The sequence below is a fragment of the Callospermophilus lateralis genome, unplaced genomic scaffold (genome assembly GCF_048772815.1).
Source record: "Callospermophilus lateralis isolate mCalLat2 unplaced genomic scaffold, mCalLat2.hap1 Scaffold_43, whole genome shotgun sequence".
NCBI lineage: Eukaryota > Metazoa > Chordata > Mammalia > Rodentia > Sciuridae > Callospermophilus > Callospermophilus lateralis.
Genome location: NW_027514380.1, coordinates 13,335,237 through 13,407,325, shown reverse-complemented (window position 1 = coordinate 13,407,325; position 72,089 = coordinate 13,335,237). Strand labels below are relative to the sequence as shown.

At 39.7% G+C, this 72,089-nt stretch overlaps 1 protein-coding gene and 1 pseudogene across 1 annotated transcript; one reads left to right on the top strand and one right to left on the bottom strand.

Moving 5' to 3' along the window:
- Positions 1-15,494: 15,494 nt before the first annotated feature.
- LOC143388987 (Fc receptor-like protein 2) lies at positions 15,495-44,227 on the bottom strand. Its single transcript, XM_076842367.1, is given in 12 exon segments — positions 15,495-15,533; positions 15,630-15,658; positions 17,272-17,337; positions 17,565-17,650; positions 18,648-18,675; positions 33,364-33,499; positions 34,139-34,425; positions 35,583-35,870; positions 36,675-36,950; positions 37,212-37,469; positions 41,195-41,212; positions 44,197-44,227. Coding segments are annotated over 12 exon segments (1,542 nt in total).
- A 15,762-nt stretch (positions 44,228-59,989) lies between these two features.
- LOC143389038 (thioredoxin pseudogene) lies at positions 59,990-60,349 on the top strand (annotated as a pseudogene).
- The last annotated feature ends 11,740 nt before the right edge of the window (positions 60,350-72,089 follow it).

Here is a 72,089-nt window from a genome sequence, read left to right as displayed (position 1 = left end):
TGGCCCCTGCAATCTGTTCTCATTGGATGTGACTCTTAGAGACTTTATGGTCAGGAAAAATCATCCTTAACTCCCTGGGTTCTGGGATCTGGTCGGTGTGAGGGTCACAAAAGTTCACTTCTTCAGGGTAACCTGGTAGAGTGGAGGCTTCAGGCCTGCGTTTTTCCTGCAGAACAAGTGGCTGCTGAGGGATGGAACATGTCCTGTTGACTTAATTTGGGCTGGGTGGCAGGTGAGTCGCTTTTTTTGGAGAAAGCATGTGGGATCGGCACAGTGGACCAGTTTGTAAAATTATCCTTTTAACCTCATGTTCCCACCACTCCCATGTGCCTCTTGCCTATCAGTGCTGGAGATTGGACCTAGGGCCTGCAAGGCCCGATCTCTACCCCTTGAACTACACCCCCACCCACTTTCCCACTTGTTATAACTTCAAAATAACCTCTTAATATGATAAAGCATTCCCACTTTGTTCTCTTTTTGTCAAAAAAATGTCTTGCTACTCTTTGCCTTTTGCATTTATAGCTGTAATAGCGATTTTCTTTGGTTTGAGCTTTTTTTAAAACTTTATTTTTAAAAATCACTCATGAAACATAATATTTGACATGTTAATTTGGTATCATGTGATTTTTAAAATCAACTTCTTAGATTCCATAAAAAAATTAAAATGTGTTAATATTAAGACTGGGATTTCATCAAATCAATAGATCAATGTGGGGAATATTGAGATGATTATTATATTGAAAACTCCAACCACTAAATAATGTTTCTTATCTTTAAATTTTATTTTCTTATTTAATTTTTTTTCTAATGCTTTTATAATTGCTTGGTAGATGTCTTAAATGTCTCTTTATCTTTGTTCTTAGGTACCTTTTTAAAAATTAATCTAGTTTTAATTAACAGATAATAATACTACATATTTAGTATGGGGTGAAGTGGGGTATATTTGTGTGTAAGGTCCTTGCTTAGACTCTGGGTGGCCATCTTAAATGACAGCTGCCATTTTCTCACCCAAAGACCTTTCTGGGTAAGGGTCACCACTGCATCATACCAGCCCTACCCTTAAACCCACAATCATTAGGACGGCCCAGCTCTGATCCCTGAGCCTGGCCTATAAACGCCCCCAGATCCAAGCCTGTCCTGCCTCTCCCCATCTATGGAGAAACGGCCTTTATTCTTCAGCTCTGACAAATAAACTGTCTCATGTGTTATCTCTGCCTGGTCCCTGTCTTTCATTTCTCGCTCACCCGTCTCCTGGTTATGTGAGTTACTCATTATCTCAAACATTCAAAATCCGATCTTATAGCTCTTTTCATTTACATAATACAATATAGTTATTGTATTATATAAATATGTAATTATCCCTTGGTGTAATAATGCACTAGAATTTATTCTTGGGTAATTTTTGTACGGTTGTATATGATATTTTGTGTTCATTTTATTTCTGCTGATGTGTTAAAGATATCCTTTGATTTTCATGTTTTTTTGAAGTAATCCTTCTAAACTTTTGTGTTAATTTCAATAATTTATCTACATATTCTTTTGGATTTGCTATGTATATGTAATCACATCATTTATAAGTAATACTAATCCTGATTTTTAAAATTTCTTCCTTTTTGCAACAAAAATGATCTTAGGCAATATTCTTTTTTTAAACAAAAATTATTTGTTTTAATTAGTTATACATGACAGTAGAATGCACTTATGTACTTTGATATATCATACATTAGGCAATATTAAGAATGCTGAAGGCATTTTTTTTTCTTTCTTTTTTTAAATATTTTTTAGTTGTTGATGGACCTTTATTTTATTTATTTGTATGTGGTGCTGAGAATTGAACCCAGCACCTCACATGAGCCAGGCAAGTGCTCTACCACTGGGCCACAGCCCCAGCCCTAATGGCACTTTTTCAACATTTTCCCATCAACTATAATGCTTATTGCAGGATTTTTTTTTTCTTTCCATAAATATCTCTTTTCTTTTTTTCCCCCAAAGAAAAGAAGTCCCCTTATATTTATTAGTGAGATTAGTCTATGATTTTTTCCCATGGTATTCTGATTAGGTTTTGATATAAAAATCATCCTGCCTTTATAAAATGACTTGTGAAATTTTCTACTTTTTCCAAATATTTCCAAGCATTTGTGTAAGCTTGGCATTATTTCTTTCAAATTATTTGAGAAAACTTACCAGTATCACTATTGGGGACTTCAGTATCCTTTGTGGAAGGTTTTTCGTTATTGTCTCAATTTCTTTAACAATTATACCCCTATCTAGGGGACTGTATTTCTTCAGTTCATTTCAGTGTTTTCAAAATTCAGAATTTTAAAAAATTTCTTTCCAGAAGAAAAAAGAGGCTTAATTTTCCTAGGAATTTCTCCAATCCTCTAATTTTTTACTTTTTCTGCATTAAATTATTTATTAACCTCTTATTTTATCTGTAATAACTTCAGAATATATAATCATCCTGCTTTTCATTCCAGATATTGGTTATTCATATCTTTCCTCCTTCCCTTTCTTTCATTCTTGATCAACCTGACCAAAGATTTCACTTGTCCATTGTCATTTCTTGTGATTGTTATTTATGGTGTCTTCTTTCTTTTTTGCTGAATATTACATCTTATCTTTTTCCAAACCTATTTGCTTTCTTTTTGCCAGGATTCTGGAGACACTAGTAGTCTGAGACCACATTAATCTAAGTTCATAAAGCTACCACTTTCTAGGTCCCTAGAAGTCTTGAAGCCAGGCATCCATTTGTGTGAGCACTACTGAAAATTCCCTCTTATATCTGCAGTAGAGTCCTTTGAGGTCTGTAACCAAAAAAAAGGGGGAGGGTTTATCAGGCTTCCAAATTTTGAACACCTAGATTAAGTGGATTTAATCTAATTATGTCAAAACTCTTTTAAAACTGGGTTTCCCAATTTGTAGCAGAAGTAAGAGAAACTAGAAAAATAAGGGCTTCGTGTACCATTGCTGGTTTGAAGATTGAAGAAGCCATGCAGGAACAAGTGTAGGTGACCTTAAGGAGCTGAGGAGATCCCTTGTCAGATAGTGAGCAAGAAAGTGGCTCTCTTAGTCCTGTCACTGCAAGGAGCTGGATTCTGTCATTGCCTAAGAGAGCTGCAAGTGGGCCTAGAAGAAAATAGGCCAGATCTCCAATAAGAGCCCAGTGGTCAGTACCTTAAAGCAGCCATGGAAGGAGGAGTGGGATTTTTCTTTCCTTTCTTTTTCTCCCCCTTTGGCAGTTCTGGGGATTGAACCCAGAGCCTTGTGCATGTGAGGCAAGCACTCTACCAGCTGAGCTACATCCCCAGCCCAGGAGGTGGGATCTTTAAGAGGTGGGAGATCTCTGAGGCCAACTGGAAGAGTGACTTTGTAAGGAAGTATGGGTCTTCCTCTGGCTTCCAGTTTGAGGATGTGATCGATCACTTGTTTCCACCATTGCCATCCACCATGAAAAGAGGCCATCTACCATTAGACCCTCATCAGAAGCCCAAACCACACAGCTGTCTGACCTTGGACTTTGATCTCCTAGAACTGTGAGTTAAATTAACTTTTTTTTATAAAGTTATCCTGCCTCCAGTATTTCATTGTAGAAATGCAAGATGAGCTAATACAATAATCTACTGGGTTTGAGGGAGTAAAGACTAGGGAGATTTCCTGCTAGTTAGCTTGTAGCAAATCAATTACAAATAACGGAAAAGAAGCAGCTTGTCTTCCCTTGCAACAGATTGTTGTTCTGGATATGGACTTACCATCTGGGTCAACTACACCATCAATGTACTGTGTGAGTAAGAACACAGAAAATTTCTTCTCATCCAGCAGCTTATTTTGCAATGACAGAACTAAGGGAATGGGCTAGTTTCTACCAAATGTCAGCTTGTATTACTTACCCATCATCGAGAAGCCATGTCGTGGCATGTGGGAGACTCACAGTCCCTGCTGGGAGACAGCGTCATGGAAGGTTGGCTATTGTCCAACTTCATTCTTGGAAACAAGTCCCTCACAGTCAGACACAGGTTCTGAGAACTGAGTGGAAGTGAGATATCTCTCACTAATATGAGTCATGAACCCTTTCAACACATTTTCTTATCATTCCTATGGGTTTATACTTTGCTTAGAGGTCTTAGAAAATGCTTCCACTCAATGATTTCAGTGATCTGGGAACTGAATTGTAGCCTGGCAGTTTGGGGCTCTTCATGTCAATGGACCAACAGACCAAAAAACAAAGAAACAAACAGTTTTGCTGCATTGACAAGAATTAGTGATTAGTTGTTTAAGGTAGACATATGGAGGCTAGTGTGTGAAGGGATGGGAGAAGAGTGTGTCTGGAAATCAGAATCTCTTCAGGGTACCTCCTCGAATAGCACTTGTAAAAATCACAAATTTATTAATATGAGATTACTCTTTATATCTTTTGTTAGGTAGTTACCATTTAATAGTCTGTATTTTGTTTTTCTGCATTTTCTTCTTAATAAGTTTTGCTAGATGTTGTTTATCTCCTTTTTTTTTTTTTAGAGGAAGAGCTACTGGTTTGGATGATTCTCTTTTTCTTCATCCTTTTATTATTTTTGCATTTTTCTTTGCTTCCATTTTGGAGGAAGAATATTATTGTTGCGTTTTCTAGCCTTTTTAAATTGAATGGTAGGTCTCTTGACTTAAATCATTTTTTTTATTAATTCAATAAATAAAGGTTAATGAATGCAATAAAACTCTCTCCAAGAATTGCCCGGGCTGGGTTCTGTATCTTGCCCATTATATTTGCATTACCAGCCTGGTGATTTTATAATACTCTTTTTGATTTCCTCTTTAACTACAGGGCTATTTTGAGTAAGTTCTTGTTTCTTCTCCAGACATGATACGGGTTTCACTCTTGGCTTAAATCTGTTTTGAATTTTATTGCATAAACGTTTGAAAACACAATGTTGGCTTTTTATTGAATTTATGATTTATTGATTTGAATGTTCCATGTGTATTTCCAAAGACAGTAAATTTTCAGATCCTTGTAAACAGATTATTAAAAGCTTTGATGAGGCATCAGGATTCAATAGCTGTAAAATTCCATAACTGGTTGGCAAGTAGTCCTAGGTGACTTTAAAGTAAATTCTGAGAATCTGTTCCATGACTCTTGAACTCCTTATATGGTTGAGGAATGTAAGGGGACAGGAACAGACGGAGGAGACTGGGGAATACGCTTCTGTGGGCCACCTGGTGTGCTGGGTTCTCCTCCTTACTTTCCACAGTGGGAGGGCGGGTTGCGGGTGAAAGCATCTTTGCCTGGGTCTGGACGTTTGCTAGAGGTGTCTCAGAACTCTGACATGTGTTCAGATGAGTGAACCTGCTCCTCTCCTGCCTGGCCTTCTCCTATGCCAGTCCTCCTGGGGAGAGTGGAAGAAGAGAGAGAAGTTCAGCTCAGTCCACTCTCAGGCTCTCAGTGTGACACAGAGATAGACTGAGGAAGGGGATCAACTTAATGCTAAGCAAAGGGGGCCAGTCTGAATTTTGACTAATACCTTGTGCTTAACACTCTAGTTTATAATTGGAGCATTAAATATGCAATTACCTAGCACCTAGGAGTGGGAAGAAAAAATATGAGACTTATTTGAATTTTAGGAGAAGGAGAATTTTATCAACACAAAATTCACTTTAATGGTAAAATCAGAGACCGAAATAGTTTTATTTTCAATGTAATTCAAATAGCATTGTTTGAATTGAATGAGATCAAATTGCAATGGTATAATATTGTGTTTATTTTGTACTGTATTATAAATATATTTATAAACACATATTGAATTATTTAAAAATATGATCTGGGACCATACCTTTTTATTAAGTTTAGCCCTCTTAAAATTATTGTTATTACTGTGCTATTGGGACCTAGTTTCTATTATTTTACTTTTTCATTTCTGTTTACTCATATTTTTTTTTTTATTTTTCTTTCCCCTTGCTCACTGTTTTTCATTCTGGAAGCTGAATTTTCTGTTTTTTGAGGTCTCAATATTTTTTTCAAGTCTATTTTAAATGATACGAATTACACCATTTGATGGAAGAGAGCTAATTTCACACAAAGTGGATGCCTCTAAAATGAGCCCATTATACTGCTAAAAAAGAAACCAAATGATGAGAATACAGCAGAAGTACGATTTGGATCTGGAGCATTGTCACTGCATTATTACAGTGGTAGGGGACATTTCTCAGCTTGTGGCTGATGCTCCTGGTGGCTCTTTCTTACTTTGGAGCAAGGACAAAAGACAGCCACATCAGAGGGAATTAATTCCTTCATTATTTGTTTCATTACACACACTGTCTTGCCTGCAAAATGGCACCAACAAATTAGTCTCCATGCCCTGCAGACTACTTTTGGTGTAGCGATGAATTCAGTGTTTGGAGTAGAAATAGATCTTGAAGGATTTTCTTATCCCTTTCAGGAGAAGAAGTGAGCCGCTCTTCAGTTAAGGTACAAAGCTAAGGTTCAGATCTACAGAAGTCACAATTTTATTCATTTACTCAATATGGATTTACAAAGTTACTACATATTACCACTTGCAGCTATTTCTAGATAAAATAGAAACTTGACATCTCTGGAGGGACCACCAATTCTCCCCAAGTATACAGGTGGAACAGGGTTCATTTTTGTACTTTTGAAAGTTGAATCATCATTAATTTGGAGGTTTCTCAAGATGTTGAGTGATACTTAAAGCATTCTAGACTTTTGACATTAAAAGAAAAACTAAATTATGAAGGTAACTATGCTGCAACATTGATACAGTGTTCATTTATGATTGAGATTCCAGTCATAGACCAAGTTTGTAGCCACCAACATTGACATTCAGTCAGTAGACCTGACATTTTTGGTTTGATACTTGGCTTTCTTGAGTCTGAGTGTATCCTAAATCTATCAGTAGGAGGTTACACACGTTAGCTAAGAAATGGATGCTAGGATCGATCCATCTGTCTTTTGGCCGCTGTTCCAAAGTGAGTGTAGCTATCTCCTGCTGTCCAGAAGATTGACAGTTGTCTCTAACTTCTTGTTCACTTCTGGTAGATGGAGTCTCCAAACTCTGTCCTGTCATTCATTTTAGGTTAAAACTAGAGTTCATAGTCTTCCAGCCAACTACAAAGTTGTTCTGGGTCACTTGGGACTTTACTATCTCAAAATTTATTTGGTAGCCAGGCAACCAGCCTTCCTCATTTAGCCTCAGATCACCCTATACAGAAGATGAGAGGTGTCAAGATCCACATCTCTGACCGGCGGAGAAGCACCCACTAGTACTGTGTATTAATTTTAGCATGCTCCCTGCGCCCCAGTGTTAGGTGGCAAGAATGAGACACAGATCCACTTCAGGCCATGTGCAAACTGATCTTCCTGGTCATGTCAGGTCCCAGTGTGTTCTCAGTGATCCACTTATCTATGGATACCACATGAACCATATTTGGTCTATCTGTACTTGATCTCCAGACCATCTGGCACTTTGGTAACCTCAGTTGAGAGGGAGCTTGTAAATTCCCTTCTGGGCTCAACTTTCATTTTCAAATTTACTTTTGTTAGGCCAGACTCAAAGCCCTGGGTGGGGACATCCCTGGCATATTTTCAAGATTGTGTAGGTGGGAGGCACTGTCACCTTCTGCTCAGGGAGAAGGTGGTAGCCAGCTCAGTGTCGCTACCACAGGGGTCAAGGTTGAATTTTCTTAGGTTGCTCTGAGAGTTGCTCATTCTATTCTCATTTTGGGTGGAAATTACTAACTTACTAAAATGAATAATGATGTGCATTTGTTTCTTCTAATTTCATTGTGTTCATCGTATGAACTTTGTCATTGTTTATTTAAGTGAAGTCCTACTGAAACTCATTTTCTGTTTCTGGTGGAATATTCCTGTGTGTGTGTGTGTGTGTGTGTGTGTGTGTGTGTGTGTATTTTTTTCTCACTGGAGACTTCCTCTATGTGTTATGTTGTGTGTGTGTGTGTGTGTGTGTATGTGTGTGTGTATGTGTGAAACTTGTTCTATCAGATTATATCATTATTTACCCTCAGAATTAAATGAGAGTCTAGATAGATACAAAATAGATTTGACTCTTTTCCTTGAACACTTTGAAAACATTATTTGCATTGCTTCTTGAACTTGTTAAGAAGTCTGAGGTCTTTCTTATTCCTGTGATCTGTAGATAATACCTTTATTCTCTTGACTATTTTAGAGCTATCCCTTGGTTCTGATATTCCTAAAATTATCTTTTAATGTTTAGGATTTTTTTCCTATTTAGCTTAGCAAATGATTTTCATTTTGATAGCTTTCCATGTGAAATCTTTCATTTTTCTGTAATTTTGTAAAATCCTTTCTTCCTCTTCCACAAGTTTTCTCTTCTTATCTGTGACACCTGCATCATGCAGGTACTGACACTATGCTTCCTAACTCTCCTTTAGTAGCTGATTCCCTTTCCAAGATGTTCAGCATCTTAAGATTTCAGTCTTTTCCCTGCTATTTCCACAGCATCAGGGACCTGATATGCCTAAGACCCAGAGCCAGGGACAGAATGTAGAGAAGGGTCTCTCTCTCATGTACTGGATAATGTTATGGGCCAGGCTATGTGGGCAGTGATCCAACAGACTGCCTTTTACCCAGAGACTCCATGTCATGTAAGAAATGCTTCTCCCATGGGAACACCCCGCCTCTGTACCCATCAGCAGTTGCTTAGCATGTTTCGTAACACAAAATGGCAATTCTTATACAATGTAAAATTGTTCTTTTTTCTTCCCATTTTTCTTGGACCAATGCACCCTATCAGAGAATGATTGTCTGGATGTTAGTAACTGTTCTTTAACTTGGATTTAATTAGGATCATTTTGACTCACTTCCCCTTCTGCTTATGACTTTAGATCTCATGATGTTTGTTTATGGTCTTGAATCCTAGCAACAGCCACTTATGATTAACATACTGACATGCTTTCCTTATGGTATAAAAGGTGTACTCAAACCCCCAGAGGGGGTCAAAGGGTGTAGACTTGCAGCCTGCCCCTTGGCCCACCAGCTGGTGAATCCAGACCCACCAGCTGGTGAATAAAGATGGTTCTGTCTCCCGCTTTAAGATTGACTCGGTGATTTATTGCAGTCTTGTCATAACAGTAGGAAGTGCAAGTCCCCTCTTCCCAACCTCAGGTCAGTTTTGGCTTAAGAATCCATTTCTTCATTCTAAAATTATCAAATGTCTGAGCACAGAAAAGGAATCACAATTCCTTAACAAATTTCTCAGCTTCTCTTGTCTATTGTTAGGAAATAAAATCTTATCAAGAGGTCTCAGAACCGATGGTGAATTTTGGTCCTTTATCTAGTGTTGATTTTTATTTTGTCATTTTTAATACTGGAGTTTGATATTGGGAAAAAAATCCCAATTACATCATTTTTAAAATTACCTATGCGATCAGAATGAAATTCACTGCAAAGACACTTCTATAAATTGAAATGTATCTCTTTTATATTTTCTTGGAAATCTAGGTCTTTTCATTTTCTCAGTTCCCAAATGGAGGACTAGAGACTAAAAGTGAGACTCGGCCTCCCTGCTAGGCTTTGACCAGAGGTAGGCTCTAAGAAAGTTCCAAAGATCTCCAGATGCTGGGTCCCCATCCTGTCGATGCCCTAGATCTTTCTCCAGGTTGTCCAACATGAACACCAACAGAAAGATCCAGCACCTTGAAGAAAGCAAGAAAGAAAAGACTTCCCTCTTCCTGGTTTCTATTTGCTTGCATAGTTTGATGAGAAAACAGAAATCCTTCACTTTCTCTCTCTCTCTCTCTCTCTCTCTCTCTCTCTCTCTCTCTCTATCAGATTGTTTCTGTTCTTTATCTTGATAGTAGATATCAATAGACCCTGGATATCTCATAAAAAATGTTGCCAAATTTTTATCTTGGTAGTAGATATCAATAGACCCTGGATATCTCATAAAAAAATGTTGCCAAATTATTGTCTGACTTTGCATAGAAAAGGGCTGAGAATGTAGCTCAGTGTGGAGAGCATGCTATTGGCCCTGGCCTCAATCCTCAGTACTGTCAAAAAACAAAACAAAACACCCTGAAAAACAAAACAAAACAAACAAACAAACAAACAAACAAAAACAACCAAGGATGACAGGTTTCATTTATCTAAACTAGTGATGCTATCCAAAATGTTGACTTAAAGACAAGGAGGTTCACTGCAAAACTGTTTGTCACATCAGCCCTCAAATAAGTCATTTATAAGTACGATATATCCAAACATACCACACAAATATCTTAGTACAATATTGAATGGTATGAAAACATAACAAGAACATTAAAATAGAAAATGTTATCATATTTTAAATAGCATATGTTTATGTATGTGTGAGGACATGCATAGAAAGTAGCAATCAACTTAGTGATGACAATTCGTGATTTTTATTTCTGACATTCTTATTTCCAGTTTTTCTATAGTGAATACACACACACACACACACACACACACACACACACACACACACTCCACATAGGTTCTTGTAGCTCTTCTCAGCTCCATAGGGCCCAAGTGATAGTCCTCTGAGATTTCAGCAGAAGCAGGTTATGTATGTGGCTGTTAAGCAATTAGAGGAGAGCTGACTGGTCAAATGACATCATCAGAGTCTCTCCACCTGAGATCAGAGAGGTCACTGGGTCAGACCTGGGATTTGTGAATGTCTACAATTTCCCCTGGTTTCTGGCAAACCCAAAAATAAGTAGATAAATGATTCTTAAAGGAGAAGGATGAGTTTGGGGCAAGTACCACTAAACAGAGATATAGCAAGTTACCCATGTTCCCAAGCACATTTTAATATGTTCCCCCTCAAAGCAGCTATTAATAATGGGAGTGTGCCCTCTGCCTCAGGAAGGGTTGGACATAAATTATAGTGAATAATAGTTCATCACTACAAGGTGGTACCAGGTCTGACTTGGAAGTTCTTTTCAGATTTTCTGAACCATTGATTCATGCCTGATTTTCTAGGAAGAATAGATTGGGTGGTTGTCTAGGTCAATTGATTTCAGGCCTCTTGTCTCTATTTTAAAAAAATATATTTATTTATTTATTTTTAGTTGTAGTTGGACACAATACTTTTACTTTATTTATTTATTTTTATGTGGGGCAGAGGATCGAAGCTAGCGCTTCACACATTCTAAACGATTGCTCTACCACTGAGCCACAACCCCAGCCCCCTCTTGTGTCTTTTTTAAAAGTTTACAATTAGTATTTTTCACCTTAAATTTATATCCTGCTACCTGCTAATTCCCCAGGGTTAACTGTACAGGTTATACTAACCCACCTCGTGATAGCCCCATGAAACATGCTCACCTTCAGTCCTCGATGCTCAGACTTCAATACCAGAGATATTCCTCATTTAATTCTCATTTAACGTCCTGCACGGCCATTTACTGTTTCCCAAGCCAGGCAATGAGGGGATTAAGAAAAGATGAACAGACACAAGAGTAGAGAAAAAGTGAGGGCTCGATGATTCAGCCAACTTCTGGTGGAGGAAGACTGACCACAAGCAAGTGCCACACGATTACTATATAGTATAGACATCAAAAGGATTTACTGTCAGAAAGGATCTTCAAGATAAACAAAACTGAAGTTGGGGCTAAAACAGCCCAGTGTGGGCTTATCAGCGTGTGCCCATGACTCTCTACTGGGCAGCAGGTGTTGGAATCTATGGTTATAAACTGATAAAATTGCTTAGCTAGCAAGGAATTCCCCTTGGCAATTGGGCAATCTCTGCTGACCCCTTGGTGCTGAGAGTTCTCTAGAAGGGCGTCACCTCTGTCTCTGGGCAGTTCATAGACCCATAATCCATTCTCTGCTTCTGACAGCCATACTTGTAGGTATTTCTATTATTTATTTCCTTTCACCTGCATAATAATTTGAAGTAATTTCTATTTTATGGGTGGCATGTGCCAATACACATATTTCCCCTAATTTTGTGTTTCTTCAGTTATTTTAATTGTGATATGAAAAGAAAGAAAATTCAACCCAAGGATAAAAAAATAATTAGAATAACAATCTGGAAGTGGAGACCTCTCTCCTCTTGATTTTTTCTTTGCCATTTTTTTAAACCTACACAGATGCCCCCCCCTTTTTTTCCTTCTTTACTATATTTTTTACTATAATTCTGTCATGATATTTGGTCTACATATTCCTGCCGTTATCATGGTAATTGCACATGTTAGAGATGAAAACATGTTATTTTATTTCAGCTGCTACTCTTTTCATTTGCATTTGTTAAAAATAACTGAGAATGAAATTGGAAGAGAGAATTGAAGAATTGCTCTTCTGGATATTAAAGAGAATTACAAGACTGTGTATGTAGCTCAGTAGTTAAGTGCTCGCCTAGCATGTCAGTTTGATCCCCAGAACTGAAAACTAAAAGTACTAGGTAGCTACAGTAATAAAGATAGAATTTTGGGCTGGTGACATAGCTCAGTTGGTAGAGTGCTTGCCTTGCATACGCAAAGACCTGGGTTCGATCCCCAGCACCAAAAAAAAAAAAAAAAAAGTCTGTAGAAAAGAATGTAGAACCAAGAAATAGACATATTTGCCCAAGTGATTTTTGACAAAGTCTTGAAAGGTGGAAGGATAACCTTTTCAATGAATGATACTCAAGCAATGAGACATCCAGAGGTGAAGAAAATATACCTCAACATAAGCTTCATATCTAATATAAAAATGGGTCACATACTTAAATGTAGTATATAAAAATATAAAAAATTTGGGGGAAAAAACATGAGAAAACCTATGTGGGTTAAGAATAGGAAAAGAGGCCTTAGACTTGATATAAAACACAAGAAAAGAAAAGAATCATAAAAGAAAAAAAACACTAAATTTGACCTCTTTTTTGGAGGGGGACCAGGAATAGAACTCAGGGACTCTCGACCACTGAGCCACATCCCCAGACTTATTTTTTATTTTCTTAGAGACAGGGTCTCACTGAGTTGCTTAGCACCTTGCTAACTTGTTGAGGCTGGCTTTGAACTCGTGATCCTCCTGCCTCTGCCTCCCGATAAATATGACCTCTTTAAAATTAAAAATAGTTTTCTTGGTCTGTGAAAGACCTATTATGAAAATGGAAAGACAAGGTATAGACTTGGGAGAAAGTATTCACTTCAATATCCAATAAAAGACTTATCCAGAGCATATAAAAAGCTTTCAAAATCCAACAGCAAAAGCAAACAACTCATTTAGGACATGGACAAAAACCTGAATAATATTTTTCTCAATGAGGATCTACCTGTGAAAAACAGATAATAAAAATATATAAAGGTCAACATTAGTCCTGAGGGAAATGCAAATTAAAACAACAATGGGATATCACTGTACAGCTACCAGAATGGCTGTGATGAAAAATTGCAATGAGACCAGATGCTGCAAGGGTACAGAGAGAACACATCACTCATTCACTGCTGGGAATGAAAAAGAGTAGCCATTCTGGTATTCTCTTTTCAAATTAAACAAGCACATGCCATTAAGACCTAGTAATCACTCTTAAGCATTTATCCCAGAGAAATGAAAACTTGTGCTCAGTAAGAACCTGTTGATAAATGATCATAGAGGTTTGATTGGTAATAGTCAAAACCTGGAGCCAACCTCAATGTCCTCCAGTAGATGAATGACTGATCTGTGCTGTGGAATACTACTCAGCAATAGGAACAATCAAATTATTGGTAGACAGGAAGATGGCTCTCAAGGCTTGTGCTGAGTGAAAAAAAAATCAATCTGAAAACCTGTATATTTTATGATTCCATTTAAATAACCTCTCTGAAATACCATAGCTATAATCATGAAGAACAGGTTAGTGGTTGACGTTCAAGATTGGGAGTGGAGACAAGTCCATGTGGTCACAATCCTCTAAGTCCTTATCACCCTGGAGCTTGTTATACAAAGCTACACTGTGGATAAAATTGTATTGAAACACACACACACACACACACACACACACACACAAACACATGCACACGCACAGTGAGTGTTTGTGGAATGTGTGAAATCTGAAGACATTTTGTGGATGGCACCAATATTGATTTCCTGGTATCATATTACTCGAGGTGTTACCTAACAGAGGTGCTAGGTTGAGGGTACACAGGTCTCTTGGTTCACTGTGTTGCAATTTCTGGATAATCTATAATCATTTCAATAAAAAATGAATAATAACAGTCATAACCATTCTTGATTATTTTTTTCTAACGAACTTTATGTACTTCATACATTCTGAATTATTCTCAGTTGTTTAAATACCAACTCCAAGCCCACAGCCACCTACATCCTTCGAATTGGTGAACTGCATTTGCCAGGAGAAGGAATTATATAAAGAGAAGTAAAGTAACTTGTCCTCCCTGGAACAGATTGTTGCTCTGCATGCGGACCTGTCATCTGTGCCCACTGTGCTCCTGCCAACTACACGGTGGATGAACGGTTTGAGCAAGAACACAAGAAAATTTCTTCTCACCAAGCAGCTTATTTTACAGTGACAGAAATAAGAGCATGAAATTATATAAAACATTCACTTAAAAAAGCATAGTAGTGAAAATTTGGTTGCCTTTGACAGTCATTAGATTTGAGATCCTCATTACTTCGATTTCTTAATTAAGCTGAAAGCTTCAGGACTGAGCTTGAAGGCGGAGTGATCATTTTGTGTATCTGACGTGAACACGAAGAACTTCTGTAGTGTGACCCATAGGGCAGAAACGGTGTCAAGCAATGAATGAATGTTTGCATAATCCTCACGGTAACCCTGTGGGTCATACTTATCTAAAATCGAGGAAGCCGAGGCCCAAGAAGGTTCAGTAGTTTGTTCAAGTAGTTTGCCCGACTAGAAGGGGATGGGATCGGAGCCACACCAAAGGACTCCAAAAGCTGTGCTCTTACAGCCCCCACTGTGGGAATCAATTCACAACACTGAACACTTCAAAAAATGGTAAACCCCCTTGTTAGTTTGTTTAAACTGAGGTAAAATTGAACCTTCAAGAACCTGGACACTGTGTCAAGTACCCCAGGCTGCCGTTTCCTCCCACAGAGTCCCCTGTCAAGTTCTCACAAAAGCAAAAGAGAATTCCGTTTATAAGTGAGGTCTCTGGGGAGGCAAAAGGTAACCGAGTCCTAGTTTGGGAAGGAAAAAGAAGCCCCTAGATGTTCTATTGTTCTCACTTCAGAGGAGGAGAAGGCAAGGCCTTGTCTCTCATATTCATTCTTCCTTCCTCAAGTCTTCACATTAATAATTTAAGATCTAGAGATCATTTACTTCACAGTACCTGGGATGTAGTAGCAGTTCAAGAAATATTTAATGAATAAAAGAAAATATTGGGGAAGGAAGTTGATGGGAATAAAAATCATGACATGAGGTGGCTTGCCTAGAGTCCCTGGGGCAAATTCTTGCTGTGACAGGGGGTCAGCCTTGAGCGTTTGCATAGAGGCTAATAAAATCCATAGTGAGGCTCTATCTTTGCAGTCCATCTGCTCTTGATTCTGCCAAGTTTTATGACTTCTTCACAGAGGAGTAGATGACTCGGAAATCCTGGGAGAGACACAAAACAGTGGGACATACAAGCATAAGAGAAGGAATAAGGTGAGGAAAGTCCAGAGGCAGGGACTGCCAAAGGCTCTAGCTTACCTTATTCTCCAGAGATGTCCTGATGTTTGCTGTGGAGGCAAAAAAAAATGGTACTGAATACTTGGGTTTCTGCTTGTATCTTTGGCCTAGACTGTGTGTGGCAGGGCATAGAACTGCTACATTTCATGGATGGAAGTCCAACCCTTCCTGTTCCGTAAAATACATCCATTAAATTTGCTCACTCTGAGCCCCTGTAAGACTCATGCCCCACATCCCCCACCAACACTTACTAACAAATCTCTCCCTCTCTCTGATGCAACTTCCTGTGAGCTATTATCCTCATGATTTGTTTTTTTCTTTTGGCTTCTCTGACCATTACAATATCCTTCCAGGGCTCATTTTTCTGTCATTCCTCTATGTTTTTTAGATAATCCACCATGGGTGGTTCATCTTACCATATAGAAGGAAATTAAACGCACATTTAAAGATGACAGATCTGAGTCACCCAGCAGTTGGAGTCTGGCTGCAGGGTCTGCTAACTGCTGTCTGCCTCTTTCCCCCTTCTTTCAAAGTGTATAGGAGGACTGAATCTCCTCCTTCTCCTTAACTGCAGATTGACAGACACCTCAAGAGCTTGGAAGATGAACACCCAGTAGACACGAGTGTACTTTGTCTATTCTGCTGGGCTGGTCCCAGAAGGAAACAACAGAGGCACTACTTTAGTCCACACTAACAGAGGACATAGCTTCACAGGTTCAGAGGACAAAGGCTGAGTGACCACAGGTCAGGAAATTGACCAAGCTACCAATAGCCACTGGCTCTATCAGAGACAGCTAAAAGCACAGAAGAAAGGGCAGGTTCAGAGCAACAGCTGGAAGGACAGAACTCTGCACTGCCACAGAACTGTCATCTTGGTTCCTGCAAAGCTATGTGTCCAAGTGACAATTGTCTAGATCAGGTGATTCGTGGAGTCATCCCAAGTCTTCAGGCACTTAAAGAGAGGCACAGCTTATTTCACTTTGCATGATGTTCTCCATCTCCATCAATTTACCAGCCTGGGAGATACTGAGGGACAAAATCTACCAAATCATGTTGTGTCTACGCATGAATAGGCCACAAGAAATCCTGCCTTTGTGTGTGATTAAGATACATCACTTAAAATAATGGTAAATAATAATGATGATAATATTAAAAATAGGAGATGAATAGAGCAGATCAACAGATGGGGAAGAAGGAGGGGAGGGGAAGAGAAAATAATGGGGCATGAGATAAACCAAATTATGCTATGTGCATGTACAGATATGGCATTTTCAATCCCACTTTTATGTATGATTATAATACACCAATTAAAAACATAAACTAAAAAAAAAAAAGGTTTTGCAATGACCCATTCCAACCGAGGGAATTCTTCCTGGACTTTGGATATGATAGTTTTAGAAATTCTAACTCTTCTCTGTTTTTCTTCTCTCTTTCTTATATCCTGGATACTCCTTAACTGTCTAGTCCTATCCAAATGAAGAATTATTGGATCTTCTGCTTTTTTTTTTTCTTTAGTTCAGTTTGTCCACAAGAAGCTGCCTCCAGGTACCTCCTGATCCTTCCTGGTTCATTCCAAGGGTTAGTGATATCTTGCAGCCTGTTGTGCACAAAATGCACATTTTCAAGGAAGATCCACCTGACAGGAATCACTGAATTTTCTTACCTGAGCCTTCTGGCTGCTGGCTGCTATAGATCTGGGAATAAACCACATCCTCATCTCCAGGGCTCACTGCAGGAAGAAGACAAGCGTTCCCTGATGTTCACAGTTAAGTACAAGCATCAGCCACACCTCCCCAGTCTCCTGCTCTATGACCGTACCCCCAACGTGGCTCTGAGGGACTCATTGATTTCTTGGAGTGACTGGGCCTCCCGAGGTAGGAGAGGCAAGACCGCCTGGTTGTCTCTTCTGCTTCCCTCCCTGTCCCAGTGCTAGATCCCCTCCCAGTGGGGACTCACCATTGACATACTCTGGCTGCAGATCCTCCGTGTCCGGGAATGGGCTGGGGTGGGTGAACCCTTGAGGATTAGGGCTGGCAGCACCTCTGTGAGAAAGTGAACTATCTATGTGGTAGTCCCTGGGGAGAGAGAGAATAGAGAGGGAAGAGGCTGGGGAGAGCGTGAGTAGAAGCCAGGTGCAGGACACCCCCCGCCTCAGGTGACCAAATGGCCCATTACACAGACTATTGGCTATTACTTGGTGACAACTTTCTCTTCCTCATATTTGTTTTCTTTTCTCCCCATATCTATCTTTTTAGGTCCTAACAGAGGACCTAGCTTCACAGGTTCAGAGGACAAAGGTTGAGTGACCACAGGTCAGGAAATTGACCAAGCTACCAATAAACTCTTATAAACTCTCACAGAACTTAACCAGCATCTTTCTCATTACTTTATCTCTGTCTTTCTTGTTCTCTGTGCATATCTGACATCTCCTATATTATCTCTCTTGAGGACATAGGACACTTGTCTATGCATATTTTCACCCCTCTAGGGGCTGGGGATGTAGCTCAGTGGTAGAGCACCTGCCTACCAGGCATGTATCAGAGGAGCAATTTTCTGGATTTCTGACTAATAACTCCATGTAGATGGCACGTGGATGGGTATAGGAGCTCTTCTGGCTTCAAAGGAATAGAAACTTTATAATTAGTTTGTCTGTTGCTCAAGGCTCTGGATTCAATCCCCAGTCTTGCTAAATGATAATAATCATAATCATAGTTAATAATAATATTTTTACCCCTCTAGTTATCTAATGATAACTTACTCATGCATATATTTACTCGATAATCATTAAATCTAAGTTAGTACATTAGTTAAAATATATTTAATCCTAAATAACTTAATACCTGGAGTCATGTGGATCACCCTAAGACAGAGCTCTGATAGCATTAATGTAATGAAGTATTAAGAGACAAGAGTATTAAAAGGAAGACACCACATGATCCATTAGCCTCGGTCTCTATTATAAACAGAGAACTCATAGGTATTCCAAATTGCGATCCAGAGAGCACTGCAGAGTTCCAATTTTGACTGGGAAGTTCTCACCTGGGTGCATTAATGGCAGAACTTTCTCCTGAAAACCAGAAAAAAGAACATTCATTTCAGAAAAGAAGCTTTTTCTCTTAAAGCTTTGACATACTTATCTGTGTACAATTAGCTAGTAAGACATAAGATATAGAAGAATGAACAAACTGTATTTCATCCAAATGATTACTTCCTTATTTCAACATTATTAGTTATTATTTGAATAATTCATCTGCCATCCCCCCTCCACACACACACCCAGACTTGAAATGATATTTCCAATAGAACTTCCTGCATGAATCCATCACTGGATGAATTTTCTATGGTGTTCTATTGTCTCTTTGTCCAGGCATACACCTATACAATGCTATTTTTAATTATTCTAAGATATATTTTAATTATTAATGGATCTAGTTTTACTTTGCTATTCTTCCATTTCAGATTCTTCATGGCCATTCTTAATTTTTAAATGTTTTAATATTTGCGATACTCAGCCTATTAATCTTGCACTATTAATCTTTGCAGAGAGATGCAAAACAAAAAAACATGGCCTATGAGCATAGATGTACCAGGTATGTGCTCAGAGAAGCTATTTTCTGGACCTCAGACTAATAGCTCCATAGAGATGGCCACACGAGTGGGGAGTTCCCCTGGCTTAAAAGAAAGAGAAACTTCATAATTAGTTTGTCTATTATTTAGGGAAATAAAAGAAATACTTCAGTTGTTTTCCAAACAAAACTATTAGTCAATCATCAGGCTTGACATTTTAAATCATGAATGAAATTAGTGTATATTTCTAGCAACTCTTTCTTAAAGACATTATTTTTTAAATGGACTTCAACCTACTATCTAAGCATTCAGAACAGAAACTGATGATCTGTTGTTTCACAAAAGAAATTTAAAAATATTCCCAAAAGTAGATATATTATAAATATTCTCTGATTGTTACAAAACTGGTAATTCATAACAAAACTAGGAAAAGTCTAGATGTGTTTATAACTTTTATTTTTGGTACTGAGGATAAAACCAGGGGCACTCTTTCACTGAGCTGTATCACCAACCATTCTGATTTTTTATTTTGAGACAGGGTCTGACTAAGTGGCTGAGGCCATCTGCAAACTCACAATCCTCCTGCTTCAGACTCCTAAATTGCTGGGATTACAGGTATATGCCATCTGCACCCAGCTCTGCCTATACTTAAAAGAAAAAAAAGGAAATAAATCTCAGGATATTAAATATGAATTTTTTTCAAAATAATGAGGATAGAGAAAACAGAAGACAGTAACTAAAAAAGATAAAAGGAGAATTCTAGAATTATAAAGCAAAATGGTTAGATCAAATTAAAGTAATTCTAAGACATTTACAATACTGCCATAGAAGATTTGTCTCAAATAGGCAGAGAAAAAATTGACAATTGGAAGTTTTCTAAAGTTGATGGTCAAACAAAATGGGTGCGTAATTGATTAAATTCATTAGCCATTGGTGATCAATTCCATTTTTACTTCCTCTTCCTTCCCCAGTGTCCAGAGTGGGGCTGAAGTTCTGACCTCCTGATTACATGGTTGATCTTCCTAGCAACCATCTCCCATTCTGAACACACCTAAGTTCCACTCAGCCAAGGACCATCTTATTATTATTCCTCAGGGAATTCCAGAGCTCTTAGGATGTCCATGCCGGTAACCAAGGACAAAGAGCATGTATACCCCAGTGAATCTCACCATCACGCATATTCACAAGACATTAACTAAAAAAAAAAAAAAAGCAAAAGACAGACAAAAAACTAAAATTAAATAGCAGAAAGGTCATTAGAGTAGAAGGATGGGAACAGGGGGAGGGAGGAGGGATGGGAAAGAGGAAATACTTGGGACTAACTTAGAGCAAACTATATTCTGTGCCTTTATAATTATGTCCAACTTGAAAAAAAATAATTATGTCCAAATGAATCCCAACATTATGTATCACTAAACAGAATCAATGAAAAGTGAAGAGAGAGAGAAAGAAGATTAAATAAACAAAAAATGTTCCCATTATTCAGGTAATCCCTAGTGTTTCAGAAGCTCTTGTGAAGGGCTGCAAGTGTAGTTCAGTAGTGGAATGCTTGGCTAACATCCATGAAGCCCTGGGTTCAATTTTCAGTACCAAGAAGTTTTTAAAAATAAAATTAAAAAAAAGAAGCTGTATGGTTAGAAACCAAGGACAAAGACCAAATACATACTTCTTATATCATAATATCATGGTGTTATAAAGTTATCATTTCATCAAGGGAATGTTTTATGAAATAAATGGAATAAGAACAAATATGTAAAGGCAGGTGTTGTGGCACATGACTATGATCACAACAACGCAGGAGGCTGAGGCAGGAGGATTATGAGTTCAAGGCCAGCCTTAGCAATTTACACTAAATGTGAGGCCATAAGCAGTTTTGTGAGACCCTGTCTCTAAATAAAAAATAAATAAATAAATAAACCAACTATGTAGCTATTGGGAAAAAAAGTAGGTTACATTCTGACCCTAGTACATACTTAAAAATATTTCTGGACAGATAAAAAGATAAATATGAATCCAAAAAAATTTTGCAAAAAATAGGAGACTCTTGTTTATCATCTAAAAATGGAGAATGGTAAAACATGTTACAAAATCCCAAATCCACACAAGAGAGATTGAGAAACTAGACTACCTAAACCCATTTCTTTTGTATAACAAAAATACCACTGCGAAAGTCAGTGAAAAGTGCTCCAAAACCTTTTTACTATTACATAAGGAAAGGCTGACATATTTACTAGGAGAAACCACAAAATACTAAGAATAAAATAAGTCAGGTTCTTTGGATCCATGTCTAGGCTGCCCTTCTTTGGCTCAGGAAGCCCGAGTCTCTCTAGTCTGCTTGGGCTGGAAGATCCACAGGGAAAACCATGGACATCATAAAAACCAGGAAATGAATAATGCTTTCAAGATTTGGCAAGAGGGCAAAGTAGAGGGGAGAGGCACTTCCCATTTGCTCTGCTGTTTGGAATTTGAACCATCCGAATAAGGTCTGAGACTCATACAAAGGGGGAAAGTAAAAGCCTGCAGTGAAACTCTATATAGAGACTCCCAAAACAAGTTTGACTCCTTTGGATCAGAGTTGAGAATAAACAAATGGTAAACACAAAGAAAAAAATCTACTTCAAAAACCTGACCAAGACCAGGCGCGGTGGTGCATGCCTGTAATCCCAGTGGCTCCAGAGGCTGAGGCAGGAGGATCATGAGTTCTAAGCCAGCCTCAGCAAAAGCAAGGTGCTAAGCAATTCAGTGAGACCCTGTCTCTAAATAAAATATAAAATAGGGCTGAGGCTCAATGGTTTAGTGTCCCTGAGTTCAATCCCTAGTACTCCCCCCCAAAAAAAAAAAACTGACCAAGAACAATAGTTTAGTGGGTTGCAGAAGAACATTATTAGTATTTTTAAAAAATGTATTAGTAGAAGGCATTGCTCTGAAGTGGCTATAATTACTGGGCACCAGTATCTCATCTCAATGTGATGTTAGAGACAGAACATAGTAGCAAGTTCAAAATGAGTGAAAATACTGAAATTTAGCCAACCCAGGACACACAGTAAAGAAAAACCAGCTCACTAAAAAATCCCTCACATAAAAGTAGAAGAAAGAATTATCCCAGAAGATGGGTATAAATACTAACAATATGAAAAATGAAGATAACAAGCTATCCCAAGTACCTCATGACATAACTGATCCCAAAGACACCTCAGAATAGAGGAAATGCCAGAAAAAGAATTTAGAAAGTTGATAATTAAAATGTTCAATGAAAATAAATGAGATCTAAGGAAGGAATTAAGATAGAACATACAGAAAGTGAAAGAACATTTCAACAAAGAAATAGAGATTCTGAAAAAGGACCAAACACAAATCCTGAAAATAAAAAATTCAGTTGAAAAAAATCACTAATAGACAAGACCACTTTGAAGACAGATTCTCAAACCTTGAAGGCAAAATATGTAACTTTGAAAGTGGAGTCAATGATGGAGAAAAAATGTTGAGATCAGAATATTCAAGAAATCTGTGATAACATTGAGAGACCAAATCTAAGAATCATTAGCATCCACAAAGGAACAGAAATTCAAATAAAAATGTACAATCTTCTCAATGAAATAAAAAAAAAATTAAACCTCAGGAATGAGTGGAAAACCAAATACAACAGAAAATTAGAACTCCAAATAAACAAGATCAAAAAGGACTGTCTCTAAGACACATTATAACTGAAAGGCCTATTATGCAGAACAAGGATAGAGTTCTGAAAGCCAGAAGAGAAAAAGAAGAAGTCACCTTTAGAGTTAAGCCAATTATAATTTGTACTGATTTTTCAACCCAGAACCTAAAAGGCAAGAGGGTTTGGAATAAAATATATAAAGCATTAAAAGATAACAATTTTCAACCAAGATTACCATATCCAGAAAAACCACCCTTCAGAATCAAAGCAGGAGTAAAAAATTTTCATGACAAACAGAAACTAAAAGCAGTCGTAACCACTAAGCCTGCACTACAAAGTACACCAAGTGAAATATTTCATACAGAAGAAATGAAAGGTGAATATCAAAGCCAGCATATGGCTGAACCTCACTAGAAGAATAGTTAATTAAAGGAGAATAAAGTCTGGATAAAACATCATAAATAAATCAAAATGGCCTTGATGCATCTACTCACATTTAAAAAAAAACCCTACTAAATGTAAAGAATCAAATAGACCATAATTTAATATTTCTGGATGATTTCAAAACATCTCTCTTACCAATAGATAGGTCATCCAGATGTAAACCAAGATTCTTCAGAACCAAACAATGCTATTAATAAAATGGATCTAACAAACATCTATAGAATATTCTACCCATCAATAACTGAATTCACTTTCCTCTCAGCTGAACCTGAAACTAAATAGACCACAATTTAGGACAAAAAGCAAGTCTTAGCAGTTACAAAAAAAAAAAAAAAACCTTCCTAAATAGACAAAGAGCATGTATACCACAGTGAATCTCACCATCCCTAAAATAGACCATATTTTAGGACAAAAAGCAAGTCTTAGCAGTTACAAAAAAAAAATTGAGATAATTTCTTGCATTTTATTAGATCATTATGGTATGAAACTAGAAATCATTAACAAGATAAAAATAAATCATTTAATACCTGGAGATTAAATAATATATTTTGAAAGAGGAGTGAGTCATAGACAAAATCAAAGGAGAAATAAAAAAAAATTCCTAGAAACAAATGAGAACAGAGAAACAACATACCAAAAACTGAATAGTATGAAGGCAGTTCTAAGAGGAAAGATCATAGAATTGAGGGTCTACATTAAAAAAAAAAAAAACAAGGATGGTGGAAGGTGATGGTCATCATTATACAAAATACATGTATGAAGATGTGAATTTGGTGTCAACATACATTATATACAAACAGAGATATGATAAATTGTGGTATAAAGGTGTATTAAGAATTGTAATGCCAAAAAAGAAAGTTCATATATAATGGCATAATTTGGTGTGAACATACATTATATACAGAGTTACGAAAAATCGTGCTGTGAATGGATAATTATGAATGTAATGCATTCCACTATTGTCATGTATGTAAAAAAATCTCAAATAAATAGTTTAATATTATATCTCTAGGCCCTAATAAAGGAAGAACAAATGAGTTCAAAAATCAGTAGAGGGCAGGAAATAGTTAATATCAGAGACAAAATTAATTAAATTGAGAACAAATGCAATTCAAAGGATGAAAGCAACAGAGTTGGCTCTTTGATATGATAAGCAAGATTGATGTACCCTTAGCCAAACTAATCAAAAAAGGGAGAGAAGACCCAAATCATCAAAATTGGAGATGAAAAGGGAGATATCACCACAGATACATCTGAAATTCAGAGGATCATGAGAAACTATTTTGAAAGTTTATACTTCAATAAACAGGAAAACCTAAAAACATTGACAAATTTCTATGATCTACCCAAATTCACCCATGGAATATAAAAATGTAAACAAACCAACATCAAGCAAGGAGATTGAAGTAGCAATAAAAAGACCTCCAACTGAGAAAATCCCTGGACCAGATGGATTCTCAGCCAAATCCCACTAAACAAAGAAGAAATAATGCCAATCTTCCTTAAATTATTCCATGAAATAGAAAGGGAAGGGATACTCCTCAATCTAATCTATGAAGCCAGTATCACACTGATATGAAAACCAAAGACACACCAAGAAAACTATAGGCCAATGTCCCTGGTGAAAAATAGATGCAAAAGTATTTAATAAAATATTAGCAAACTGCATTCAAAAACACTATCAAGAAAATAGTACACCATGATTGAGTGGGTTTAATCTCAGGGATGTGAGATTGGTCAAATACATTAAATTAATAAATGTAACTCACCACATAAATAGAGTTAAAACAAGAGGTACATTATCATCTCCATAGATGAGAAAAAAGCATTTGATGATATCCAATACCTGTACATATTAAAAACACTAGAGAAGTTAGTGATAAAAGGAAATTACCTCAACATTATAAAAATTACATATAACAAACTCAAAGCCAACATCATGTTGGATTCCCAGTAACTAAAAACATTTTTTCTCAAATCAGGAACAAGGCAAAGATGTCTACTCTCACTATCCCTCTTCAACACAGTTCTTGAATCTGTAGCCAAAATAATCAGGCAAGAGAAGGAATGAAAGGGATACAAATAGGAAAAGAAGATGTTGAATTATCTCTATTCACATATGACTTGATCCTATATCTAGAAGACGCAATGAACTCCACCAGAAAACTTCTAGAGTTGATAAACAAATTCAGTAAGGTATCACTATGTCAGATCAAAATGCATGAATCATTTGCTTTCCTATAATCCAGTAATGAATTTGCTGAGAAAGAAATCAGAAAAACTGTCCTGTTCCCAATAACCTTAAAAAAATAAACTAAAATACTTGGGAATAAATCTAACCAAGAAGGTGAGAGACCTCTACAATAAAAACTACAGAACACTGAAGAAAGAAAATTGAAGAAAATCTTAGAAGATAGAAAGGTCTCCCATGTTCTTGGATAGGCAGAATTAATATTGTCAAAATGGCCATATTACCAAAAGCATTAAAAAGAGTCAATGCAATCCCCATCAAAGTACCAATGACATACTTTACAGACTAGGAAAAAATCCTAAAATTCATTTGGCGGAATAAGAGACCCAGAATTGCCAAAGCAATCCTTAGGAAGAAGATGCAGGAGGCATCACAATACTAGACCTCAAACTATACTACAGAGCTATAATAACAAAACACCATGTTATTGGTGTTTTCACGCCAAGACAGGCCTGAAGACCAATGGAACAGAACAGAAGAAGCAGAGACAAACCCACATAGATACAGTCATGTGATACTTTACAAAGGTGCCAAAAAATATGTTGGAGAAAAGATAGCCATTTTAACAAACGACAATGGGCCATATGTAAAATAGTGAAGTGTGATCCATTAAAAAGCCATATGTAAAATAGTGAAGTGTGATCCCTCTCTCATCCTGCACTAAAGTCAACTCAACATAGACCAAAGACCTAGGAATTAGACCAGAAACTTTGCAACTGGTAGAAGAAAACATAGACTAAACACTCCAACATATTGGTGTAGGCACTGACTTTCTTAAAAGACCTGAAAAGCTCAAGAAAAAAAAGACAGTAATTTATACATGGAATAGCATCAAATTAAATTAAAAAGCATCTGCAAAATAAAGGAAATGATAAAGAGCATGAAGACAGAGACTACAGAATGGGAGAAAATCTTTGCCACCTACTCCGGATTAGGGGGTTAATATTCAGAATATATAAAGAACTCATAAAACTTAATACTCCTAAAACCCAGCCCAATCAGGAAATGAGCAAAAGAGCTAAACAGACATTTCTTAAAAGAAGAAATGCATATGGACAACAAATACATGAAAAAATGTTCAGTTTTCCCAGAAATCTGGGAAATGTAAATCAAAGTCACATTGATATTTCACCCCACTGTAGTCAGAATGGCAATCACAGAAAATACAAAAAATAATAAAGACTGGCAAGGATGTAGGGGGGAAATACACTCATACAGTGTTGGTGGAACTGCAAATGATTTTATAGTCTAGAAAGCAGTATGGAGATTCCTCAAAAACTAAGAATGGAACCACCATCTGACCCAGCTATCCCATTCCTTGGTATTTATCCAAAGAATTACAATCTGCATACCCTAGAGATGCAGGTACATCAATGTTTATAGCAGCATAATTCACAATAGCAAAGTTATGGAACCAGTCCAGATGTCTGTTAGCAGATGGATAGATAAAGAAATGTGGTCTCTATACACAATGGAGTTTTTGTCAGCCATAAAGAAGAATGAAATGGGTGGAACTGGAGAACATCATGTTAAGTGCAGTAAGACAGACTCAGAAGTCAAAGGGCAAATGTTTTCCCATGTGTGGAAGCTAGAGCAAAATAAAAGCAGGTTGTGGGCGGGAGTGGGGGGGGCGGGGGGGACACCATGAAAATGGAAGGGAATCAGAGGAATAAAGAAGCAAGATTGAAGGGGGGGTAGGTAACGTAGGGGTGGTAAAGGGAAGCCCAGTGAAATGAGGTTGATCAAATTATGCAGGGTGCTTATGTAAAAGTGCCTCAGTGAATTTCATCTGTATTACTATAAAGAACAAATTCATAAAACCCAGAAATAGATGCAGGGAAAAGCCTGGGAGTAGAAGAGGGGAAACCAGGGGCAGGGAGAAGGGGCAGAGGAAGGAGGTACTGAGGACTGAAGTGGAAAAAATTATATTCCATGCATGTATGATGTCAAAATGAACCCTACTGTTGGGTTCAGGGACACCAAGATGGCGGAGGCAGAGTATTAAAAAGAAGCTGGTGAAGGACCAGAGAGGAGAGAAGTCCTGATCCGGTTAATCACAAAACCCATTACCATGACAACTCCTCCACTGAGGACATCACCATGACAACTCTTGCCACAAGTTCAAATTTTGAAATGACCAAGGGAAGTCAAGTGGGCAGTATTGTAATTAGGTTTTCTCAAGTAATCAATGGGGGAAAATTGAAAAATTTTCTAATCAGATATCATAAGACAAAAAATGGGAGAAATGGGGTAAGGTTTTCAATCAGGTCTATTCAGGGAAGAGGACACCTTGTGCCAGGAAATAAGACCCTAATTTCCAGACATCAGGGCCTTGAGCTTCTCTCTTGCACTTGGCCCCCTCCAGTCTACCTACTAGAGTGCTATCTTCACTTTAAAAAAATCTGTACTCTGTTACTTCTGTGTGTCTAGCTCAAATCTTTGTTCAGGGCATCAAGAACCTGAACTTCAACTGGGTATCCCAAGGGTAACACAACTATTATGTATATTCGTAATGCACTAATAAAAACTGGAATAAAAAAGAGATTAAAACAATAATAACAATATACTGTAATAAAAAAGAATATTTTAAAAAATCAAAGGGTTAAAAAATGGCATGCACAGAAAGCTCACTAAAAAGAGAGATTCAAATAAAAACTATAAGGAACAGGGATGTTGCTCAATGGTAAAAAGTTTCCTAGGTTCAATCTTTAGTGTCAAAAACACAACAACAAAACTATAAGGCAGTAATGTTTCTCAATTAACAAGGAGACAAAAATCAAAAACTTACATTGAATGGCTACTCAATCATGAAATAAGGACTTACATCTCCTTATGAAACAAACTTCCTCTGAAAATAAGGGCAACTTCCTATAACTTTTTTCTATAATCTGCATTTCCTCATGCTGAGAATAGAAACTGCCTCAAGCCAAGGACAGACAGCAGGGAGTTTTCGAATGACAAATTCTGTTTAACTAAATCTGCATATGCATATCCCCTGTCTTTTGTCCCATTTTGCTTCCTCTTATAAAAGTTTTCTGAGCCCCTGAGACCCCCAAAATAGAGTTATGAGATAGAAAGTTCTCCCCTGTCTTCCTGAAAGGTGCTTTGGAATAAACCTATCTTCCTGTCAATATGACTCCTAAGCATTTGTGAGAATGATGAGTGAGTAAAGTACACTCATGGGAGTGTGATTTGGCATAACAACTATGAATAATGCTTCACTATAAACATCAGGTTAGGAAGGTGTTCAAGGATCTGGGGAAATGCCACTAGAAAATGTGCTTCTTTAGAATACCAACGGCGGCTTCAATCCGAAAGCACCTGGTGAACAGCGAATGCAGAGAGGAACTTTCCCCAAACTCCCCTGATTCTCCAAAGGGAACAACACCCCAGTCATTGATCCCAGGAGTTTCATTAACCAGGAAAAATAAACTCCTATCAGCAGAAAGCAAGACTAGAAATCAGCATGACACATCATCTATCATCTATTCTTATAAGGGCCTGTCTTAGTCTGTTTTCTGTTGCTTTAGCAATGCACAGGATGGTTTATTAAAAAAAAAAAAGTTTTATTTATTTAGCTCATAGTTCTGGAGGCTGGCAAGTTCAGGAGCTTAGCGCCAGCACCTGATAAGAGTCTTCTTGCTCCACTGTAACGTGAAAGGGGTCATCACATGGTAAGAGGGAGCAAGCATGCATGCTAGCTTGGGTCTCTAGCTTCCTCTTTTTACCAAGTCACTAATGCAGTCATGGGAATCCCCACAATCATGAGTTCATTTAATCCTATCTATCTCCCAACAACCCCACCGCTCTGATTTCACTATTAAATATCACTAATTTATGACTTTGGGGGTTAACATATAAAAAGTTCTAGCATATGAACTTTCAGGAGATGCACTCAGAATATAACAGGACCCTATCATCTTTCCTAAAAACCACTTAATTCTCCCTAAATGGCCTGTATCCTCTCTCCCTCCCCGCATATAAAGAGGCTACACAAGCTCTTAAATCTCACTGGTTTTTTGTGTGTTCACTTTTTATTCTGAAACCCTGGTGCACAAAATAAACTTCATATCTTTTCTCTTTTAATCTGCCCGTTGTCAATTTGTTATAGACTCAATTATCAAACCCTCAGAAGGAAAGTCTTACCTCCTCAACAGTTCTTATTTTGGATCTACAAATTTTATTTCTGAGAATTATTCTTAGGGATATATTGACACAGGTAGCATTGTGCATTTTGGAAAATGACTTGAGGTGACCTAAATAGCCATCATTAAAAGGCCATTAAAATAATTATTATGAATCCTTAAATAAAACACTTCACAGTCATTAACAAGATGTTGTGAAGCTGAGTGTGCTTAACACTTGCCTGTAGTCCCAACTACTCTAGAGGCTCAGGCAGGAGGATCACTTGAACCTAGTAATTCAAGGCCAACCTGGCAACATAGCAAGATCCCATCTCAAAAATAAGTAAATAAACAAACAAATGAAGAGTCGTTGTCATTCTGTGTGTATTGAATATGCAACATCCCCAAATAATTTTCATAAATATGCTAAGTTATGCATAGCAGATCGTATGTTACATGAGATATTGCTAATATACAAGAAATTGCTGATAGCTGAAGACTTTGAGAAAAGGAACTGAGAGACACAGGAAAGTGAGTGAGAGAAATGATCACTTTTCACTGTATATTTTGGTATCAGTTTTTTTTTTTCTTTGTGATACTGGGCATTGAACCCAGAGACTGTAACTGAGCCACACCCCAGCCCTTCTCCACTTACTATTTTGAGAAGTTGCCCATGCTGGCCTTGAACTGGGGATCCTCCTGCCTTAGCCTCCCGAGTTGCTGGGATTAAAGGCATGAGACACCACACCCAGCTACTTTGATATCTCTTGAATTTTTTAAGTTAAATAAATTTAGGTTAAATAAATTTTACCTTATTTATTTAAAGATTTAAAGAAAAAAATGAAAATTGCACCACTATGAGGACAGCATACGAGTGGTTCAGTTTAGGAGAGAGAAGATTAACAAAAATAAAACAAGACATTGTTTTCACTATAGCCAAACTCCTATCCATATGTTGTAATGCTATGCAGAGCTCAAAAATTAATTATTTAAATATGGCTAATTTATATAGTGGCCCAAGGACACTCAGGGGGGCAAACAATCAAGACCTTGGCTTTCTTTTATTATCTCCCAATGGATACATGTAGTTCCAACTGGGTTTGTCTACTTGAAAATTTAAAAAATAAATAAATAAAATAAAATAAAAGTAGGTGATTTAAGTTAACTCACTCTCACCATGAAACAGGATGTTAATTACAGATATCTAAGGATCCAAATCATGACCACTTGTGCTTAAGATTGAAACCTCCTGAAACAGTCACCCCTAGTTTTATAAGTAGATAGCTGCATGTGGGTATGCACATGTACACTAAAAAGCACTGGGAAGAAAGAATTATGACCGGAAATGCTGCCCAGTGTCCACTTGCTACATCAATACAGTAATATTCCCCAGTCTGTTCCCATCTTTCTGCATGCAATCATTTGCAAAGTGATTTTGTCATTCCCCAGTAAAGAGATAGAGACTATTTTTTCCATTTGCATTTGGGCACGTCCATGTGACTTACTTTTGTCAATGGAACAATAGGAGGCTTGAAAGGTGTTCTCATAACCCTATGTTGGGCACTTGTTACAGACTGAATGTTTGAGTTCTCCCAGAATTCACCTATTGAACACTAAAGCCCAATATGGCCACATTTGGACATAGAGTCCTTAATTAAATTTAAGTGATTATGTTTAAATGAAGCCATGGGAGGGGGGGGCCTTTATGCAATAGGATGGATGTTCTTACATGAGACACCAGAGAATGTGGGGTCTTTCCCAGCACATTTCTCTAAGCAGTCATGTTAGCACACAGCAAATGACAGCTGCCTACAAGCTGCCTATCAGCTAAGAGAAGAGGGCTCTGAGTGAAACCTGCTTTGTTACATCCTGACCATGGACTTACCAGCCTCCAGATCTGGGAGAAAATTAGGCCACCTAATCTATGCTTTTTGCTGTTGTTATAGCACCCCAAGCAGACTCATACAGACGTCCTATGCTGTCACCATGGAAAAAAAACAAATACCCTCTTTTATTGTCTGGACCAGTTGAAGTTAAGTTAGGTGATTCTATTTTCTTATTTTGTGGATGAGGAAACAGAGAAGGACTTGTTATCCTCTGCCCATGTAGAAAGTCCTGGAAGACCATTTCATCTCCCCAAAGCAAAGTAGTGATAAGAAAAGAAGGTCTAGAAAGGTATTAGGGCCTGAGAAAATTATATGGGGAACAGAGCATGGAGAGGAACAGAGAAGCTGGTGTAGTATCATAATTCCTTGATCTTGGGTTGTCTGTTTAAAAATAGAACTTCCACTGGACTTGAAAATACTGGCTGAAATATTTACTACTTGGGAAAAAAAATTAACTGATGAATTCCCCAAATTCCTTGTAATTGGTGTTAATAGATAAGTCTAAGGAAGTGATTTACAAAAGCTTAAAACTTTACATAGAGATTCTGGTGTGCTTATCCTGTATCTGATAGACTGCATGAATATCAGCATGGTGCAGTGGGGCATGCCTATAATCCCAGCTACTCTGGAGGCTGAGGCAGAAGCATGCTGGCCATAGGTTGGGACACAGGCTGAGATTGTGAACTAGAGCACATGCATATGACCTCTCACCATTGCCCAACCTGAGCAATTTATTGAGATCCTGTCTCAAAATTAAAACAAAAATAAAAATTAGAAGAAGTTTAGTGGTAGAGGACCCCTGGGTTTAATTCCTAGCATCATAAAAATGAATAAATAAATAAGATAATAAAGAAACACTAAGACTTGGGGAGGATAGTCTCAGGGAGATAAACCCGGCTCCTGGAATCACTTTTTTCATAAAACACTTGCAGGTTTTTGAGGGCAGCCGAAGGTTTGTGTTTTTTATAGTCATTTGGGGTTAGGAGACTGGATTCCAGTCATGGGTTGGAATATGTGGTGGTGTGTGCGAAATTTTAAAATCATGGCTGCAAGTTCTTCACTATTTCCCCCTTTACAGGTGGGCTCTGTGTCCTGTCGTCTTACATCTGGGCCAAATTTGTGGGGCACTAGCCCACCATAAGATGGTGGCAGATCATTCCCACTCACTCTGGAGTCTAGGCTGACATGAGAAAAATATGGCTTCTTTGAAGTCATTGTGCTCTGAGGAAATCTACAGAGAGAGGTCATCTGCAGGTGCTCTAGTTAACACTCTCAGCTAGGATCCCAACCCAAAGCCATCATCAACCACAAGCCATGGGTGACGTTGCCTCCTTATGACTCAAATAATGGATCCAAAAATTCAAAAAGAAGTCACTGCTCTTGTTAGAGCAGAGTAACTAGTAAGAAATTCATCAATAAAAGAGAAATGATCACTCCAAATTGTTTTAGTTGCTTTAAATCTACCTTACTATATCTTATTCTATTGTGTATAAGCTATGTCTATTAAAAATTATGGAGTTGTATTCAATGCTCTGAACTTTTAAGTTAAAAGTCAAGCATGGAGAAATGTGTCCGCATTTCTATCTCAAATAACCACAATTGGAAATTGTGGCGTATTGTAAAATCAGTAGTGTGGTGACAGTGTTGCCCTCTGCAGGGGACCTTGCAGAATTGTGGAGTACGGGAAGAAATTGTTGGCTTTTAGAAAGTTTTCCTTTCCTTTTCTTCTGTGTCTTTTTTTCTTCTCTTTCTGTAAATCCAGTCTATATTATTGATGGAAAAGGTAACAGCAAGAAAGGGAAAACAAAAAGAAATCACAGACACCCACCTGGTGCCTTGTGGGACCAGCAGTAACACAGCAGAGCCACACCGGTAGAGCCAAGGACCCCAAAGAGTCCCCCAAGAACTTTGGCTGTGACATGGTTTTTTCTATATCCATCAGGTCCCGAGGGAAGAAACCAGGGCTTCAGCTTTAGAAGGTCAAACCTTGGGCCCTGGAGCCCAACAATGCTAGGTAGGAATGGTAGATGGCAAATGGAAGTTCAGTGGATTAGACAGAAGGGAATGAGGGGAAGGGAGAGAACAGGGAAAAGGCAGATGGTGGGATGAGTTGGACACAAGTTTCCTCTATACATACATGAATCTCGTCATCAGGTACGTACACAAGAAATTAATTTAAAAGGTAACTATGGGTAAAGGATGGAAAGATCAATAGAGGGGAGGGAGCTGGGGGAGGGGAAAGGGAAGGGGAAGGAGAGGTACTGAGATCTGAATTAGAATAAGATAGATCCCATGCTTGAATAATCATGTCAAAATGGATCTTACTGTCATGTCTAACTAAAAAGAACCAATACAATAATTAAAAAAAAAAACAAAAAAAAAAAAAAACAGGTAGATACAAATTCAGGTAAAAGACCATTTAAGTGTAGACTGTACTCTTGTGGTTGGGAGAAGAAAATCAGATTTTAGACATGGAGACTCCCCTTCCCGCCTCTTCACACACCACAGACATCACCCTCCTGTCTTCTGAAATCCCAATATTGTACCAATAAGGACAGGTGAGGCAGTCATTGATCATAATACGTCAAGTATCTAGGGGCCACAAGCCCACCTGAGATGAGGAGTAACAGCGCCTCGCTGTGCTGGGCCCCCAGGTCATTGTCAGCCTTGCAGGAGTAGTTTCCAGAATGTTCTGCAGTCAGGGAGGGGTTGAAGGATGCTCCTCCCCCAGAGGGTGCCGAGCTGTTCCCCAGGGTGACGTCCTCAAGGTAAAACTGGTACAGGATCTGGGGAGAGCCCCTCAGGGCCTCGCAGTGAAGCTCCACCACGTCCCCCTCCACAGCCTGGCCCCTGGGAGCCCCGAGGGTGAGGACAGGGCGAAACACTGGAACTGAGAGGCACAAGAAGATTATCAGAGGATCTGTGAAACAGCAGCAGAACCCCACACCCAACACTAGGGCTTCAGCCGAGGCCTGGGGTCCTGTTTATCATTCTGACATTTCACCTCACCAAACAGAGACACTTTCCTCAACAATGTGCAGTTGCCCTTGAACAAGGTGGCGGTTAGTGTGCCAACCCCTGCGCCATCAAAATCCACATATCATTCTGGACTCCTCTAAAACTCATCCACATCCATGAGTCGTCTCCTGTTGGCTGGAAACCCTACCAATGGACAACCGATGAACACACGTTTTGTATGTTATATTATCTGATACAGAGAAAAGTAGTCCAGAACCATGAGAAATCACCTTTATACCATGCTACACAATTTCCTGGAGAGATGGACTGCTCATGAGCTGACTGACATTAATTGTAGGGTGCTTAAGTGCACACTTGCAATACTTGATCTCACCGCAATGGCAACAGCAGGTGACTCTGAAGTTACTACAGCACCACAGTAGGCAGGACAGTTAATCTTACGCAAGTTTACCTTCATGCCGCACCCTGACATTTGTTTACGTTTCTCTCCACTGCGAATGGTACCATGTCCAGCCTGCCTTGTGTAAGTTTTGACAAACTTTAGCTTATTATAAGATTTGTCTGTGCTTCATGATAGAAAATAATAAAACAGATTATTATTTACATATATTTTAGGCATTCATGGCATGCCTAACTTAAATTTTTTTTTTGAAATATTTCTAGGCTACATGGTTGGTGGTTGGTCTGTGGATTTTTTTTTTCTCAAATTGCTGTAAATCTAAAGAAACAGAACAAAACAAAACCCAGATTTGTGGTATGAGCAGAAATGTGCAGGTTAAACCCATATTGTTCAAGGGTCAATTGTATCTAGAGATTTGGAAGAGTATGGGTTCTGTGATACTGTCTAGAGATAGGGTGATTTGTTCTCATTTTATTTATTTATTTGTTTATTTTAGACCAATCCTTCCATGCAAAGAAAGATGTCCATTTAGTTTTCATGGCTCATCCATCTTCAAATTGTCTTCCCAACACTGATCCCTGAGACCACCTGGGATTTCCTCATGCTTCCTGGGTACCATGGACTTAGCTTTAGCACGTCCAGCAGAGATGAATGAGAACACAACTCACTTCTCACAAGAATGTTCAGCACGTGGCTCTGGACAGCATCATGACCATTGTCAGCCCTACAGAGATATTTTCCGCCATCGCTCTCCTTCACAGCTGGGATTTCCAGCTCTGCTGACAAGGAACCCTGGCTCTTCTTTCCTAGATGGGTTCCTGTGGCCTCTCTGTGCCAGGAGAATGTGATGTTTCCTGTGCCCTCAGCCACGGAGCAGAGCAGGACCAACTTCCCTCCTTTCATCACTTGTCCCCCAGGGGCCTGGGTCTCCAAGCTCACGTTAGAAACGGGGACTCCTAGATGGGCATAAAATGACATGTGAGAAACCCTGACTTCAGGAGACTCTGAGAACAGCTGATAGACTAATTCTGCTCTCCAATGCAAGGTATGGGAACATGGGGATTGCATCTGTACTCCATGATAAGCATTCCTACAGAGACAGGGAGTCCATGAGAAATATCCTTGAAGAACATTGTTCTTGGCTAATTTCATGGGTAGCAGTAATTACAGATTTTTGTAATGAATTATCCATTTCATGAGATGGGAAACTTGAAATTTTTTCTGGATGACTCACTTTGCAGACAGTGGCCCTTTACACAAAATGAAGAGGGACACTGGTATCATCAGTTCCCCCCCTCCTTGCAAAAGGCATTTTTTTCTCTAATAAAATTGCAATAAAAATTCTTTTATTACTCTTGGTTTCAAGGCTTAAATCACAACCTCTCCACTGAGTTCTGTTCTGTTCACTTGGATCTCTGCTTTCTCTGATGCTTCATTTAGCCCCACAGGCCTCTGTAGTATCACTTAGCCTTCAGATTTGTGACCCCAGCATGTGGGCATTGGAAAAGCCAATGAATAGCAGGTGTCTTGATTTTTAAATTGCCCAGACCACTGCTCTTTGCTAATAAAGAAGAGAAAAATGATAAGAAGCTTAGTCTATTCCTGATTCTTAGAAGAAAAATGTCAAGAGCAACTTGGAATGTCTCTATCTGGGTTCCTGCTTTCCACAAGGACAGGCGTTGCACAAAGAAGCAAAGAGACTATAAATCCAAGTTCCAGTGCTCATCCCCCCCCCCCACCTCAACCTTGCTGATACTTACTCTGCACGTGAATCTGGGATCAAAGGCTCTGTTTTCTGATCCTGTGACTCACTGTTTCTGCCTGGCACCAGTAGGACTCTGTCCCCAGGGCGGGAATCTGGAGCTCTGGGGAGCTGCTCCAGCCTGACCCCATAACCTGACTGTCTCTGAAGAAGCAAAACTGAAGCTGGACATCTGACCTCTCTGGAGGGAGCTGAGTCTGACAGATCAGGGTCACCGGACTTCCCTCCGTGGGCTGATAGGAGCTCGCTGTCAGCACAGGACGCGGGAACAGCTCTAGAGAGAAGGAAAACAATAGTCTCAAGAGCAGTGAGATTCAGGTTCTCGCTGAAAAGTTCTGGGTGAGAAGTGGCCGCAGGAAACAGGTGATTCAGGACCAGACACATTCCCCTCCGTGTCTCCTCTGCGTGCTCAAATAGCAGGCGCATCAGTGCACATTGGGTCCTCACTTGGGCAGCTTCCTCCTGCCAGATACCCATTCTGCTCCATCCCCAGCCTCCTGCCCAGCCCTTCGCACACAAGAGTGAAGGTTTTTACCTTGAACTGGTATCTTTACTTTTTCTGAAGATGTTTCCCATCTCAGAAAGGTCTTAGGAGCAGCGGTACAGAAGTAATTGCCACTGTCATTCAAAAGCGCACTTTGTATAGGGAAGCTTGAGAGTTCATCGGAAGAAGAGAACTTTTTGCTGTCCTTATAGAAACTTATCTGTTTTTTTCTGTTGTTTTCTTCCGAGCACGTCAGAACAATACTGTCTCCTTCAAAGACAGGAGAGGGCGCCAGGAGGGTCAGCCCATCTGCAAAGGAAGGAGGGAAACTCTATTTACCATTCCTGATGGGAAACCCCCCCCCATGTCCCACCTTGCTCCTGGGCAGTGAAGTGTCAGGCAGAGCCTCTACATCTTTAGACAAGAGGAAGGTGCAAAGTCAGACCTTGATTACGAAGCGTTGCATACCATTTTTCCTTAAGGGGTGTGTTAGTCAGCTTTTCAACACTGCGATCAAAAAATACCTGGTACCAACAACTTTCAGAGGCAGAAAAGTTATTTTGGTTCAAGATTACAGAGGTCTCAGTACATTGCTGATGGACTCCATTGTCCCGGGCCCAAGGCAAGGTAGAACATCATGGTGAAATGGCGTAGAGGAAAGTTGCTCAGTTCATGTTAGCTATCAAAAGATTAATTCACTTGCTGGATTAATCTACTGATGAGGTCAGGGCCCAAGTCATTGCCTAAAAGCCCCACCCTTGAACCATGTCGCATTAGGGATCATACTTTCAAAACACAAGCTTTGGGGGGATATTCCAGATCCAAATCATAACAGGAGAATCTTAGTTCAGGCTGTTGTAACTAAACACCACAAACTGAGTGGCTTTTCAACAATGAGAATTTACTTCCCCCATGTCTGGAGGTTGGAAGTCTGAGGTCAGGTGCATCTTTCAGGCTGTAACTTGCTGACTTCTCATTGTATCCTCACATAGGGCAAAAATAACTCACTGGCTTTCTAGATTCATCTTAAAAGGAACCAACTTAGATGAATAAAGAAAATGTGGTTTATATATACAATGGAATATCACTCAGCCTTAAAGAAGAATGGAATTATGGCATTTGCAGGTAAATGGATGGAACTGGACAATACCATTCTAAGAAAAATAAGCCAATACCCCAAACCCAAAGGCTGAATGTTTTCTCTGATAAGCAGATGCTAATTCACAATGCGGAGAGGTGGCTAGGGAAAAATAGAGGTACTTAGGATTAGGTAGAAGGGAGTGAAGGGAGGGGAGGTGGTGTGAGGGTAGGAAGGAGAGTAGAATGAATTGGACACTATCACCCTATGTACAAAATGACTACATGACTGGTGTGATTCTACATCATGTACAACCAGAGGAAAGAGAAATTCTACTCCATTTGTGTGTGATGTATCAAAATGCATTCTACTGTCATGTACAACTAATTAGGACAAATTAAAACACTAAAAAAAAGAAAAAAAAATATTTATCCCATTTCCAAGGGCTCCAGTCTCACGCTTAATTATATCTCAAAGCTTTTACCTCCAGTCAGGTGTGGTGGCCCATGCCTGTAATCCCAGTGGATTGGGAGGCTGAGACCAGTTCACAAGTTCACAAGTTCAAAGCCAGCCTCAGGAAAGGCGAGGTGCTAAGCAACTCAGTGAGACCCTGTCTCTAAATAAAATTAAAAAAAATAAAATAAAAATAAAAACAGAGCTGGGAATATGGCTCAGTCATTGAGTGCCCCTGAGTTCAATCCCTGGTACCCCCTCCCCACAAAAAGGCTCTTAACTCTAAAACCCATCACATTAGGATTAGAGTTTCAACATGTACCTTTGGTGGAGGCGTGGGGACAAGAACACTCAGTCCATCCAGGAAATGTCAGGACAAACATGACTTTATTCATGGATGAAGTGTTTTTCCCAAACTCCTTATCCCGAGCCCTCTACATTGGTGATGCCATCAGGGGGTCACCTTTCTCCATGGGCACTCCGCTGTCCCATCCCCCATGTCTTTACCCAGTCCTAGAGATGCGGCATCGTCTCATAAATTCTGAACCTGTCCCTTTCTTCTCATCTGCTCCGATGAACCACAGAGTGGCCCTGGGAAGTAGGCCAGTTACTAGAATGAGGTCCAGTCTCTCTGATTCTCAGAACTTTCTATTGATTCTCTTAACTTTCTCTGATTCTCTTAACTTTCCCTCACCTGGTCATTCAGTGTATAACGAGGTAGGGGTGACTTTTAATCCAAGGTTCAGTTCCTGAAAATTGACCATAGTGAGGGGGGAAAAATTCAAAAGTGTGTCCCAGGGCTCCTTTCCTTAGACTAGCTGTGGACTCTCTGATTTCTCTCCTGTCAGTTCACTTTTTTGAGGTACCAGGCTATGTTCTGTGTTAGTGACACTTCCATTACATTTTAGGATTATAGTTGAGAACTTTGACCTTCAGGTGGATCACTAAGGCATCGCAAATAAAAAATTTTCCTTAGCAATATTTGATTGTATCATGACTGCCAGTCTCTGGGTGTGTAGCAGAAGGAAGGAGCTGTGTTGGCTCGTAGAATACCACTGCAGAATCACAGCCAACAGGCCACAGCAGGCTTGTGGAATTGGGTATTATAATTTTTGAGAAAGCTTGTGCTTTATTACTGGATGCTCCAGGAAAATCATCATGACCCGTTGGGCATTAGAAAACAAAATTTTTTTAAGTGGGTTTAATTGGATTTATTTATGGAGTACTGCTATGCAATGATTGAATGGGGGTAATTAGCATATCCATCACCTCAAACATCCATCATTCTTTTAAACCACTAGTGTACGCTTCCCTCAGAAACTGGAAAAAAAAAATTCCTGGGGAAAGAAATTTGTTGGGAAGAGGAAACATTCTGAGTCATTGGTTAAGGACCCTGGTGACAAATGGTAAAATGGGCAGCCTCACAGGTAGAGGCCTGCTGCAGAGCGAGCCTTTGGGTCAGTTGATTCATTATTTCAAACTCTTTAAGGGTCAGAAGGCACCAAGAGTTAGCCACAGGGTAGAGAGTAGAAGGGACTAGAGGATGTAAAGACATGCCATTTGCCCAGTAAGTGGGCACAGCAGGGTGAGCCGCCTGCAGCAGCCCGTGGGGGAGCCCGCTGGGGAGAGGGCATACAGCTGGGATGCACAGACGTGAAGGGGCATCGAGTGTTTTATTGTCAAGAGTGACTGTGATTTTAGTTGTCAGAAATGTTTGACCCAGTGGCTAAGTTTCGGGTCACACTGCTTTGAATCCAGGTCTCCTGAATAGTCTCGGACAGATCACTGTAGCTTTCTCTGCCTCCGTTTGAACAATGAAGAATATTTGCCTCTCATTGGGCTGTTTTAAGGATTCTGTGAAATAACCCTAGAACCGAGCTTGCCTCTCCGGACCCCTCGGTTAACCATGAGGGTAGTTGAGGGGCTGGGGTTTGTTGCCGAAGCTAATGATGACCGAGGAAGAATAAGAGGTTACCATGGCTGCAGTTCATAAGCAACAGAAATAATGGGTTTCAAGTCTGCAAGATGGGGTGTATATGGGGAGCCTGAGGGGTGAAGGTGGCTTGAGTCAAGCCTCTTAAGAGTGGCGTTGTAGGGAGTGGGCTTGAGCTGGCGCACAGCTTCATCAGGAAACCCCAGAGCTGGCACAGTGTTTGTGTTGGAGTCTGTGTCCACTTGCTCCCAGGGTTGCTGTGACTACTCAGATGCCCACCGCCTAGCCATTAGGAAGCCTCAGCAGAAGTGTGACTGACTCTCCTTGGCTCTCATGTGGTCCATTCTGTGCACAGTAGCTCTGGTGGACAGAGATGGATCAGAGGCCCTGGAAGGGCAGCGTGAGGAAGCCCTAATGCTGACTGTTTCTCCTCAGGGGGTTCCAAACCCTCTAGCAACGAGGAGGGTTAGACTACTAGATGGACAGGAGCAGGGGAGGTATGGGAAAGGAGATGCAGGCTGCGCACCATGGGGCAGCTCACAACTGGCCGCTACATTGCCCAGGGAGCACCTCTTTGCTGTCAGACAGCTCCCTGTCAATCTGGAGAAAATGGGTGCAGGCCACTGGGCTGATTGCCAACAGGGTGAAACTGACCTTAAGGAGGGTAATGGCTGGAACTTCCCCCAAATGAATAATTCACAGAACGTGGAGGAACCTAAGCAGGCCATAAACGTCCACACCCAGAAGCTGTGGGCTTTGCCTTCTCTCTTGTGGCAGACACTCCCGCTTTCATTTTGCTAAATAAACCCTTCATCAGTGCTTCTTGGCGGAAGTCTTTCTTTTGCAAGAGAAGAATGGATTCGCCCATCGCAGGGTAACGGGACTGATAAAGACCCAGCATGGTCATCCTGAGGGCAGGAGCACCCACAGGAATTCTGCCAGAGGATAAGGGAGAATCACATTGGGCTAACAACAGTGAGGGGGAGGGGCAGCTCAGGCTGTGAACAGAAAAACCCTTAAGTAGAACAAACAAACGGGACCACAAAAGTGTAACTAGGGCCAAGCTATTTCGAGGCTTTTTGATTTTTGTTTTTTACAAGAATTTCTGTGAAAAAAGTTTTTTCACCCGAACAGCAGCAAAAGCAAAAGGCAAATGATATTTCTCAGAGGTTTGCATGCGAGGGGGAAGTTCCCAGGTGGTACCTGCAGGTTATGGGTGTGGGGTGGGGAGCTGAAAGGAGGAAACGGGCAGAGGGGGGGCCACCTTGGGGGTCTGGGTGGAGAGAGTCATTTTCGGCTGCTATGCAGATTAGCATTTTTGTCCCTTTGCAGGGATGCATTCTCAACAAGCCATGATTTGAATCTGGCCTCTGGGGCTCTGTGACTTCTACTCTTTTCACTACAACAGGCTGAATAAGGTCCTCCCCATTTTTTTTTTTTCTTATGGGAGAGCTCTGAGTGCTCTGAAGAGCATCCCGTTTTCTGAGAACGGGGAAGGAAAAGGAAGTCAAGTGGCTGTTGCCCTCTTCTGTGAGTGGCTGAGGGTGAGTCACTGCAGGCAGCCTGCTCCATGCCACCCTGAGACTGAGTAATAGCAGGATTCCCACCTGTTGTCAGAAACCAGCTCAGTGCTGAGACTTCTGCACATGACTGCCCAGACAGGTGTAAAGGGAAGTAGAGTGACCAACATGGCAGGGGGGCCTTACGTGGCTCAAAATGAATGCAGGAGATGAGACTTGATGATGAAGGCCCGGCCAGGACTCTGAAGGTGTCCCTGGATACTCCTATTCCATTTAGGGTGAAATTGGAGGTCTGTTTATCCCAGAACAGTTTCCAGGAGCCCAGAGAGCCCCTTCCACTGATCCTATCACTGGAGAGGCAAGAGAACAATTCTCTCTTTCTTTTGATTTAGTATTCTGTATATTATAGAATAAAATGTTTTCCTTACCTACTCTCTTTATTAAACACAGCTTTAAATCAAAAGGATCGAGATGGAATCAGTCACACGGCTTTAGAAAAGCACTATGTGTTTAAAAAAAAAAACTAAACTAAATAATGAGTCTAGAGCAGGGGTTGGCAAAGGACTGTGAGTCACGGATGTCCCGTTTTGGTAAATAAAGTGTCACTGGAACTAAGGCATGGCCCCCTGTCACTTACATATGATCCCTATCAGCTTTTCTGTCGGGAGGATAGGGTCCAGGAATTAGGCCAGCGACCAGAGAGCCCTAAACTATTTACTCTCTGGACTCTTATGGAAAAAAATTGCTGCCTCCTGACTCAGCACTAGGCAAGACTGTTGGCACAGGCTGAGTCTGATCACCCAGAAGTGTTGAGCCCTCAGCTTTTCTCTATGAATAACCATCCTCAGAGCTGTGAGCACATTCAGCGCTCAGCCAGACAACACTGAGGAGTTGTAGATAGTTCTGGATGCAGTCTCTTCTGCAGCCAGCCTGCAGATCCTCTTTGGGATGTTACCTCTCTCCCTGCACCTGGATTCTTAAGGGGTGTGGTGTGATCACCCAGGAGGGTTGGCAGTGTGGGAGCAGAGACTGCATCATCACAGAGTGTGTCAGCCCAGGGGAGTAGTAACATCTGGACATCTCCACAGTACTTTTGCCCAACCCTGTGGTGGGGAAAGATAAAAGAGGGTACTCACTTCCCCGTTTGCTGAATGGCACTCTAATGGGAGCAAAAGCCAGAGGTTAGCACAGAATATTTGTGTTCACGATTTAGAAATTAAGATCACTCTCATAGGTTGCTCAAAAATCTTCTTTCCATCTTCCCCCTTTCTCTATTCTCCTACTCCCTCACAACCAGGAATCCAGTCTTCCTCAAACACACAATTAGCCTTGGTCACAAGTCAAGCTGTGAGCTGTGCGTATGGCTCAGTGGTGGGGCACTTGTCTAGCATGGATGGGACCCTGCATTCAATCCCCAGCAGCAAATAAACAACAACAAACAAGTCAAGTTGCAAACTCATCCCTTCACCAGAGGCATTGCTAGGAACAAATCCCATGGACGTTGAGTGTTTAGTGATTCTCTTCTTTATTTCATTCTTCTTCCCCCACCCCAGGACCTTCCCTCATATCCAAGTTTTTCAAGCACCACATTGCCACATGCCAAGGCAGTCACATTCACAAAGTGTTCATCAGGAAATATATACATGGGGAGAGACATGAGAATTGAACTCAACCTAAATCAATACCTTTCCTCAGACCGTATTTTCTATGTTAGAGCCCTTTGATTCCAAGGTCGAACATTTATTTAGTGTGAGTATTAAGCTCTGAGATCATGAACATTTTACTTAAGAATCTATCATATTCCTCTATGAGTTCCAATATATTAAAACACATACTTATGATCAAAAAATGACAAGGCAGCCTGCCCTGAATGTTAAGGGTTAGAATGTTATACCATTTCATGTTCTATAGCCTTGGATTTGAAGTCAAAGCTGGAAACAGAGACTCAATTATCCCACTGTTTTCTGGGCTCTGATAAGCCTCAGACCTATTTGGAAGCTAGAAATCTCCTCCTGCATCTACCTCTGTCCTAATTCAAATTATTGAACTTACCGGAGAAGACCAGCAATGTCCACAGCAGCATGAGCGCTTGATGCAGCTATTTGAGAAGTAATCTCTCAGCCACCATCTGGGGCCTGTGAACACAGGATGAAACGTGCCTTTCAGAATAGGTTTTGTATAATTAGCCAAAAAAGGAAGTAAAAGAGCCCAGCAATGAATGACCATTATCTTTCATCCTGTGGCATTAAGAGAATTAGAGGCCAGGCACAGTGGTGCATGCCTGTAATCCCATGGCTCGGGAGGCTGAGGCAGGAGGATGGTGAGTTCAAAGCCAGACTCAAAAAAAGTGAGGTGCTAAGCAACTCAGTGAGACCCTATCTTTGAATAAAATACAAAATAGGGCTGGTGTTGTGGCTCAGCGGTTGAGTGCCCCTGAGCTCAGTCCCCAGTGCCAAAAAAAGAAAAAAGAAGAGAGAATTAGAGTGATCCTCTTAATGCCGGAGCAAGTTCATTTGTTGACACTAATGATAACAACTACTGATTCCACATGGCTCTCTCAGAGGGGGACCCAGTTTTGAGTGCCTGATGCTCATGGTTACTTCAGACCTTCAGCAAGCTTCTACAGTCAGCACCATCCCCTGAGCACGAGGAAAGGCAAGTGACTTAGTCCATCTGAATGGCTATAATGACCGATGTTAGACTGCGTCATCTATAAGCAACAGAATGATACTCACAGTTTAGGAGGCTGGTAAGTCCAAGACCAAGGCACCAGCAGATTTGGTGTCTGGTGAGGGTCTATTCTCATAAATGATACCTTCAGTATATCCTTGCATGGTGGGAAGGGGCAAACGAGCCCCCTCAAGCCTCTTTTATAAGAGGTGTTAATCCGGTTCATTAGAGTTCCAGCCTCACAATCGAATCATCCCCTGAGGACCTCCCTCTTCATGGGATTGCTTTGGGGGTTAAGAAGGAACATGTGACTCTCCAAGGAACACAGCTACTCAGATGGGAGCAGCAGTAAGTTGACCAAGAAAAACATGATCCATTTCTAGTAGAAACAGAACCAAGACTCCAGCCTAGGCAGTCTAGCTCTAAGGTCTGGCTCTGAAACACTGATATATTAGCATGATATATTGCTTCTCCGTGTTCCTTAAATTAAAAAAAATCCCAGAAGTAAATAATTAATAAGTTTTAAATTGTTTTGCTGCTCTGAGTAGCATGATGAAACCTCACTAAAAACATAAATCAATCCTTGGTCCAGAATATATTACCCACCATTAGTCACTTACTAGCCTCTAGTTTGTCAAATTGAATGTCATGATTTCATAACACTTGTGTTAAAGTTACCTTTATTTTAATTAATGATGGCTCTAAAGTACGAGTAGTGGTGCTGGCCATTTAATTACAGTGTATTGTAATAATTGTTCTACTTTAAGTCATTGATGTTAATTTATTACTATGCCTGATTTGTACATTTAACTTTTTCATAGTTTGTATATATAGGGAAAAACCTAGATCATATAGGGTTTGGAACCATGAGAGCTGTATGCTCCACTGGGGTCCTTGGAGCACATCCTCCATGAATGACGGGGAGTCTACTGTGTGACTGGCTGCTCAGCATCTGTCTCCAGACAGATGCAAGTTGACGTTTGGGAATGTATGCAGCATGAATTAAATTACAAAATTATAGGGAGGGACTGACCAATAGTGAAGTAGTCATAAACTCAATGTCATCTGTTTAGGTGAATTCCTAACATTTTTTGGTACTAGGAATGTTCTAACTCTGAGCTACACACTGAGACCCTTTTTATCTTATTTTATTTTATTTTATTTTATTTTAAGACATGATCTTGCTAATTTTTCCAGGCTGGCTTCCTCTGCCTCAGTCTCCCAAGTCACCACACCTGAGTGAACACTTCACATTTTATTACCCACTGTTAATATAGTTTCACTTTGGGAAATACTGATGATTCCATGATATTTATATGTTTATCATGGCCTTGCTCATGATAGTAAAGAGAAAATACTAAAAATATCCCTAGAAGGGCAGATTAAAAAACAAGTGTGTGTGAAAGTCATGTGGAATGCTAAGCAATAATTAAAATAATTCTGTGGAAGAATATTTCACAGCAAGATAAGATGCTTTGCATAATGATGATGATGAAGGGGAGATCTGTGGAGAGATGCAAATGGTGGAGGGTGGGAGGAGGGGAGGGAAAGGGAGGCACTAGGAAGTAGATTGAGCAAATCATGTTATGTGCATCTATAAACATGGCATAGCTGTTAGGTGCAGGACAGGCTGAATAAGTTGTCTGCAGGGCATGCCAAATAAAGTTAGCTGCAGGATGACCTGGCCACTCAAACCCTCTATCTGCTTCTTCATCAACTATTTGCTTCAAGCCCAAATGCCCAAGCCCCGCTCAAGGCTTCAAGGCTGAACACTCAATCCCCTGCTCAAGGCTGAACACTTAACCCCACTTGTGCCAACAAGGCAGCTTGCAGACCCAGAGACCTCATTAGATTTGGGCTATAAAAACTTCCTCCTGCCAGGCCCCTCTCCCTTGCTCTCTCTCTTGCTATCTCTCTTGCTTTCTCTGTCTCTCTTTTGCGTTTTCTCTCTCTCTCTCTCTCTCTCTCTCTCTCTCTCTCTCTCTCTCTCTCTCTCTCTCTCTTTTCTCCTCTGCTGCACTGCTGTTATAAAGATCTCTTGGTTGCTCTGAGTGTTGTGGTCACTTTCCTTTCATTTGGTGCCGAGACCGGGAGAGGGAGAGGGTTAAAACCCACTTTTGGGTCCCTCTTCCTTCGGAAGTGCCACTCACCGGACGGCCTGAACCCATTTTCTCCACCGCCAGAACTCCATCCACCCCCGGCCTTTGATTGGTGAGTTTCCCATTCCTGGAGCCCTAAACCCAATTGTGGGGTCAGGAGGATTTGACTGTTGATTGTCCCACAAACCTCTTTGCCCAACTGCGGGGAGGAAAAAACTCCATCACAGCCTTCAAGGCCATGGTGGCCCTCAGGGACTCCTTCCTAGGGTAGAATAGACTCCTGGATTCTAAATTATTCCCCTTCCCCTTCCCAGCTGGTAGTTTCCCAGCATAGGCTTTGTAGGTCTCCCTCAAAGGACTGTGTAACCTCTGGGAACACATGACAGAGAACTGAACATCTCACCCCACCCAGACCTTCATGGTCTCAGTGACTCTCCTAAAGTCCTAGTCCTCACACCTTCAAGACTCAGCCGCTAGAGAGACGCTTACTCTCCTCTTCCTCCCTCTTCCCCTGTCTCTCTCTTTCCTGCCCTGAGAGTATCCGGCCTCTCCAGGAGGGGTCCCAAAAAGCCTTGGCCAAGGTCTCTCACAGCTCCAGCTCCATCCAGGATGAGAGCTTCGACTGTCAGGATTCGGTGACAACCAATCTCTGCAGCTCGAATCTGCCACTAAGGCACTCCTGATTTTTGGCTCTAGCGGGGATGCCCCTTTTGCCAATAAATCCGTTTCCTCCTTCTCTCTTATACTATCTTTGCGTCTCCTTCCCTCCTCCTTATACTACATTTGCGACTTGGGTAATGTGTCCTCTCTGTCAGTCGACTCTCCCCTACAATGCCTCTTGGATAACTTCAAAACCCTCTCCTTGACACCAGATATCAAACCCAAAAAATTGATAAAATATAGCACCCAGGCCTGGCCCACTTATGCCTTAGACAACCAAATCAGATGGCCTGCTTTTGGGTCCCTGGATCCCTCCATTCTGAGGGATCTCTACAATTACTGTGAGTATTCGGGAAAAAAATGGGTAGAGATCACTTTCTTCTTATTCTGATCCAATCCTGTACTCTGCACCTCTTGCAAACCTCTACAAATTCCTCCAGCTTGCAAAAAACTTCCCCAACCACGATCCCCAACTTTCTTCTCCTCCAGACTCATCCACTACTTTTGACCCTGCTAATGAACCTCCATCCTATTGCCTGACTCAAATAGGCCCTCACCCTTAGCCTTCTGTCCCAGACTCTCCACCGTCACTCCCACCTCAGTAACCTGCTTTCTCCCCTCCAATTACTAGATCAAAAACCTACACCACCGCCCTTCCTCAGACTGTTGTCCCCTTGCTGAGGTAGCGGTTACTGAAGGAATCCCTCCACCCACTCACTCCTCTCTTCTACTGTTAGCACCCACACTGGTTCCACCAGGTCATTTTACCAGCTAATACAAAGCTCAAATGAGCTGAGGAGAGCCATCACACCCCTATCAGAGATCTGGTGAAAATGGCCTTTAAAGTTGCTTTGGAATCACTGAAAACAGGTTACTAAGAATTAAAGTCCCTTATAGGCTTTTTGGGATATTCACTCCCGTCTTCCCCTCTGCTCTACCTGTTCTGCTGCTCAAGTTTTCCTTGCTAGGGAAAATCCAAAACCCCTTTCCTATTATTCTTTTACATCTTCTTCCTCATTCTCACATCCACAGGAGCTGCTCTCAGCCACCATCCCCTCTTCCCCCTCCCTACCAGGCCCACAGAAAAGTCTTAACTGACCTTCTCCAGCAATATCCACCATGGCTGATTTTAGGACTTTCAGCAAAAGAATCTCTACAAAAGAGTTTAATGTAGATAAACTTCCTTTTTTCATGTTGCCCTGTTTTACTTGGTCACTGGCTGGAAAAATCAGCACTCCAGGTGCTGGACACCCCCCTCACTAGTTTTTCACAAAAATATGTGAACAAGGCCTCTGGCCTTGAGCTGGGCTTCACACTGATGGCTACATTTCTAAGATAAGGGTGTTACCAACTGGGATCCATGGTAACAGCTGGCAGGGGGAGGAAAGAGAAGGAAAAAAAGCTCTCCCCTTCCCAGGTGTTCTTGAAGGGTTAACTTGCCCAGAACAGAGAGAAAAAAAAAACTGCTTTTTGTGAACTTCTGCAGACTGTGAACTTCTGAGCCCCTTCCCTTACATTTTGGGTGCGAAACTCTGAAACTACCTAAACTTGGGGTTCAGGGGATTAATGGATTACAGCAGAAGGTGTGCTCTCTGAATCTGGCTGCAACCAAATAAGACTGTTTCCCTATCTTTGGTGCTATCTTAGGTGCCTTGCCTTGTCCGTCCCTACAACAGTATAATTCTATGTACTTAAACATTGTTCATGTTTTCATGAAAGGGTCAACAGATGTGATTAATTGTGCAAATAACAAAATATCTCTTATTGAAATGGAATAATTTGCCTAAATTCAGAAATTTACAAGGATTGGTTCAAAGTGTGAATAAAGAAGGAGTTAACTGATGGGAAAGAGAAATTAGAAGGTTCTAGGTATGGATTTAATAGAAGGAAAATGTGTTTCTGGATAAGAGAGTCTATTAAGTAAATAAGAGGGCTTAAGCAAGTGATAAAGAAGGTCTTTGCATATTGGTTAAATATGTAAGTTTTTTGAGCAAGTAATCTTGAAGGAATTAAGCATTATACAACTATGGTTAAACAACAACTGTTATTTTGCAATATTGTAATATGTTATTTCTTTAAGAGCTAAACTTGATTGATATAAAAACATCAATGTAATTGTGGTACTATTACTCTTCTTTGTATATCAAATGTGTTCATATTTTCCAGGTACATAAGTCTTTAAGATAGAAGCTTTAAAAAAAATTATATCAAGCTGGTGTTCTCCAAAAGGTTGCATGGTGATTTTAGGCTTATAAAAATAACATATTGGAGATTTATTTATAAAATTTAATTTTCTATAACTGGACCTATTATCAATAAGATTAATATAAAGTTCTATAAACTGGGTACAATTTAAATGTAATATATTGTGTTAGCTAGTATTCATATGACCTCGAACAACAATATATGTAAACTCTATAAAATAATATTTAAAAACAAAGATCAGCTTCAATACTAGAACACTTTACCTAAGATTTATAAAGAGCCCTGCCTTACTTGAGATAAGGCTGTGCCTCCCATCTTACTACATGTAAGAATGACTCCAAAGTAGGCCAGACTTCAGCTAAAGCCCAATACTCTTATTAATTTAGGGTGAAATTGACTTTGCTGGATGTTTAAGATCAAGACTTAAAGTTAAATTAAAATGGCCAAGAAAACCAATATTTGGCTCTTGCCCTCTGAGTCAGTCTGAATCTAGGGAACAGGGAACTTTTCTAAAGAGCTTTGCAACTCTGGGCCACATAACCTCCTGATCAGGGAGATTAATGAGACCACTGGAGAATGAAAAGCCAATCCGTGCATTTGCTATGAAGAGGAGGGTCATCAAAGAAGGGAGACATCCCTGATGCTTCCAAGGGAACCCACATGGTCAAGCAAGACCTGGACCCATCCTAGCGCAAATGGCACTAGCAGAACTAAGAAGCTGCTCTCAAGTTCCCCGACTAGCGACCCCTATGGGAACTCGGCTGACTCTTAACAATAGATAGAAACAAAGTCAATTTTGACCAACTTGATCGTAAACACCTAACAAAAACAGTTAAGCCAAAAAGTCATTCTTAGGAATAATGAAAGACAAGAACAGCTAAAAAAAGAGGAGACAACAACTAGGCCAACAGGCTCCATGGGGAATGTTCAGTCAAGTATGGCCTTGGCTTCTCCCCCTCGCAGGACTCCTATTAGTCTTCTCTATGTTTCTTCTAATAGGACCATGTCTATTAAATTGCCTACAGAAGTTCCTGCAAGATCAGATACACAAATTCACCAACCAGTCAGTCAATCAACTACTTCTTTAAAACTACCAGCCCTGATGCCCAAGACAGAGACCTAGGACTCATGACCAACTCCTCTGGCTCCAGAGACTCTGCTCCCAACTGAAACCCTCCCTAACCCCTTTTCCAGATTTTAAAACCCCTCTTTCACTTCCTAGGAATGAGAACTACTCTCCAGCACGTCCACTCTGCTTATTCTGTCTGCTCTACAGCATCCCCACAAGGAAGCATCAAACCTAAACTCCCCACACCTCAGATGAGGAGCCACCAGCCAGGCAAAGATGGGTGGATAAACTTCACTCATGTGCCTAGGCACAAAAAGCTTCGCTACCTACTTACATTGGTTGATACCTTTTCAGGTTAGATAGAAGCCTCCCCTACCTCCAGGGAAACTGCTGACACCGTCACCTCCATCCTCATTGAGGGGATCATTCCCAGGTTCAGACTTCCCACCTCCATCCTGTCAGACAACAGTCCGGCCTTTACTTCTCAGGTTGTTCAATAGTCTCCAAAGGCCTCAACATCACTTGGAGGCTCCACATCCCCCACCAACCCCAATTCTTGGGTAAGGTTGAGAGGCCTAACGGCATTCTCAAGGATCATCTCACTAAACTTACTATAGAACTCAGGCTCTTCTGGCCCAATCTCCTGCCGTTGGCCCTCACCTGAATTCAGGCAGCCCCAAGGGCCCCCTCAGGCCTTAGCCCCTTTGAGCAATTCTATGAGTGCCCTTTCTTAACCACCCAAAGCTTTCCAATCACTCCTCCTCCCCTGTGCCCTACCTGCCCTATCTCACACTTCCACGCAAACTCCTAAGGGAACATGCAGACTGGTGTCTTCCTGTTCCATTCATTGCCTCAATTCCAGCACAGCTACAAATGGAATTGGACCCTCTTCAACTGGGTGACTCAGTCTTACTTCATGAACTGCATTCTCAATTGTTGGAACCTCACTAGACGGGACCCCATACAGTCATACTTACTACCCCAATGGTAACCAAGCTTTTAGACACCCCCGCCGGTACTATGTCTCCTGCCTTAAAAAGGCACCTGTTCCAAATGTCCAGTCCTGGACTTCCACCACAACCACTCAAAATTTCTCGCCAACTCTCTTCTTCTTCTATTAATCATTATTCTCTCTCAAGTTTTTATTTTTGGCTGCCCTGGTGTTCTCAGACCTGTCCCCTGAACATTCCTCCACTTTCCCTCCTAGGTCCTACACCGCCCACCAATAAGCAGGAAGTAGCCAGAGGACTTTACGCCATCCTGCATGTCACTTAGAAAAACAAAAAGGAGGAATGTTAGGTGCAGGACAGGCTGAGTAACCTGTCTGCAGGGCATGCCAAATAAAGTTAGTTGCAGGATGACCTGGCCACTCAAACCCTCTGTTCTTTATCAACTATTTGCTTCAAGCCCAAATGCCCAAGCCCCCACTCAAGGCTAAACACTCAACCCCCTGCTCAAGGCCAAATACTTAACCCCTCTTGTGCCAACAAGGCAACTTGCAGACCCAGAGACCTCATTAGATCTGGGCTATAAAAACTCCCTCCTGCCAGGCCCCCCTCTCTCTTGCTATCTCTCTTGCTTTTCTCTCTCTGTTGCTCTCTCTCTCTCTTCTCTTTCTCTCTTTTCTCCTCTGTTGCACTGCTGTAATAAAGATCTCTTGGTTGCTCTGAGTGTTGTGGTCACTTTCCTTTCAATAGCGAATCCCACCATTATGAATAAATGTAATGAACTAATAAAAAATTAAAAAGACAGGGTGCTTAGGATATAGTCTTAAGGAAAAGTGGTGCAGAATGCAATTCAGTTACTGTACACCACTCAACCCCGCCCTAAGAAAAGGTATTTGTTCAATAAGCACCAAAGAGTTAGTGTAATTACATCTGAATAATGAAATTTAAAGTGATGTTTATTTTTCTAACTTTGTTTATTAGTGATTTCTACTATTCTTAAAAAAAATCTGCTCTTTGTGTATTTTTTTAAAAAAATAAGCTGTGGGTTTTGTGGTCTTTCTCCCTTCAAAGTGTTCCAAACAAGGCAATTCTGCACAGGTGAATGGGCAATCAGAGTTTGAAAGAGAGAAGGTTCTTCTCTCCCTGGGGACAGAGCTGTCACTTTTCTCATTAGGCTTCAGGCTTCTAGGTCTGTCACTCCTCTCAATCTCACCAGCCAGGAAGGCATGGCATTCTAATGGGAAGTGAACTGAGGAGAGAATATGGGAAGGAGCATGCGGAAGACGGTGGAGAGTTGGTGGTAGGTACCTATATTTTCATAGACATCTGAAGAGTTTATTCACACTATTGACGTCCTTCATTTATTCTGATGTTCCATTCATAAAAATGTGGCCACTTCAGTTGAGAATTTATATTTCCTTAGGCATTACAAAGTGGTATGAGGTAGAATTCATGGTTGGTTCTAAAAGGAGTGTTGCAGGTAAAGAAGAGACCAATGAGTCAGAGACCAAGGCTATTGTAGTGAGATGGTAGGAAACAAGGGTGACAGCAAGCCCTCTGAATATTGTCAGCTGGTAGACAGCCAGTAAACATTTATAGGTGTATAGAAATAGCTTAAAAGCATACCCAAAATTGGATGCAAACTTAGAACCACAACCAGAGACTAGAAACTTAACAGTTCCTCGGGGGAAAAATCAACTTAATGATTAAGGTTATAAGTGGTAGGAATGACATTTTGTATGGAGAAATTAGATAAAGTGAGAGAAAATAATACTTCTTGTGCAAAGATACTTAGCTACCAACATATTGGAGTCACAGATATTGAGGGAATCAGCATTAGATAAATGAAAAAAGCCCCTTAGATCCACTAGGTAGATCCTTAACTTGGAGATTCCACCATGGGGACATACAGGAGAATACAGGTGCAGAGAAACAGTCTTTCAATATCTTGAATACGATACAAATTAACAATGCCAAGTTGGGGCACATTAGGGTTGAGACAGAAACAAATAGCATCTTCAGGAATTATACATCAGGGCCAAGCAAATCACATTTCCCAACTGAAGAGGTTGATTACTAGGATAGTTACAGTTAAAGTTGAAAAATGGTACAGTTAACTTCAGAGGACCCTAGATATCTGTAGTTGAACTTGGGGTTTGAGGGCCACTATAACAGAATTAAATGTCATGATATATATATATATATATATATATATATATATATATATATATATATATATCCCTTACCATAGTATAAGTGCTGCATAAATGGCAATAGAGTAGTCATAATCCTGATTTTCATAGTTGTGGTTGTAGTGGTCCCAGTAATTTTAATTATCTGGAACAACATTTTGTGTCTTTGTTGAATGAGACTTGATCTAAGAATGTCATGCCCAAAGTTATAAATAAATATATACTTCTGGAGGTACAATAAAGGTGATACTGTTGTTTAGAGAACTCCTAGAGCAGAATTCACCAGAAGAAATCTAGATATTATCTCCATAGATACTTTCTAGATGTTATTCAGGCAGACTGAGTCCCTTCTACCTAGAAGATCCTCTACAGTGTCATTCATTAATTTATAGAGCTACATTGGAGACCCGGAACAGACCAAATACATGATAGGGAATTTGAAATGCGTAAGAAGGGCTGGAAGCTTTCAATCATTCCCTTTCTGGCAGAGAGGGATAAAAACATGCCCTAGAGATCTAGTTAAAAAAAAAAAAAAACTTGCATTTGCATATTTACTCCAAGAAATTAGAGAATGGCAAGAATAAACTTGTGCTTTCAGGTAATGATTTCTGAATCGACTGGAGTTTTACAGAGTTTCTATGTCTTTTATAGGTTTATGTGAATTTTTAATGAATTTTTTTATGAAGAGTATCAATTCCTTCAATAGTGTAGAAGATATGCTGGTTCAAAAAGGCATTGCTACTCCTCAGGTGGAGAATAAAGGGGAATCCAGTTTTGGAGTCTGAGGAGAGGCAGAGGGAGGAAGATATCATGATTCTTGGAAGACATTACAGCAGCATCTGCCACAGGAAGCAGCCCTCCCTCTGTGGGAGAAGATGCCTCCGGCAGTGGGTGGCACTCCATGGGGACAGCAGATGGGGGGGGGGACCTCTAGGGGATCAAAGAAAATTCAATTGCAGCTTCTCTACTTTCTGCTTTAATGATACCTGTGTGGGTTTTCCAGAAGAAACGAAGGCTAATGACTAAGGGTAACTGCGGTCCATGGGTCACTGACTGTAGCAGCCCTTGAAGAGGTACCCACCACAGTTTCCTGTGGGTGTCTTCCTGACAAGCAGGTAAGTATCGGTTGTATTGTGGTCAAAGAAGTCAAGAACCAAGATCCAGATTGTAGTTTTGGCTTTCAATATTGGTTTCCCCTGAGGTTTTCTGCTTAATCTTCTAACATGTTCTGTTAAAACTCCTTCCTGATTCACAAAGGTATGATTTCCAAGAGAGGAAGCATGACATCACTGACTGAGGCCTCCATTCACACATTCATCTATTTTATAAAGTTCTCTTCAATGCTCTCTACTTTCTGGGCACTCTGCTAATGCACCACATGCACACAGATAAAAAGATATCATGGTCCCCAAACTTCTAAGAATCCCAGCTTAGCAAACATTGGTAGATGAAGCATTTATGTGTCATACCTCGTGGGGGACTCTATACGGGATGTGAATGGACATGGTGGAGGTTAAGGAGTGGAGAAATAAAGGCTTTCAAAAGAAATTGACATTAAAAATTAAATTACATTTAAAAAGAAGTGGATATTGAGGAATGGGTAGGTTTTAATCAAACAATTAAGACTTGGGAAGAGGGAGAGCTTCCAGGCCTAGAAAGCAGCAAAAGCAAAATAAGTGACAGGGACAATTGTGGGCTTCTCAGGGAACCACGGTTACTTGAGATTGGCAGATGCATCTGTACAAGGAGACAAATCCCAAAGGTGGGCAGGGGGAAAATGAGGGTGCCCTTGCAAACATGCTGAAAATCCAGTGAGAACCCTCATATTTCCGCAGGGTGGAGGAGGCATCCACAGAATTTCCCAGGAAAGAACAGTAAGAGTGTCGGGTGTCCTCTTACCAGTGCTTTTCCCATCCCTACTGCTTTCTTTTCTGCATGAGAGAAGAGGCCCATCTGATTGATGAGTTGGGGTGCAGACACCAGCTCGCAGTTTCTTGCTCCCTCTTCTTTGTCCCCAAGCAGAGAGTAATCTTCCATACTCATTTCCCATGTGAAATTTCAAGGAACCATCAGAGAAGCCTGCTTCCTCTGCTTGCGGGTTGGCCACAACTGTCTTAACAAAGTCCATTGAGAAAAGTAGAAACCCTCTATTTGGCTCAGATCTAAAGCTCATGATCCAGTCTAGCATGGTCTAGTAAGGCTCATAGTTTGGTTCCAATCCGACTTCATTCTCAATTTAGTTCTCCCTGGAGGGTAGATGTAGGTAAGAAGTTCCATGAACTCCTAACTATTCTGAGACTAATAGGAACCTTTTAACTATAATCACAGCAAAATTATTCTGGATTTTAACAACTGGGTATGTTGTGGACTGGAGAGAAACAACTAGAGAGAAATAGAATAGTTGGGTGACCACTGATACATGGGGAGGATAAATACAAGAAATGCCAGAGAATCAAAATCTGTAGGACTTGGTAGCTGATTGGATGTGGGTTGTGAGAGGAAAGCCAAAATTCAGACACATGCCCAGATTCCTAGACCTGGATTTTACTGAGTTATGAATTTACTATTTGTTTTTTTAAGGGAGGCCTGATCTTCTTTTCTTGATAGAGGTCCCTCCCACACACACCAATTGTTCTTAAATCCTGAGATTCCCCTTAGAAGACATTCTAGACTTTCTGCCACATGAATTGCAGTTTTGTTATACAAATTCTGTGGAGCTCTCTCTGACCATTTTCTCAGGTATTTGTTTCACCTTTAGCTTCTTTCCTCCTCTCTTTAACCATCATGCTCAATCTCAGCCTACTGCTGCCTGAGAAATATGGTGGCAGCTTTGTCTATGACCTACAGGAAACTTTCACCCTCTAGGAAAGAAGTCACCTACTACAGAACCATTCAAGAGGATGATGCATAATAATGTACGTGGCAAAATTATAAATTACCCCACTGGGCAAGGAACCCTGAGCCGAGCAAGGAGAGAGCAAAGGAAGGATACGTTCTAGAGGTTCCTTCTAACAATTTTAACATCCATGTATAACCAAAGATAGAATTTCCTTCCAATTATTTCTAATTAATTAAAACTTCCCTTCCATGTGGCATCAGATACATTGGAGACTAAAATTAAGAAGTTTTAAAATATGATTTTGAATTGATAGACACAATACTGCAAGAGATTACTGCTGGTTACAAGAGAAAGAAAACAGGGGCTGGGGTTGTAGCTCAGTTGTAGAGCACTTGCCTAGCATGTGTGAGGCACCAGGTTTGATCCTCAGCACCACATATAAATAAGCAAAATAAAGGTGCATTGACAACTAAAAAAAGTTAAAAAAAAAGAGAGAGAAAGACACTCAAAGAACCATAGAAGCCTATGATTACAGATAATATTAAAGGTTACCAATATTTTCAGAAAGCCTCTGTTTTCAGGCAGGAATATTTTTAGGATTTATTATTATATTAAATATAAATGTCTATTTTCCATTACAATAACTATTCTGTGATCCAAGGTGGATAAATAAGGACTGATATTTAAATCTCCTTACTTTCAAAATCTCATTAAAAGATGGGAAAAAAGCCAAAATGAAAATAAAGCCACATCCCCACTGGGAAAACAAGAAGTGGGAATATTGGTTCTGGGAAATTGTGGTAGACTAAAAATTCTGCAAATCCTCCCACTTTAAATGCTTCTGAGTGATGAATAAATAGCATCTAACTTTAAGTGTACACCTAAACATGCAAGGAAGAAGGAAATTCCCCCATTACAGACAAAACAGGAAGTAAAAATTAAAAGTTAAATATTTAAAATGGCATTAGAGCCCCCCAGCCCTGGAATGAGGTATGAGAGAGGAAACTCTATACTAGGTAATTTACATAGACACATATGTCTATGTGGAACTAAGGGATAAAAATTTCGGCTTTCAAAAGGCAGACTATTGAAACTAAACCACCAGCATAATGTCTAGACTCCAAATGAGTGGTTGATGGGGAAAAGTCACCCACCGGCCTAGACAGGTAACAAGAAATTTGTGTTTGTATGAGCTCTGGGGGAAATAGAAATTTTCTCCCACAATAGCAAAACCCAGGACCCATGTTCATGGGTGTGTTTCTGGGAAACCCCAAATTAGGAATCACCATAAGACTCGGTCCTGAGCTGACGGTATTTCTAGGGCTTAGAAGAAACAAATGCAAAATGGCTTTTGAAGGACACAGAAGCACAGGACAGAGTAACATCAGCAAGATGGCAGACTAAGAAATATCAGCCTTCACCTTCAAAATAAATAGGCAATTAATTTTTTTAATTAAAGCAAGAAAGAAAAAAAAAGAAATTGAAAAGTCTATGATGTGGATATAATTTGTCCTTTCCAAACTCATGTTAATGTTTGTCCCGAGCACATTAGGGCTGAGAGGTAGTGAGGCATTTAACAGGCAGTTAGGCTATTCAGAATGTTAACACCATTCTCAGTGGAGTTTGTGTCTTACTCTCATGGAGCTGAATTAGTTACCGTGAAGAATGAGTGGTTAGGAAGCAAGCTTGGCTTTTTCTTCTTGGCTTCCTCTCTTCACATCCCTCCACACACATCCATGCCCATGTCTGATGCATGGGCATGGCACATCAGTCTCTGGCACCACTCAAGCTGGATCTGAAACTCAAGAGGGCTCCTCTCCACCATGATTAACCAGGTGGGGGAAAAGGATATTGGAAGGACCACAGATACCTCCACTACTGAAGATCCCAAGTGCTCGGTGCCTCTGAAGACTCCAGATTATTGGCTACACCTGTAATCTTTGCTCTGCATCAAACTCAGCTGAGAAAATGCATGGATGTTAGCATGCGTGTCCCCATTGGAGCCAGAACTACTGATGCCACTCAGCTGGTGCCTTCACACTCACCAATGAAACCAGTCCATAAAGTCTGGAAGAGTTGAGGGTTCCATCAGTGAGCACACCACAGAGAAAGAAAGGCAAGAAGAAACAGGAAAAAGCAAGTAACAAAATAACACCCAAAGAACACAATGGTTTTCAAAAACTGACCCAAAGAAACAGAGACCTAAAAACTAGCTGACCAAAAAAAAAAAAAAAAAAGCCAACTTTCAGCTAGACAAACTTTTAAAAATAAGAAAAGACTTGAAAAAGTAAAATCAGAAAAAGGAGACATTACAATGCAACCACAAAATACAAAGGATCATGAGACTAAACAATTATATACCAACAAGTTAGATAACTTTCAAGAAATGAATAGACTCCTACAAATACACCACCTTTCAAGATGGAATTATGATGAAACTCTGCACAGACCAATCATAAGTCAGGAGACTGACTTAGTAATAATTTTAGAATCTTCTATCAAAGAAAAGCTCAGGACCTGATGGCTTTAGGGCTGAATTCTACCGAACATTTAAAGAAGAATTGATATCAGACTTTTTCAAATTCTTCCAAAATACTGAAGAGGAGAGAATTTTTATATACTAATAATACAAAGTCAGCATTACCCTGACACCAAAGTCAGATCAGTGCACTATAAGGAAGGGAAATTACAATCCAAAATCCCTGATAAACACAGATCTGAAAATTCTCAACAAAATCCTAGCGACTGAAATTCAACATCCCAGTGAGAGGATCATTTGCCATGAGCAAGTGGGATTTGTCCTTGGAATACAAGGATGTTCAAATAAGCAAAGTAATAAATTGATGGATCACATTAACAAAATAAAGGACAGAGACCATTTGACCACACAATAGATGCAGAAAATCATCATCTTTTATGATAAAAAATAAAAACTTTCAATCTCTCTATTATGTACAGTTTTAATGCATGATTTTTTAAAACTTTTTTGGAAGTCAATTATTTATTAGTGATGCAAACAGAGGCTTAATGTTCGAATTTTTTAACAAAGGAATAAAGATAAAGATAAGGCAGGCTGCAAGCTCCCCTCCCAATTCTGTCCCATGGTGCCTTGGATCCGTTTCCATCAGATGCAACAGTCACTCATTAGACCCCCAACAGCCAAAATGGTGAAGCAGATCAGCAACCAGAAAGCTTTTCAGGAAATCTCGGAGTCTGCAGGAAACAAGCTTGTAGTAATAGTTGATTTTTCAGCTATGTGATGTAGTACTAGTTGACTTTTCAGCTATGTGATGTGGCCCTTGCAAAATGATCAAGGCTCTCTTTCATTCCCTCTCTGAAAAGTATCCCAACTTGTTGGTCCTTAAAGTAGTTGTAGACAACTGTCAGGATATTACTGAGGAGCATAAAGTCAAATGCATGCCCACTCTCCATTTGATTAAAAGTGTAAAAAGGTAGGTGAGTTTTCTGGAGCTAATAAGGAAAAGCTTGACGCCACCATTAATGGATTTGTCTATGATTTATGAACAATATAACCATCCATCAGTTGTTCAAAACTTGTAATTTTTTAAATTTATGAAAAGTATGAAGTACAGAAATTATATATCCTACTGCCAATAAAATATTCATTCTACCATTTAAAAAAAAGAAATAAACTCTCAACAAATTATGATAGAGGGAATATACCTTAATATTATATAGGCTATACATCATAAGCTTGGGCTAATATCATACTCAATGGTAAAATGTTGAAAGATTTTCCTCTAAAAATCAAGAACAAGGCAAAGATGCCCATTTTTATCATTTTTCTCAACCTAGGGGTCCCAGCCAGAGCAATTAAGCAAGAAAAAGAAATCAAAAACATCCTAATGGCAAAGGAAAAAGAAAATTTGACTTCTCTCATAAACAAATGACATAACCTCAGTGTAGAAAACTGTAAAGACTTCACCAAAAAAAAAGGGTGGGGGATGCATGTTAGAAACAATGAGCAAATTCAATAAAGTTGCAGCATACAGTTCAACATACATAATTTCCATGTATTAACAATGAACTATCTGAAAAAGAAATCTTTCAAGAGAGTTCAATGTATAAGCAGAGGTCACCAAAAGCAGAAGTTACTAAGAGACCAAATTTAAAAAAATGGATAAATCTAGAATAGCACAAAATGCAATTTATTAGGGACAAAGAGATGGATGTGTCTTTAACAGCAGCAAGACAGGAGGAAAGGGTTTGTATGCTAAGTTAGACAAACAGCCTGTGACTAACTGGAATGTACCTGGGATTTCTGAAAAACTATTAACAGGTCAACCATCAATTAACAGGCATCTTAACAACTTTATCTTATAGGGTTTGAAATGAGTGCCAGAGTCACCTGAGGGCAAGAAGGCATGATGAAACAAGTTGAGACAGATACAAATAAATGGAAAGATATCCTATAATCATGAATTGGAAGAATTAAAATATTGAAAATGTCCTCTCTACCCAAAGTGATCCTCAGATCCAATGCCTCCTCTATCAAAATTCCAATGATAGCCGGGTACAGTGGTGCATGCCTGTAATTTTTTAAATTGATGAAAAGTGTGAAGTACAGAAGTACTGCCAATAGCCAGCATCCCAGGAGGCTGAGACAGGAGGATGATGAGTTCAAAGCCAGCCTCAGCAACAGCAAGGTGCTAAGCTACACAGTAAAACCCTGTCTCTAAATAAAATACAAGGGGCTGAGGATGTGGCTCAGAGGTAGCGCGCTCTCCTGGCATGCGTGTGGCCCGGGTTCGATCCTCAGCACCACATACAAACAAAGAGGTTGTGTCTGCCGAAAACTAATAAATAAATAAATATTAAAAATAAATAAATAAAATACAAAATAGGGCTGGGTATTTGGCTCAGTGGTCAAGTGCACCTGAGTTCAATACCTGGTACAAATATATTTATACCAATATGATTTTCCCAGAAATTAGAAACCCAATTTTAAAATCCACAAAAGACCCTAAATAGTCAAAGCAATGTAGTAAAACTATTCTGTTAGAATTAAATTCTATTGATTTGGCAGAATTTGTTCTTGGGCAAAGAACAAAATTGGAGACATAAACCTACCTGATTTCAAAACATAGTAATAAGCCATAGTTCTAGTAATTGAAACATTATTGAATTAGCTTAAAAACAGATATATGAACAATAGAACAGAATAGAGATTCCAGAAATAATCTTGTGAATTGAAAATTAACTGATGATTTATAAAGGTACCAGGAACACATAATTAGAAAAAGATGGTCTCTTCAATAAATGGTTTAGAGAAAAATGAGCATCCACAAGTAAAATAATCAAATTCAATGCTTACCTCACATGGTAAGAAGAAAAAAATTCAAAATAGAATTAAGTCTCAAATATTAAAATCAGAAACTGTAAAACTGCTGGAGGAAACTCAGGGGGAATTTTGATAGTGGTTTTGGCAATAATTTTTTAGATACGACTCCAAAATCACAGGCAACAAAAGCAAAAAATAGACTAGTAGGATTGCATCGAACTAAAAAAATTTTTTGTGTAGCCAGAAAACAATAAACAGAGTCAAAAGGTAACCTACAGAATGGGAGAAAATCTCTCCAAATGATGTATCTCATAAAGGCTTAATATCCATTGTATAAGGAACTCAATTTGGGAGCAGTAAAAGAAACAATTCAATAAAAATTGGCAAAGACACTGAATAGATATTTGTCCAAAGAACACATACAAATGGCCAATAGGTTTGAAATGGGCATATGTTCAAATCATTAATAATCAGGGGAACAGAGATTAGAGCCACACAGAGCTCACACCTGTGAGAATGGTTGCATATGAAATAGGTGAAAGGCAACAAGTGTTGAAGAGGATGTGAGAAGAGGGAAACCCTGTATACCGTTGGTGGTGATGTAAGTTAATACACCCATTGTGTACAATAATTCAGGGTTTCTCCCAAAATTACAAACAGCACTACTGGATGATCCAGCAACCCCACTACTGAATCCATTCTCGAAGAAGATGAAATCGCTATGTCAGAGAGAGATCTGCGCTCCCTTGTTCACGGCATCATTAAGCACAACAGCCCTCAGTCCATCCATCAGGGAAAAAGGGCAAAAGCCAAAATGTTGGCTATTTTCTCCTGGACTTTTTTACTTCCTTAACTTTGGTCTGCAAGTTCTGGTTTTAAACACCCAGCAGACCAGATTTGCATTCTTGAAGCAGCAGTAATAGGTTTCAACTTGCATATCTGTAATTTACAGTTAGCCCTTTGTTGGCTTCACGTTAGTATCAGTGCTGGGAGTCAGCGCTGTGTTTTATCTGTCCTGGAGGGGATTCATTTTGGTCTCAACTTAGGTTGTTCTGTTACAATTAGTACTTCCTCAAAACTCTAACAGGCAACAGTTGTAAAGTTTTGCAAGGAAAATACAAAATGTAATTTACAAAAGCAAAAACATATTTAGTTCTTATACTATCTTTGGAATAAGAAACATGATTTCTGTCATAGTGCTAATGTATTTTTGGTATTTATTTAGCCTCTATGAAGATCTATAAATTTTAAAACTCTTAAAATATTTAAATGCATTGTGTAATTTACCAAACCTTTACTTAGTTATGTATTATATCCCCTATTTGAGATCACATTACTGGCAGAAATCAAACAATAGTCTTAAACATATTTATTTATTTATTTATTTATTTATTTATTTATTTATTTATTTATTTATTTATTTAGTGGTGCTAGGGCTTGAGCCCAGGGCCTTATGCATGCAAGGCAAGCACTCTGCCAACTGGGCTATATTCCCAGCTTAAACCTTTTATACATTCAGGAAACAGTGTTAATAATCAGAAACAGACATTATCTGATGTATAAATCCATCTCATTTATTTTTTATTTGTTCTCTTTAGATATACATGACAGTAGAGTCTATTGTGACCTATTATACCTACTATTGGAGTATAACTTTACATTCTTTTGGTTGGACATGATGTGGAGGTACACTGGTTGTATATTTATACATGAACATGGGAAATTATGTCTGATTCATTCCTAATTCCCTTCCCTTCATTCTCTTTGTCTAATCAAATGAATGAGCTCTATTCTGCCTTTCCCTGCTCTTATTGTGTTAAAATACATGTATCAGAGAGAAGATTTGGCCTTTGTTTCTTTGTGATTGGCTTATTTCACTTAGCATGAGAGTCTCCAGTTCCATCCATTTACCAGCAAATGCCATATTATCATCCTTCTTTATGGCTGAGTAATATTCCATTGTGTATGTATGCCACAATTTCTTTATCCATTTATCTGTTGAAAGGAACCTAGGTTGGTTCCATTGCATATTGTTGGATTTTGTTTTTTAACCCAGTCTGCCAATCTGTGTCTTTTGATTGAAAAGTTTAGGCTATTTACATTCAATCTTATTACTGAGAAATGATTTTTATTCTCTGTCATTTGATTTATTTCCATTTTTTTTAATTTGAATTAGTTTCTCCTTTGATTGACTAGTCTTCTGATATAGTTCCCCTCTTTTCTGATATCCTATTTTATTTTTCATTTCTACTTCATGAAATATTTTACTGAATATGTTTTTCAGTGCTGCTTTCCAGTTGTGAATTCTTTTAACTTTTGTTTATCTTGTAAGGTTTTTATTTCATCATCAATTCTGAAGCTTACTTTTTCTGATTATAGTATTCTTGGCTGGCATCCATTTTCTTTCAGAGCTTGGTATATATTATTCCAAGACCTCCTAGCTTTGAGGTTCCTGGTTGAGAGATGAGCTGAGAAATAAATTGGCTTCCCTCTAAATATGACCTGTTGTTTTTCTCTGGCAGTCTTTAAAATTCTATCCTTATTCTCCACATTAAGCATTTTTATAATAATGTGCATTGGTGTGGATCTGTTATAATTTTGTATATTTGGGGTTTTGTGAGCCTCCTGTATTTGGTTTTCTATTTCTTTATGTTTGGAAAATTTTCTGATTTTATTTCATTGAAAAGGTTGTGCAGATTTTTATTTGTGTCTCCAAGCCTTCATCTATCCCAATAAATCTTACGTTTGGTTTTTTTTCATGATATCCCTTATTTCTTGGAAGTTCTGTTCATGGTCTCTTAACATCTTTTCTCCATGGTCAGCTTTATTTTCAAGATTATATATTTTGTCTTCATTGCCTGAGGTTTTATCTTCCAAGTGATCCAGTCTGTTGGTGATGATTTCCATTTAATTTTTTATTTGGTTTATTGATTTCTTCTGTTTGATTGTTTTTTCAGAATATCTACTTCTTTATTGAAGTGATCTTTCACTTCCTGTATTTTCTTGCTGACTTCACTCCTTACATCATCCTTTATCTTGCAGATTATTTTAACTATGTACATTCTAAACTCTTTCTCTGACATTTCTTCCACTGTGATGTCAATGGATTCTGTTATTGAAGTATCTTTATTGGTTAGGTGTGATTTGTTCTCTTACTTTTTCATGTTGTTTATGTGTCTTCCCACTTACAGTATGGGTGTGAGACAGTAGAGTTTCTACTCTGTAGACTTACAGTGTCCCTGAAGTTTTCCAATACCTCACTGTGTAGAAGGAGACAAATAATAACAACAACAAATGCAAAAAATATACAGTGCTAAACCAAATAGTTCCTGCTACAACATCAACAATATTAATTGTCACAATAGCAAAAATGATATGTTTCTTTATTGCCTACAATAAAAACAGTAAGTTTGCAAAAGGATTAACAGCTTCGAATGGTGGACACGGAGCAAATAGAAGTGATGTAAGATGTGATGATTTGTGGGAAGGGTGCATGAGGGCAAGAAAGATGGTGGAATGAGATGGGCATCTTTACCCCAGGTACATGTATGATGCACACATGGTGCAACACTACATATTGTACAACCAGAGAAATGAAAAGTTGCGTTGCAGTTATGTTCAATGAATCAAAATGCATTCTGTTGTCATATATACTTAATTAAAATAAATAAATTCATAAAAAATTGTGATGATTTTGAGGGAGGAGAAGAAAAGATAGAAGTAAAAAATTAAAGAAAGAGTGAAAGAGAGAACAATACACATTGACTATTGGCAGAAGAAAAGAGAGAAAGAGATCCAAGGTAAACAGAGAAGTGAGAGAAAAAATACCTAAAGTAAAAAATTTTTAAATTAAAAATAAATATAAAAATATACAAACCAAAACTAATATGAATATATATAAATGGACATGAACCATTAAGATCACAATTAAACAGAGGAAAAAAAAGAAAAGAAAAAAGAAGATCTGAATAAAAAGTTAAAGCTTTGGTAGGTGGGGTCCCTGGAGGGTGATGCTTGCTCTGCTTTCATGGTGGGGTTGCTGGAGTGAGAGAGGTAATCCTGTAGGGGGAGCTCTGGTGGCAGGGTTTAGGCTTAGGTGGGCTCCAGATTCTTCAATGAATGCCAATCCATCTGGGGATTTTAATCAGTGCACCCCCAGGGCCCAGCAGTTGCCAATCTCTGAAAGACTGCACCCCAGGATCTCCCCTGAGTTCCACTCGTGTGATGGATGAGCCAATTCTTGGTCGACGTCACCACCTGTGGACCCACTTTTATTTGTCTCAGGTTTAGTCTCCAATCTCAATCTCTCCCATTCCTGCTTTTTCAAATCCTGACCAGGCACCTCTCTCCCAGCCAGTCCAGCAAGCAGTGGGATTGGGGGAGGAGGGGAGACCCAGGTGGGTTTTCACAGCCAGTATTCCCCTGTGAAAACCTCTCTACATTTGATTTTCTTCTAGTCCCTTAGACATACTGTATGTCATAAAGTGTGGGTTTAACAGGCCTGTATTTTAGGCCAAACTCAGGTTCGCCAGGAATCAGCTGTTGGTCCCCACACCATGGCTGTAAAAATAGTGCCTTCCTCTGTCCCCCAGAGATGTGGCTTCTTTCCTCCACAGGGATATTGTGCAGCATGCTTTTCAGTTTAGTTGGGCATTATATTTAATCTTTAAGCTCTCTGCACCCAGACTTGCCTTGGGCCCCCTAAAAATGCGGGCTCCTTTAATTCCCTTGTTACTTTCTCTTGATTGTAGAAGGACTTCTTTGGTTGGTGCCTCCAGCCATGATAGTGGCTGTGGTGCTGAGGATTTCTTCCTTATTTATTATATCCAACCTGATCTACTTTGAATGTTCAGTTTTATAATCCAGTAAAGACTCCCACCCCCTTTTTTTTCACCCACCTTGTTGAGAAGCTGCCTGTTTTTTTTGGTTTCATGCCACAGAACATCTAGGAGAGCAACCATCTTTATTCTTTCATCTTGAAATGCCCTCCAGTACTTGTCCTTAAAATTTATCTCATTTGTATGATGAAAATTTGCTCATGCAGCTCACATTTATGGATATCATACAGGCAGCTCAGTGTTCTGAGCCTAAGAGGCAAAAAGCTTATACACAGGTCACTTGTGACCATTTTTTCCTCCCTTTTTTGTAAAAACAAGTCTAACAGTATGTTATAGTTTATGTTTCCCTCCAGAGGTCACTTTTCTCTGTCCCCCAGCTGGTCATCAGACCAGGCTTGGGTGCAGAAAGACCCTTGGCATTTCTTTCTCACAGTTTGGGTGTCAAATTTAGCACAATTCCTTTTGACACACTGTGGAGGGGTGGAAACCCAGTTTCCTATCTATGAGACAGAGGGAAGGGTGGGAGCGACCCTAATGTTCTCTGTCTCCTATGAACCAGAGCATCCCTGGTTCTCCTCCTGCACAGTAGCCAGCCACGTACAGTAGCAGTTACTGCATAACAATGGTCTCTTTCTCCTGGGCGACCATGAAGAGAGATGGTGGCCTATTGGACTGTCCACTTTTACCAGTGTGAGTCAATCTGAAATTCCCTCTGGTGAACTGGATAATTTTCTAATTGAAACCTGCTTATTTCTGGGGTGTCTTGAGCCCACCACCAGTTCAAAAAAAAAGAAAGAAAGAAATAAACAACTTTCAGAGGGAAAACTGGACCTCACTCAGAATGGAAGATAGTAACTTATTATTTTTGATAATTATTTGAGTTAAGGGAGGGCATTTGCCAGCTGGTTGTGCTTTTAAAACTTGTCTTACATGTTCCTTTGGTCTCTTGGGGGGCTTTTACTCATAGGACCATGGCCTTTTGTTGTCTTCTTCAATTTGAACAAGGAGGCAAGCCTGATAGTGTTCTGTATCCCCCTTTTCCTGCAGAATTAAGGGGGATACAGAATAAAGGGTGTCTTGTGAATATCTAAGGAAGGCAGTCTAATTTTGAAACTAGGGGAGCTCTATCTTGGTAATCTCTTACAATGGGTTCCTGTTTGAGAGGATCACCAGGGAAAGATTTGGGGGTTGGGTCCCAGAAAGTACTTGCAAACCTAGGAGTCCCTAGAGACTTTATTTAGGCACTTGATAGAAGATGAGAGAATTGAGGGTCAGGAGGACATAAAGGGTTGTTGGGAGTAGCCTGAGTACCAGGGTATATGTGGGAAGAAGCATTTTTGCAGAGAAGGAAAACTATTCCTTGGTTTATGCTGTGCAGATTAATGGGGAGCCTCTTTCCCAAAGACCTTAAATCAGACTAAGACTTCATCTCAGGATCCAAGACTATCTGGGAAGGCTGCCCTTCACCATCAGGCCAAGTCAGTCAGAAAACAAAACACAGATAGTGGTTGCTATTTGTACCCCTGAGGTCTGTCATGGTCAGACTCAGGATATGATCCCTGTGTGCATCACTGGGGGAGTCACACCAGTCTGCTCTCTTCAATTATCTCAAGCCTTCCACAGTTCCATGCACCGATTCTCTCCTGTAGAAAGGAACTGAAGCAAGGCAGAACTGATGTTCCCAACCCCGAAATTAAGGAAAATCAGCCTCTCCTGCCCAGCAAACCTGTCACTTGAGTCTTAAGACTGACAGCCATGCTAGTCACTTTTAACTGGCTGAGAGGTGCCCAGTGTTTAAAGGAAGCTTGCCCACTAATCAAGAGCACAGACAGTAAGAACAAGAGCTCTTTTTTTTCTGTATTTCCATAAACGTTAACATGGAGTATGGATGAGAGGGCTCTTTGTCTCATAAATTGGAAAAATACAATCCATCGGCACAAAAGTGAGAGCAAAGTGACAGAATTTATTAGAGTGATGAAAAGTTGAGTATTTTATGTGTCCTAATGACCATTTTAAGTATTTACACAAGTAACTTTGCTTAATTATCAAGATGGCACTATGTTTCCACACCACTGAGCTGAGTAGAAAGAAGGTCAGAGCTCCCAGAGGGGCAGGGTCCCAAGAGAAGGCTGCCAATGTGTGTCTGTTGTCTAGAGGTTTTAAAAGCATATCTGATTGCCCATCTTAGGGGTGAGGGATACTATCAGGTACCAATCAAGCTCTTCAATATCGGAGTTTAATAAGCCAATCGGAAGTGTGTAGTTTAATCCTTTGTTTATGTAATTAAGAGAATGGGTCCAACTTTGTGGTTTGCCAAGTGTTAGGTAAAGTAGGTTTGATGGTCAGCCATTGCTATTGCTATTGCCAGCCATTGTTATACATGACAGGAGAATGCATTTATGCACTTTGATATATCATACATAGAAGGGATACAATTTCTCATTTTTCTGAGTGTGCACGTTGCAGAATCATATTGGTCATGCAGTCACATATATACATACAGTAATAATGTCTGTTTCATCCTACTATGTTTCCTATTACTCCCCTCTAACTAATCTAACCCTATGGTGGGGTAGTTAAGGAAGAGCTCCTGTGGTTGAAGCTGTCAGTAACAGTAACAATATATTCTAACAAGGAGGAGGTGCTATGGTTGAAGTTGTCAAGGGCAATGGCAGGATATTCCCTAGGTCTGATGTCTCTTTCTAGGGTGTCATCGTCTCATTCCCTCTTTCCCTTCTCTGAGGTCTTTATCCCGACTGTCTATGGGTGATCTACTTTCCCGCCTCATTAGGGGCAGGATGGAATGGGGAGATACTGATCAAACTGTACAAATTTTCATTTAGAAAGGATGAATAAGATCTGCCTTATTGTGAATTAGCATCTGTATATTAGAGAAAGCATTTGGTCTTTGGTTTGGGGGATTGCCTTATTTCGCTTAGCATGATATTCTCCAACTCCAACCATTTACTGGCAAATATCATAATTTTACTCTTCTTTAAAGCTGAGTAATATTCCATTAAGTGTATATGCCACATTTATTTTATCCATTTATCTACTGAGGGACACCTAGGTTGGTTCCACAGTCTAGCTATAGTGAATTGAGCTGCTCTAAACATTGATGTGGCTAGGTCACTACAGTACACTGATTTTAAGTCCTTTGGGTACCCCATGCAACTTCAGGCTGGCCCCAGCGGAATCAGAGGCAGCAATGACCTGCTATGCATTTTTGAAGACCCTCAAATCAATTATGTTGAATAAATGAAAAAACAGGAGCAGAAGCCAAGTGTGGTGGTGTATGTCTGTAGTCTTAGTCATGCAGGAGGAGTTCAAAACCAGCCTGGGCAACTTAGTGAGACCCTCAAAATAAAAGTAAAAAGGCTGGGGATGTGGCTCAGTGGCAGAGCTCCCCTGGGTCCAATCCCTGCTCACTGCTTGGTAGAGGCCCCGCTACTCCTCTCGCTCTCAGACCCAGGTGCAGAGTAGCCACAGTTGCTACCACCAGCACGGAACAAGGATTGATTTCTTTGGCTGAATCTTCAGGGCCAGTAAATGGTGGAGGCAAAATATGAATCCAGACAGCCCTTCTATACAGACCATGAATTTAATCAGTTAGCTACTAATATGTCACACAAGAAAAATGTCATTTCTGGAATAGGAAAGAGATAGGTTGAAGCATAAACTATGTACAGATGAAGAGAATTAGTAAACTACAAGATAGAGATTAAGAAATTGCCCAGGATGCTACAAGGAAAATAAAGAAATGAAAAACTCAGGAGACTAAATAAGAGTTAAGAGCATATAATGAGAAATATGAATTTCTGAAGGAGAGAATTAAAACAGTATTGGGACAGCAGAAAAATTAAGAGATAAAAATCAAATATTTTCTAAACATGAAGAAATGTATCCCGAGACTTAATAGTTACTAACTTCAAGCAAAAAACATTCAGGTTTAGACACATGAAACTGCATAATACCAATGACAGAAAATCTTAAAAAGCAGCCAGAGAGAAAAGACCAACTAATTACAAAGGAATAATTAACCTAAGAGATTTCTCAAAGGCAACTTAGAAGCCAGAAACTCATGACATAGAATATTAAAACTGCTGAGAACAAAACTAAGGTATACATCTTATATTCTACTTTTGGACTTCTTAGACAAAGGAAATAATATGCCCTATGGAATACTTCTAGAATGTTCCAAGTTCATGAAGAAGGAACTCACCTACAGACCAAAATGTACAAAGCTATGCTTAGGGTTAATGCTAAGTACTGAGGTAAAGGGATGCTCATACAAAGATGTTCAAAGTTCTACTCACTCCATGGTCCAAGTTCATTCTTTGATTTTTCCCCCCTCCACCCTAATTCCAAATATAAGCAACGGCAGACAAAATGTCCTAAAATAGAACAATAAAAAATTTCCATAGGCCAGAAACAGAAACTCAATACAGAAAATGCAACTGAAATGAAAATAAAAAAGATCAAGAACATCAAGAGGAAGATTTAAAGCATGGGAGAAAGTACAGAGTTGGGACCACACTGATGTGTTTAGGAAACTGGGGCAAATGGGGTTGAAGGGCTTTATGTAAGAGGGTGTGTTGTAGACTTGTGTTTAATTTGAATGAGATGAATAAGCATAAAAATAAAAGGGGGAAAACCCACACTATTTAATAAATAATAGTGGACAATTTATATGTTTGAAAAAAATATGGTTCAATTCCTAACTCAGATTTTTATTATTGTTTTTTATTAGAGCATTACATTTATGCTTTAATTTTATTAGAGCATTATATTTAGTGTGGCTGTGTAAAGCTCCATTGTGTATATATGCCACATTTTCTTGGTCCATTCATCTATTGACAGGCAGCTGAGTTGATTCCATAATTTTGCTATTGTGAATTGTGGCTGTATCACTGCAGTATTCCAATTTCAGTTCTTTTGGATAAACCCCAAGGAGTGGGATAGCTGGGTCACATGGTAGTTCCATTCCTAGTTTTTTGAGGAGTCTCCACATGGCTTTGCAAAGTGGTCGTACTAATTTGCTGTCCCACCAATCATTTATGAGTGTACCTTCCTCCCCACATCCTCACCAAGCATTTATTATTATTCATCTTCCTGATAATTGCC